At 39.2% G+C, this 60,943-nt stretch overlaps 2 protein-coding genes across 5 annotated transcripts; both read right to left on the minus strand.

Annotated features, from left to right (window-relative positions):
* Positions 1–9,047: 9,047 nt before the first annotated feature.
* Positions 9,048–41,048, minus strand: MEAF6 (MYST/Esa1 associated factor 6). 4 transcript variants are annotated; one of them, XR_012474487.1, is made up of 9 exons: positions 40,838–41,048; positions 39,627–39,742; positions 29,267–29,354; positions 28,918–28,963; positions 20,832–21,024; positions 14,714–14,743; positions 14,551–14,608; positions 13,866–13,899; positions 9,048–13,051 (listed from the first exon to the last, which is right to left on the minus strand). XR_012474487.1 is itself a non-coding variant. In XM_074217563.1 (7 exons), exons 1-7 carry the CDS (start codon positions 40,925–40,927, stop codon positions 13,043–13,045), a joined length of 576 nt encoding a protein of 191 aa, XP_074073664.1. In that variant the 5' UTR covers positions 40,928–41,045; the 3' UTR covers positions 9,048–13,042. The 4 variants fall into 4 exon arrangements, 2 of the variants coding, with proteins under 2 accessions (XP_074073664.1, XP_074073666.1); XR_012474488.1 differs by lacking the exon at positions 14,714–14,743 and having other exon boundaries at positions 40,838–41,046; XM_074217563.1 differs by lacking the exons at positions 14,551–14,608; positions 14,714–14,743 and having other exon boundaries at positions 40,838–41,045.
* A 7,959-nt stretch (positions 41,049–49,007) lies between these two features.
* On the minus strand, positions 49,008–59,319 carry SNIP1 (Smad nuclear interacting protein 1). Its single transcript, XM_074217566.1, has 4 exons — positions 58,955–59,319; positions 56,476–56,578; positions 54,257–54,837; positions 49,008–52,926 (listed from the first exon to the last, which is right to left on the minus strand). The coding sequence occupies exons 1-4, from the start codon at positions 59,242–59,244 to the stop codon at positions 52,665–52,667; spliced, it is 1,236 nt and encodes a 411-aa protein (XP_074073667.1). The 5' UTR covers positions 59,245–59,319; the 3' UTR covers positions 49,008–52,664.
* Between the last annotated feature and the right edge of the window lie 1,624 nt (positions 59,320–60,943).

Genomic DNA, 60,943 nt, shown 5'->3' on the forward strand with positions numbered 1-60,943 from the left:
CACTGGGCACGTTTGGTCTCTGAGCTCAGAGCCCCACCCTTGGGCGATCTGGGCACACCCCCATTCCACCCCCTTGAATTGCTCTGGGTCTCCGGTCTTGGGTGAAGAGGTAGAGGAGACCCCTACTCTAGTCTCCCCCTCCCCGGCCCCACAAAGTTTGAGAGACTGCCCAGTTCAGTTTCCTGAGCTGGGAGGTGGCCTCAAAGGCTCCTTCAGGCTCCTTTCATCATCACAAGGCCGGGGATGCCAAGTTTAAACCTGGTACCTCCCATCTTATTTGCATCTCATTTGCATAAGTATTTCAGTCCTTGTTAATTGCTCTCCTGAGCTGGTTGAGGTCTCAGCTGTGGCCTTTGCTCTGGACTTCTGGTCCCAGTATGGCTCACCTGCCCCAGCACAGCTCACCTGTACCAGCTTGGACTGTCTTTATCTGTAGTTGTTTCTTGATTCAAGTCACAGGATCTAAGGATTTAGAGTTGAAAGAGACCTAGCATCTCTCCTATTTCAAACTTCTCAGTCTCTTCCTTTCTGTTTCTCTCCATCTCTCTCTCTTCCCTTGTCACCACTTGCTTTTCTTTCTCCTTCATTTTTTTTCTCAATCTTTCAATCTCTTATCTTTGAAATTCCAGCCAAATCAGAATAGAACCTGGGGGTCCAGATCATTCAGAAGTCCCTCAAAGCTCTGGAACCCAGCTGTTGGGGTCCTATTGTTCTCCCAGACCACCCTTGCCAGAGCCTGTGGTCATCTCTGGTCTGTGCTGATGTGTTCTGGAGCAGTGGGGGACATGTCTGACCATCTGGACTCAAAAACTGAGCTTTCCAATGTGCTAGGCCAAAGCCAAGAAGGGACTGGTGGGTCAGAGAACTGAACAAGGGAGTTGGGACTCCCTTCCCAGAGAGGCTGAGTCACTATGACATCTGTAACCACTATTTTTCCCATCTCAGTATTCCTGCATTCAGGGAACTCTTTCCCGCCTCCCCTCTACCCATTTCCCAATCTGGCTTCCAGGCAGGGCCCTTCAGGGGAAGCAACTTAGGGCTGCGAGTCAGACCATTTCATTTTGAGAATTTAGTGTGATAAAATCGAAAAAGTCCTGTGGCAACTCAAGTAAGAAGACTTGAATATAAATCTTGAATCTCTGGTTTACAACATGTGGGACTTTGGGCTTGTCTAGTCATCTAGCTTTGCTGAGCTTCATTTTCCTTAACCTATAAAATGAAGTTGGACTAGCCAGCCCTCTTTTCTTTTCCAGTTCTAAATTTGTGATCTGATGACACACTGAGTGTTTAAGAAATGCTTTCAGAGTTATGACATAGCCTGTTTGGGTCAGCTGATTTTTTTTCATTGTTTTTTTTTGTTTGTTTTTTGAAGTTTACAAGGAGAAAGGACCATGAAGAACATTTAATTGAACTGAGAATCAGGATTTGTTTTTTCTGCCTCTAGTTGAATGAGTCCTATTTAGGGGCCTCAGTTTCCACATCAGTAAAATAGAGCCTGGTTCCTGAAAGGACAAGTTAGGTCATGGGTAAGATGTCAGTTCTTAGGAAAGAAGGCTCAGCTGGGAGCATCCAGCTGGTTCCCAAGGACTTGTCTGTCCATTTGATCAATTCCTTCCCTACTTGATAGTATTCTAGAATGTAAAAGATTTGGAAGGAACTTTAAAAGTCTAATCCAGGGCAGCTAGGTGGTGCAGTGGATAGAGCACGGGCCCTGGAGTCAGGAGTACCTGGGTTCAAATGTGACCTCAGACACTAATAGCTGTGTGGCCTTGGGCAAGCCACTTGACCCCATTTGCCTTGCAAAAAAAAGACCTAAAAAAATTTTTTAAAAAGTCTAATCCATCCTCAACTTTGATATTTGTCCTTGATTCTGGAAGAAGACCATGACATCAGAGAAGTGATGCCCTGACATGCAAGTGAATTGAGTGTGTGTATGGGGTGGTGGTGGTGGGGGTGTTGCGCTGCTAAGTCACCAGTCTCACTTTCTCCTCTGGAGCTATCTGGGTCCAGTGGCCAGATATGGATCGGGAAGACTAGAGATCAAACTGATATGAGACAGTTGGTGTTACAGTGTTAAGTGACTTGCCCAAGGTCACACAGCTCAGAGAAAAGTGTCTGAGGTCACATTTGAATTCAGATCCTCCTGACTCCAGGGCTGGTGCTCTATCCACTATTCCACTTAGCTACCCCTATTCTCTTCAACTTTACAGATTAGAAAACAAGCCCAAAGTGGACTCATGACTTTTCTCAAAGGAAATGATAGTCTGGATTCAAACCCCAATCTGGATTCCTAAACCAGGAAAATTTCCATTAGTAAAAGGGCCTCTCTCTAGAGCTTTCCTGGTTCCCAAAGTTGAGGAAACAACCAATAAGAAACTAGTGAGTATGCAAATCTCGAAGGAAAGGAAGGGGTGGGAAGTGGGAGGGGAAAGAAGAGGACTGCTGCTCAACTCACTCCTGGTTGGAAATTATCCCAGGAGGCCTCAGTGACCGCCTTAGCCCGGAGCCTCCTCCCAGCCCTGCTTCCTGGAGTCTTCATTTGTGGCTGCAGGCCTAGGCTAGCCCTCTCATTAATCTTGCCTTGTTGGGCACTTTGTCCTTAGGAAATCCATGGCTTGCAGCATGGAGAGGCCACTCCAAGGGAAGTGATTAATTTATCTCCCCCTACTACCACCACAGACTGGTTGGTGGAGCAGTGGATAAAGTGCTGGGCCAGGAGTCAAAAGGACTCATCTTCCAAACTTATTTAATTCTCGGTTTACAGTTCAAATCTAACCTCAGACACTTACTAGCTGTATGGTCCTGGGCAAGTCATTTAACCCTCTTTGCCTCTATTTCCTCTTTTGTAAAATGAGCCTGAAAGGGAAATGGCAAATCACTCCAGTGTCTTTTCTAAGAGAATCCCCAAAAAGCCAGACACTACTGAACAACACACCACCACTGACCTCCCTTCTAGACACTACCCATCCACAGATATTCTCTTCCACTGCTCTAACATTCTCAGTTGGAGGGGACTGTGGAGCAACAACCATCTGTGCAGTTCCCCTAGACATAAACCAAGCATCCTTGAGAGAGATCAGTTTGGAGATCTTGAAACTTATCACATGAGGATGAGTTGAAAGAAATGGGATGCTTTGACTGGAGAAATAAAAATTTAAGGTGAGGAAATGGACCAGGATCACAGTCTTTTAAATATTTGGAGTACTGTTATAGAGAACTGTTATAGGGAAGAGGGGCTAAATTTGTCTGCTTGACTTTCAAAGGGGAATAACTAAAAGAAATTGGTGACTGTTACAAGGAAGAATGAGTTTGGACCAAGGATATAATGAGCTTCCTTCATAGGTAGTGAGTTCCCCATCATTGGTCTAAGTATCTAAGTAATGGCAAGATGACCAGATGTCAATGTATCAATTAGCTGGGTCCATTGTTAATTCCATAGGATGTCCTGGAAAAAGATCTGGACTCCAGGGAGGATTTGTATGACCTGATGCAGGAGTAAGTGAGCAGAACCAGGAAAATTTATGCTATAAAAATTATATCAGAAAAGCAAGTACCTTTCAGAGTCTTAAGAACTCTTATCAATGCAGTGGCCAACCATAGATTTCAGACCAGCAATGAAAAAAGCATTTTATCCATCTCCTAACAAGGGAACTTTAGGATACAGATGGCCAATAAAGTCCATATTTTTAAACAGTAGTTTTGTCTTTTTTTTCTTTCAGTTAGCAGAGAGATAAAATATTTTAAGTTTTTTTTAAAATTAAGATTAAAAAATTAAAGGTGGGCAATAGGGGGGAAATCTCTGGATTTAAGATCATAAATCTAAAATGGCCCTCAGAAACCATTTAATCTAATCTCTTCCTTTGAAAAGGAAGAGGCCCAAGGAAAGTTAAACGACTTGTTTAAAGTCACACAAGTAGAAGTAGCAGATTTGTGATTTGAATACAGATCTTCCGACCTTAGAGCCCTCTGACTCTTTCCATGGAGTCATGAGATCTGGCTTCAAGTTCTAGTCTAAGCCTTGGCTGTTCAAGCAGGGGTAAATCCCTTTTCCCACTCTGAATTTGTTTTCCCAATTCTAAAATTTACATGCCCTATTTCACAGGTCTGTTGTAAACTTAAAGCATTCTAGGCATATGAATCATTGTGCTTATGATCCCTAGTCTAGAAAAGGGCTGATTGCCTCATAGACTCGCTCCTCTGGAGGCCTCCAGTGTTCCTGTTCCCTTTTCCAAGTGCCCCCATGAAGAATGGGGGCAGGGAGGAAAGGGGCAGCACCATTCATTTATGGGAGTACTGCCTGCCATCTACTGGTACCTCCTGGTAATAGTAACACCTTTAATACCTCATCTCAGGCTGTTTTCACTTCCTGTACCACACAAAATGTAGTACTGAGAAAGGAGGAAAGGATGATAAAAGGGATCATTCTTTTTGCGCAAGTAGTGACATGCAGTGGGGTCCTTGAGTGGGGAGGTATGAACAATATCAGAGTCAGGAATTTGCATTGTATGAACCCAACAGAGGTAGTGCACCCATGCCCCCTTCTGTGAGGTGGATAAACTGCCACTCCTCTGCCTTCCCTGACCATCATCCCTGTAAACAAGGGGCTATCCATGTCCTTCAAGAAATGGTCTCATATAGAGGTGGCTAGGTAGTGCAGTGGATAGAGAACCGGCCCTGGAGTCAGGAGTACCTGAGTTCAAATCCGGCCTCAGACAATAATTACCTAGCTGTGTGGCCTTGGGCAAGCCACTTAACCCCATTGCCTTGCAAAAAAAAAAAAAAGAGAGAGAGACATGGTCTCATATAAGTATTGATAATATAGCAATGCAATTCTTTTTTTTACAAGTGTGCTTATGATACTAATCCAGAACTATTCTTGTTCCAGAGAATGTTTTTCTTGCAATATCAATCAGAGAATGACAGTCTTTGGTTCATAGTATAACAGGGAGAACACTGGACTGGAATCATGAAATTCAAGAAATATCTTGTGTGTGTGATCCTGCTTAAATAAGTCTTACCATTTTTGAGACTCAATTGCTTCCTCTGTAAAAACAAGATAGGGTAGAGTTTTGTACCATAAGAACTCTAAGGTCTTCCACAGCTCCTGTATTCTAGGAGTCTGATTTTAGTTATGCCCTCTGTGCTTCAGACCCCTCTAACTTTAAAACTCTGACAATCCTACAAGATGAAAGCTTGGTGCCTAACCTGGTGAGAGACTGTGGTCCCAAGACCAGGCAAGCTGAGTTTCAAGAGGCCCATCACCAGGGTATGGATTTTTCATTGTACTCAGGAAGATCTACTAAGCAAGGAAAGGTTTAGATCTTAGAAGATGGAAGGAGCACCTACATTATAAGAATTTTTGAAATGACAAAATACTGTGCCAAGGGGTTTTGGAAAGTCTTATACAATTCGAATTCCAGAATTATATATTTTGGGCGGAGCCAAGATGGCGACAACAAAGCATCCAGTCTTAGGGACTCTCTGATAAAACTCATAAACTAAGGACTCTAAACTTTCCAGAGACAGAACCCACAGAGGGACCCAATGAGGCAGTTCTCCTACTCAAGGTAACCTGGAAAAGAGCAGAAAGGCTCTGCTCCCCAGGGTCGGAGGGGCGGCCCACCAAAGCAAAAGAACCTCAGCCTCCCGGAGGCAGCCCCAGGGTGCTGGGAGCCACAGCTCACTGCAGCGGGGGAGTCTCCTGAGCTGCACCCCGGGGAGCACCAGCACAAAGTGGGGGAACAGCGAGGGACCTCTGCCAGAGCAATCACGTGGAGCCCAGCCTTCAGGGCACACAGCAAGCAACGTGGTCTTTCTGCAGCCCTGATCCAGGAACAGAAGCAGGAGTAGCCCCCAGGGCATGAGCCCATTGAGCTGAGGGAGGGGAGTGAAGAGGGAGAGACTGAAAAGCTTTGTCCTCAGCCCCAGGAACAGGACTCTGGGGCTCTGACCACATTCAGATCCTGATCCCAGTCTAGGCCCCCCCCCACCTCAGCCCCGTGGCAGAGGGGGGCGCATATAGTCATTCACAGACCAGGAGGGAGGACAGAACCTCACACACTGAGACCCTTGTGGGAGTGTCCCAAATGATCAGGAAGCACCCCAAAACAGGCTCAGGCTGGCAAAAATGAGCAAGCAGAGAAAAAAGAGGAACACAATTGAGAAATATTTTGCAAATGAGCCCAAGAAGGATCAAAACACTCAGTCTGAAGATGAAGAAGCACAAGCTCCTTCATCTAAAGACTCCAAGAAAAACAGAAATTGGGCTCAGGCTATGACAGAGATTAAAAAAGACTTTGAAAATCAAATGAGGGAGTTAGAAGAAAAACTGGGAAAAGAAATGAGAGAGATGCAGGAAAAACATGAAAATGAAGTCAGCAGCCTAGTCAAGGAAATAAAAAAAAATGCTGAAGAAAATAGCATGCTAAAAACCAGCTTAGGTCAAATGGATAAAACAGTTCAAATAGTTATGGAGGAGAAGAATGCTTTAAAAAGCAGAATGGGCCAGATGGAAAAAGAGATAAGAAAACTCTCTGAGGAGAACAAATCCTTCAGACAAAGAATAGAATTCAGGGAGATTGAAGAAAATGTGAAATATCTCATTGAAAAAACAACTGATACGGAAAACAGACTTAGGAAAGATAATTTAAAAATTATTGGAATACCTGAAAGTCATGATCAGGAAAAGAGCCTTAACATCATTTTCAAAGAATTACTACAGGAAAATTGCCCTGATATCCTAGAAGCAGAGGGCAAAATAGAAATGGAGAAAATCCACCGATCCCCCCAAGAACGAGATCCCAAAAAACCAACCCCTAGGAATATCATAGCCAAGTTCCAGAACTCCCAAGTCAAGGAGAAAATATTACAAGCAGCCAGAAGGACACAATTCAAATACCATGGAGCTGCAGTCAGGATCACACAGGACTTAGCAGCAACTACATTGGAAGCTCGAAAGGCTTGGAATAGAATATACCGGAAGGCAAAAGAGTTTGGAATGCAACCGAGAATCAACTACCCAGCAAGGCTGAATGTCCTCTTCCAGGGAAAAAGATGGACTTTCAATGAACCAGGGGAATTTCATATGTTCCTTTTGGAATGGCCAGAGCTGAACAGAAGGTTTGATCTTCAGATACAGGACTCTGGTGAAGAATAGAGATTGGAGGAGAAGGGGAAAATATGAGGGACTTAATGATGATGAACTGCATGTATTCCTGTATAAAAAAATGGCACTGATAATACTCATATGAACCTTCTCAGCTAATAGAGCAGGTAGAGGGAGCTTTTATAGTTGAAGCACAGGAGAAAGCTGAATTCAAAGATAAAATATGGTGTAAAAATGGAGTTAATAGAAAAAAAGGGAAATGTAATGGGAGAAAGAAAAAGCAGAGGGGAAATAGGCCAAGATATTTCATATAATAAGACTTTTCTTTATTATAATGAGCTATTGCAATGGTATGGAAGGGGGGAAGGCAAGGGGGAATGAGGGAAACTTCGCTCTCATCAGAGGTGGCCAGGAGAGGAAACAGTGTATATAGTGGGGTATAGGCATTCGGAGTAAGGAGAGGGGGCGACAGGGGGAAGGGGGGAATGTGAGTGATGGAGGAGAGGATGGACCATGGGGGGAGAGTGTTAAGATATAACACATTTTCTTTTTTACTTATTGCAAGGGGCTGGGATTGGATGGCCTGTCCAGGACCATAGGGCCAGGTGGATTCTGGGCCTAAGGGGTGGTATGGGGACTCGGGGCTTCTTGGCCCCAGGGCCAGGGATCTGTCTGCTGTGCCACTCAGCTACCCTACAGCAGAGTCATAGTGAAAGGAGAGAGAAAATATAGTACATGGTAGTGGAGAAATACCAAAGGAGGGAGTTGCGATCAGCAATGGCAACATTGGAAAAATATGGAAGTAACTTTTGCCATGAACTAATCATAAAGAATGTGATCCACACACAACAGAGTTATTGGTAGTTAGAACAAAGACGGAAGCACATTTTTTAATATTATTATTTTTTGGGGGGTGCAGGGCAAATGGGACTGGGTGGCCTGCCTGGGGCCGCATATCAGGGTGATCCTTCGGTCTCTGAGGCCGGATTGGGACCCGGGTGCTCCTGGCTCAAGGGCCAATGCTCTGTCCACCACCCAGCCACCCCTATTATTACTATTTTATTTTATTTTGGGTCTTTTTTTCCCTTTTTTTTTTTGGTTTCTGCAGGGCAGTGGGGATCGGGTGGCTTGCATGTCACACGGCTAGGTGATTGTTGGGTGTACAGGGCCGGATGTGGGCTCAGGTGCTTGTGGTTCCAGGGCTGGTGCTCCATTCATTGCGCCACCTGGCCATACCTACAATTATTACTATTATTTTTTTATTTTAATTTTTTTTCTCTCCCCTTTACTTTATCGCTGAAGCAAGTCTATATTTATGGGGGGGAGGGGGTATCTCGTTTACTCTTAAACAACAATATTTTACTAATGTAAAAATAATATTAATTGTACAAAATGAGAATAAATATTAAAAAATAGAAAAAAAAGAATTATATATTTTGTCAGCAACCTGAAATAATTTGTGAAACTTGAATAGTATCTTCTGCAAAGCAAATAAAAAAAAGCTCTAGATAATGGAGTTATAACTTCACAAGCAGTACCTGAAAAGCTGAAATAAGAAGGGACAAATGAGGTAGAAAGAAGATATATCCTTCTCTGGAAGGTGATGAAATTGAACACAGAGAGATACCTCAGTGACATGGGAAATTCAAAGCATGGAACTGAGAAATGGAGAGGAGACGGTAGCATTTGGGGAACAGAGGAAATGGGATAGAGTGATTTGTCCAGCTTTGGAAAAGCAAAAACCATCATCAATTTCACCAAAACAAATTTCAGAGAGTGAAAGAGAACCTTTATTCTACAGGCACAGGATTATCAAAGTTAAAAGACACACTACTTTGTTCCAAATGATGAATATTACTTATAAAAGCAAGACATCAACACAACTTATTCTGATTGCAAATGGAAAGAATGATTGCTCTAATCCTCTTATTTTCCAGGGGCCTCTCTCTCTCTCTCTCTCTCTCTCTCTCTCTCTCTCTCTCTCTCTCTCTCTCTCTCACACACACACACACACACACACACACACACACAGAAACCTATTTCTAGGCATTGTAAATGGGATGACATCTCTTGGTGAAGAACAAGTGTTTATAAAAAAGTCTCCCCCTCCTCCCCTTCCTACCCAAAGCATGAACCCCCTAAACTAAGGCCTCATCAGAACAAAAACCACATGTAAGCAAGCTTCTTGAATGAAAATGGGATGAAGTGGTAGTGGGGAGAATATCTGTAAATTAATGTAAAATTCAATTACTTAATCTTTTTAGAGTCTATATTATTTTTTAATCTATTTTACTTAATGAGTTCAAAATACGCGTATTTCTTTAATCCACAAACTAAACATTCCCTCTATCCCCTCATTGATTTCATTTATTAACTCCTTCCTTTTTAAAAAAAAGATGCGACAAAGGCATGCTTCAACCAAGCAACTAATGACAATAAAACTTCATGAAAAGAGCACTGGACAGGGAACCAAGAAAACTGGATTGTAGTCCTGGCTCTGCTGCTCATTCTCTCTTTCTAGGACTTTCTTCATCTGGTCATTGAGATCACATGCTTGCTAAAGTCCTTTCCAGTTCTACCATCTTGGATTCTAGACTTGAAATGGGAATTGGAAATTTATCTCTGTACAATGTTGAAAAGACTTTCTAACAAAAATGGTGCAAACATAGTAGAAAGGTTGTTTAAATATCTTAAGGGAAACCTTTCAAACACTCACACAGATAAAACTACACATCGTTCTTTTTTGCTCGTTAAAGTGGGTCCCAGAGGATCTCTTTAACATACTTTAGTTTTGTGCCAGTTAAATACTTGAAAGTAATGAACTGCCCTTCAAGATTGTGTAGTTCAGGTTAGCTACATGGAAGCCCAAACCCCCTTAGTACTAATAAGTACTACAAATCTATAAATGATTTTCACCTCCTCTTTAAAGCACTTTTAATATTCCAAAGACTCACAACCAGTTACCACTCTGAATATTCCCATCCAGTATAACTCCTGAGAAAAGCCCTTTGCTTGCCTAAATTTATATATCATATCTAGATTAACACTTTTGCTACAGGCTTCATTGCCTTTTTTTTTTCCTGGTTTGGAATCTTCCGTTTGTAAGGGTGAATTAATGTCATTCAGAAAAATGCCCAGTTCTAACTTCCTGACATATAAAGTTGAATTCTACCCAAGTTGAATCTCTCAAGCTCCAAGGACTGAAGGCAAGCCCTCTATTACACAAGAATACACCATAAGGTATTAACAGATGAAGACATTTAAAATTTTTGACTCTGCAAAAATATCACCTCTCCCTATGAATAATGAAACAAATAGCATGCCAACCAAGTACTTAGAAAACTACTATGAATTTGAAGATTACTTCTGAAGTAAACTGGCTTATTGGGTGGGAAATGAGTTAAGGAACAAATCTATTTCCCTAAGGCAAAGCTTGAAAAGGAAGAACAGGGAGAGTTCTGATTTGGCTTCTGAGAAATTGGGAAAAGCAAGTAAAATGGAAAAAGGGAGGTAGTAGCTGACTTTTACCTAGTGCCCTACAGATTTCGAAGCACTTCACATAAAGCAACTCACTTGTCTTTTTAGGAAGATTGTCTCAATATATCCATCAGAGTCCTTAAGTGAAACTCAAAGTAATTCCCTCAAGGAAGTAATACTACTAAGTTTTCCCATAGTTTGTGGTAGTGTTTCTGAGTATTTTAACTTGTGGGTGGACTACTGCCAAGAAAACAGGGGGCCCCAGGCCATTTGGGAAACTAGAGGGATTAATTCTGAAAAAATTTTGGGGAACCAATCTCCCAAATCATATCAAACCAAGAAATATTTACATGCAAGGCAGTGCTTCCTTCCAATTCCAGGTACTCTTTCCACATGCTCACATTCTATTGCATTCCCCGCTTTTCTTTGGATTGATAACAACACTGCATAAACACTGTTTATTCCTTATTCAATTAGGCAATGGTCCTTCACTTTCTAGTTTAAATAAAAAAATGGCAAATATTGCAAAGTGTGAGTAGGAGAAGAACTCTTGAAGTTCTAGTAAGTGTTTCAAGATAAATCCCATAAATCCCTCTTTTAAACTGCTGCATACAAATCCAAGTCAGATCTACCTAAAACCCGGTGTCCTTTCTATGCAATTGATCCCTTTGATAGAAAATACAAATCAAACAATTGACTTGATAATGATAAAGCAATTCATATGGTGGTGGGGATGAGGAGAGTAAATACTAAATATGTATGTATATTTAAAAGTCATCTTTTAAGTACAATGTCACTTACAAATATACAACTGGTTTGCTGTGTGCTAGATTAAATAGTACACAACCCAATGACTAAGATATGAGAAATAGGGCTAGCCTTTCCTCTGGACAAAGGGGCCAGTATGAGAGAGCCAGCTGTAGGGTTTTCCTTCAGGATGCCTCTGTTCCCACATTCTTCCTGGTATAAAAATCTAACTATTCTGTTGACAGCTCTGATGCAGGCACTCTCGCTAGCAAAGACCTGTCTAAGGAGGCACCGAGTCTATAAAGTTGAGAGCATAGACACAATGCCATTTATAAGGCAGGAGAGGTTGATTTGATAAGCGCTGCATCCTTTCTTCAGAAACCTCATTCCATTATCCAAAAATCTTTTGAACTTTGTAGACCTATCAAGAATTTAGCAAATGAGATATTTTCCCCAATCAAGACAAGATACAAGACTTATCAATAAATGGAATAAAACAAAATGCCAACCCCTCTAAGTCAAGTTCCTTTGAATAGACCTTAATATTTGCTTTAAGTAAAACTATCAAACTGCCTGATTCCTTTAAACAATTTTCAATAGGTTCTTAAGGCTCCTGTTGCTCCCTGCTTCCCCCAAACTTAAAATGGAAGATAAATAACTAGCCTATACAGTTTTCCCACTTGGGAAACTCCTTGTATTCCTGACTTCTTTCTTATGTCTTATGGAGGTGGAGAGAGGCTTAGTAATGGATCTTTCTGGAATCAGGTAAATACCAGCTAGAGGATTATAGACAACATAAAAAGAAAGATGAGTGTCAAACAACCTGTTATAGTGGTATGGTATGAAATGAGGAAAATAAAAATCAATAGAAAAAAATCTCAAATGCAAAAGTAAAGCATGAGAAGAGAGACTGAAGCCTGTGAAATTTTATTTTTTATACAAAATAATAAAAACTTATGTTTTTAAAAGGATTCAAACTTATGGTCTTTAGCTATTACCATTTGCCTGTACATGAGAAATGCTTCCAACTCAGAAGATGGAAAAAAAAATTAAATAACCCTCTACCTTCCCCCTGCAAAAAGACAAATAGGACAAGTCATCCATTTTATTTATGCTACTAGAGATTATTTGTGTTAGGATATCAGCCCCGAAGCCAAGTAAAGATAATCAGATTCCAAAGAAAACAGCAGGAAGCCATTAGCTGTACAACTGGATTACAACAAACCCCTCAAAGAAAAAAAGACAATAATAAAAAAAGCAACACATAAGGAAGAAGAAGGAATGCCTGTTATTTACAGCCTCCATAGGACAAAACACAACTGGGTGCTGCGTTCAGCATCAAGGGAAGAAACAAAACTAAACAAAACAAGACAAGACAAGACATCTTTCGACGGGAATCACAGATGAATCTGACGCAGCCAGGGCCAGAGCAGCCAGTGCTGGGAAGAAGTGCAGAAAGGAGGCAATCTAGGACTGCACCATGCCTTGGTCTTCCTGCAGTTCAGTTGCTCAAATGACACGAGGTAAATGGTCTGCTGTGGTTTACAGAAAGGACTTTCTTTGACCCCTCTTTAGAACACACTCCGCCTCGAGGCAGGCACTGGGGCTGGGGGCATAGACATTAATGGCCACTCAGTGGAAGGGTCTTTATCTTGGTGAAGTTGTATGAGGGCAGGACTCTATAGCCTCTAAGCTTCTGTACAAATGGGTCTTCTAATAATCCTGTGGGGGAGAAAAGAAAAATTCCAAATTACTACACTAAATGGAACTCAGAACAACAGAAGGATTTACTATTTTAGGTTTGTAAACAATTCTTTGTTAGAGAACTCAAGTACAGAAAACTGCAGGGCTTAAGATCCTATTTCAAAGCACTGTGCTCCTTTTCAACTCATGACAATGCACTTTTTTTTTTTTAGGCTTTTTGCAAAGCAATGGGGTGAAGTGGCTTGCCTAAAGCCACACAGCTAGGCAATGATTAAGTGTCTGAGGTCACATTTGAACTCAGGTACTCCTAACTCCAGGGTCCGTGCTATATCCAGTGTACCACCTAGCCACTTGACAATACACTTTTAAGTCTATTTTTTTCCCCCTCAGCAACAGGGAGAGAAATATACTCATTCATCTAGCCACACTCTCACAGCATCTTCCTTGAGGGTGTCTAGAATGGACCAAAGCAAAGGAAAAAGGCCCCAAAAGTTCACTGAAAGGGAGAGCTTGTCTTCAGTAACACCACACACTCCAGCTCTGCCTTGGAGTTCTACCTTGGAAAGTCCAAGTACCAATGATTTATTATTGAATTAGAAGAGAATGATTTCAAGTAAAACTGTTAGAGAACCTACTTCTTGTAAGATAGAAAGCTTGAACACAAACAATACTCTTAATAACTAAAGGTGTGGCTGAGAGCAATTTCTAGGCTCCAAAAGTGAACACAGAACAAGCAACCAGAATTTGTTGCTTTTTCATATTTTGCTCTAGGAGATTCAGTCAGCAAAACCTGGTCAGTTCTCTCTAGTGATCTCAGAACACTGATACTTACGGCTCTTGGTTTTTTGTTTAGCTTCAGATCAATCCTGTGGTGAAAAAGACAAAAGATATTTGTATTTTAGCTAACAGCAAAAAGAAGCTCCAAGAATCAGATACTGCATATGGTACAAGCTACAACAAAGACTATTTGGTTAAGAAAAATGTACATTTTTTTCATTAGACTACATATCAAATTTAGTTGTTTACCCACTTATTATTGAGCAAGGATCAGTTAAAAATTGTTAAGAGCAGATTCTCTAGACCTTGCCAAATTGCAAACTTGGGATAACAACCCAGTAAGAAATATGGTAATTGTAAAAGCCATTATAATTTTTAAAAATTATTATGAAATTATGTGTTAGAGAGATTTGATTAAAAGGGCATGCTCTACATTAATGTGTTAGCTGTGTAACTATATCACTGATAATTATTCAGACATTGGCAAGTAAGTTCAGGAAAGAAAGACTAGAAGTTTGTATTTCAGGATGTGAGATATAACAGGAATTAAGTGAATTTCATTTATTAAACTTCTTCAGAGCAAAATATTTAAATCTGATACTATTAATCTCTTTATGAAGCAAAGCCAGGAAATCAGTTTAAATATGAAATAAGGTAAAGTTGGTCTATTTAAAATAAAATAAAAATGAATAGAAGTGAAGATTACTTAATTTTGCTTAAGTTATTAAATGAAATGTTACCTCCATCACGTTTTTCTGTTTTTTAAAAAAACTTCCCAGCCTAACCTAATATACATACCTACAATTAAACAGATAAACTATGAGTTAGAAAGGTCTCAAAAAGGCATACTGGTGTCTACACACTAAACAACACAGCACAAGTACTAATTCAAATCAAACTTACTCAAAGTCATAATCAAACATGCCAGACGGGCTGAGGGGCAGCATTTGAAAGGAAGAAAGCAATAGAAATTAATATACTAATTAAATAAATTAGTTGATTAGCCACCCTAGCAAGATCACTAAAAACAAAATCAGCTTTAAGAATTTTATGCATAAAACTTCAAACATCAAAGCACCCAGGTTTCTATTGTCAAAAGGTTCCCTCCATGGAGTCTTATATCAGAAGTATAGTAATGTTATAAAAGGGATGGTTATTTCATTAGAACTCTACCAGATATATGGACCAGTTCATTAGCAGCCAGATGCAGAGTTAGATTTTTTTAAACATACATGAATGGACTGAAAAATGTAGAAGAATTAGGGCATTAGACAAAATGGGGAGAAAAAGAGTTTAGGCATATAACAAAAAATGCTTTGAAAACAGTAACTCACAACCCAATAATAACAGCATTAACTTTTTTTTTTTTAAGGAGAAAAAGATAAAATGTTCTGCAAAACTATACTCAAGTAATATGTTCTCAACCAGGTGTCTAGGCCAGGGACCTGATGCTTTCATTCTTCCTGGAAGTCAATGGCTGAATGAATACCCTTCAATGGCAAGGTGCTCACTCAGGAGATGGGCTGGTCAAACTGCTCAAACACTGAATGCAATACAGCTGACTGGAGTTACCTATTAAACATCAGGGCTTTAATTTAAGCATTCCAAAGTTTGCCAAGCACTTGGAAGAAACTTTGAGCATTCACAAGTATCCCACATTTTTTTCTATACTCTTAGAAATTGGGATAGAAATTGTACTGAGTCCCAAGCGATTAGATTTTGAGCTGGAAGAAATCTGGGAGGTCATTCCCTGAAACCACCCCACTCCCACTGCTATTTTATAGCCAAGGAAACTGAAATCTATAGCCATATCCCTAATTAAGTCAAAGCAATAGGATTCGAAATCTGGTCCTCTTATTCAAAATCCAACATTCTTTCCACATAAACTAGTTTCTGGTAGAGCAAATGGAAAATATAAGAGCAATCATAAAATATCTTTTTACTGCTAGCCATACAAACAGCAGACACATGGAATGAGTTCCTTGCTGGCTCCCAGGCCTTCCAGGGAATATTGGTGAGTCCTAGCCATAAGCTGCAGGGTACCCTCTAATTAATTATGTAATTTGTTCTTTATTTCTTATATTTTTTTAAAATGCTATTTGATCTATTTGTAGTTTTCTGCTGAAATACAAAACTAGAAAAATAAAATAGTCACAGGTTAAATTAGTCCAAATAAGACAAGTTAAACCCACTGAGTAGATTTCTAGTTTTTGATAAGTCATTCCAATCTCTTCTCATCATCATTGTTCTTTATTTCTCACATGAATGTTCTGTGATTCTATTCAAACAAATCTTGAGTGTGCTTTTGTAAAATGATTCCCAGATATTTTGCATATTCTGAATTATGAATGGTATTTCCTTTTCTTTTATTTCCTCCTGAATTCTGTTACTGCTAGTTAAAAATGCCACTGATTTTCTGAGTGTTTTTTTGTATCTTCTACTTTACTGAAGCTACAATTATCTGTTTCTTTGCTGATTCTCTAGGTTTTTCTAAATAAGTTGTCTTATTTTGGCAAATAAGAATAGTTTTATCTTCTTTATGCCTGCTCTCTCTGAATGTCAGAAATATTAAAATCATGATTTGTCCCAATTTTAATTTTTCTTGTCATTGATATTGCTAGCAATTCTAAAACTACTGTGTTGAATAACAAGGTATCTTTGTTCTAGATTCTTATATTTATTGAAAAACCTTAAAAAAAAAGAAAAACCTACTATTTCTCCAGTGCAAATGCCATTACCTTATTGTTTTAGATTTATACTTTTTATCATATTGATAGGATTTCTTTGTATGTTTTGTAGGATTTCTACCAAAAGTGAGTATAGTACTTTGTCAAATGCTTTTGCTTTTAGCATTTGGTTTTGGGTTACCATGCTTTTTAAATGCAAACAATATGTTTTCCTATTTGAGGCAGCAGAACTTTAGTCAGTCTATACCTGAGTAATCTGGGATGGAGCATGATTTCAATATTCCCAAACATTAGGAGACAACAATCCATTCTCTATACAGCTATGAAATTAGCATTCTTGTAAGGCAGACCATACCACTCATTCTACTCAAAGATCTTCAAAAGCTCTCTATTCCTCTAGGATAAAAGCAAGTCTTCAGCCTGACATTTAAAGCCTGCCATAATCTGATTCCCATATCCTTTTCTGGTCTCATTTCCTTATATTCCTCCTTTCCTGTACTCTCCTGTTGCAGATAAACTGGCCTGCCAGCTGTTATTTCCATAGATATTCACCATTTTGTGCTCCTCACCTCCAATTCACAGAGCTCTTTCCTTCCTTCAAAGCACAACTTAGCTGCTATCTCCTCCCAGGAGGTCTTTCCTGATTTCTCCTTTACCAAACACTCCCTCTCTCTGGAAATGACTTTAGATGACCTTTTTAAAAACTTAGAATGTAAGTATCTTGAAAGAAAAGCTACTTAATTTTTATCTTTTTATCCTCAGTGTATCTACCAGTGTTAAGATATTAATGTGTTGATTTGTTATTATATATATATAAAAATTCGAGATTTAATAAGTGCAGCTATGGATTAATACCTCAAATTCTTTTTTTAAAGGCAATGTGGATTTAATAATTTTTAATTAAATAAAATACAGGATCAGTATTTTCACCCTCACTGATGCTAAAGAATACTTCATCACAAAGACTATGTCTTAATGTAGATATTGGGGGGGGGGTTTGGAGGGGCAGGGGGGAAGAAGGAAAAAGAGGTGTGATCCTATGAGTAAATTGGTATAGCAAACTCTCAGTATGGAAAAATCCCTCCACTGATACAGTCACCTCCTCTGTCCATGGTCACCCAAAAAGTCTGTGTCAGAGGTAAAGATGGGTCTTCTTGACTTTAAGTCTGGCCCTCTATTCAGTATACCACATTGCCCCTCATGACATCTACTCTTGTCCCTAAAAGCACAGGTCCTCCATGCCAGTCCTGCTAAGAATCTGGCTAAGTGAGATAGTCACATGGCTGGGAAGGAAAAGATGCAGCAATTTGAAGCCCTATTAAGAGATAGCTTCTCCTCAAAAGAAGATAGTTCAGTTCTCCCTCAATTCAGATTCCTAAAATGAAAAGGAAAAAAAGCCTGGGGATGTTGAGAAACAAAGAAAGGCTTCACTCTCTCCTGCTGACCATTCCAGAAGACTAAGTATCAGGATTTTAACTTCCTGGTTAAGTTTCATTTTAATTTATAAAGGCAATAACTAGTATCATGAGAGGCAATGTGGTGTAATGGATAGAGAGCTTGTCTTGAAGTCACAAAGACTTTTGATTCAAGTCCTGCCTCTGACACATCCTGTCTAAGTATGAGCTCTCAGGGGCCTGCCAAAACTATTTGTCCACTCCAGTCATTTATCTAAAAAGTAGCTGGCTCCTGCTCAGGAGCTCCCTGCTGGCATCTGATGCTCTTCTGAACCTGGCCCCTCCCTCCAAGGCTTCTCACTTGACTCCCCAGCACAATCCACAACCCAATCCCATCTGCAGGCCTTTACAGGTGGTTCAGGTTTCCTTCATATCTTAGCTAAAAATTCCCCCTTCTGTATGAAGCTTTTTCCAATCTTCATGCAGGCTTGTGCCTTCCCCAAGATTACAACCAATTTATCTTGTATCTACCTCCTCCCTCCTCATTAGAATGGGAACTCCTTGAGAGCAGGGACCCCTGTTGTCTTTATGAAGAATGGAATGGAACCAGCATTTTGGCCTGTTCTGTGCCAACCCCTATGATCTCAACTTCATACACTTATCCTGTTAGCTGGTATCCAGTGGGTGCTGACTTGACTTAATCTGGCAACTCCCCATCTACAGAAGGCCCTGGCCCTCATCTCCACCTCTTAGTAGTCCTGACTTTGCTCACCTGCTAAAGAAAGTCTCTCCTGGTGTCCCTCTTATGAATGCTTTCCCTTCAAATGATACTCCAATCTTCCACATAAGTAGTCAGTGGCATGTCCTCTGTCTCATTTAAAGTACACTTCTAGAGGGTAGATACTTTTTGTTTTGTTTTTGTTTTTTTTATCCTCAGTGCTAAGCACAGGGTTTGACACAGTGAGTAACAAATGCTTGCTGAAAAGTTTTTAATGGGTAAAATTAAGCTACAGCTTCATATCTTAAATGTTTAAAAGTATGAACAAAAATCCTGTATTGCTCTAATACTCAGCTATAAGTCAGGGGAGTGATGCAGATGCCAGAAAACATTATGTACCCATTTACTATAACATGGAGAGAAAAACTTCTACACATGCCCAGACATATGGATCTATATAAAACAGTCATGAAACACTGGAGTTTGCATCATCCATCTCAAATTCTTACCTTCCTCCTTTTGTTATATTTCCTTCAATTTTATGACTTCAATGATTACTGACTACTGATAATATTCAATTAAAATAAGTTGTCACTTGAAACAAACACAAGCTATTTACAGAAGCTGCACCACTACAAACTAAGTCCCTTTAGAAATGATTACCTTTTTTCTCACTCAAGATAAAGACAATCATTATTTGAGGATTCACATAATATTTGGTAACTATCTAAGAAAGTCATAAAACAAAACTCACCACAACCATTGCATCTGATCCCTGGATAAGATAAACAATTTGAGAATGGTTAGCTCCTATTAAATCTGAGAGAAATGCAAAATGCATTTGTTGGTACTATCTGTGATAAGCCAGGGCCATGATGACATAACGGTGGTCCCAGAAAACAGAAGAAATTTTTGCTATTTTCTACCAGTGTTAAGATATTAATGTGTTGATTTGTTATTAGGGTTAAGTAGAAGGATTTTTCCCCCACTTCTACAATCTTAAAATTAAAAGAATTAATAAAAACCTGCTGCTTTCCAAGATTTCCAAAAAGCCTCTTTCACTTACAGAATATCAATCTCCAAAGACAACAATCAGAAGTGTGAGGTAGTAGGAGGGCTAGACTACAAATCAGAAGGTAGGGCTACCAGTCTTGGTTCTGCCATTTCATTAGCCACTTGAGCTGAGGTGAGTTCCTTATCCTATCTTCAGCTATAAAAGAAGGAAGATGGATTCATTGATCTCAAAGACTCTCTCACCACTCAAACTTTCTAAATTCTATAATCTACCAAGCCACCAAGGGTGAGGGGTATTCCTGCTCTATTGTGTACATCCATCCACAGTATGCCTGCTCTCTTCAAAGCAAAAGAGGGTGCAAGGAATTTCACTGAAATGATGCTTGAGGAGCTCTAAAGTAATGTTATTGATGTTTTTTCTATAGGTTTGGATTCTTTGCCTCACAAAAGGTTTGGGACAACAATTTCACTTCTCTCCCATGGCAATTTTCCCTTCTACAACAAGGTAATACCTTTGAATGAACTGTACATTATTTTCAATTATGAGTTATAATAGTTTGCAACATTATCATTTATAATCAAGGGTTGACAGTTATCTTAAATTCTCCTTTCTTAATGATATTTGCCTTCTACAGATTGTTGACATTATCTTTCATTTCACACCTCAGAAAATAATATGAACAAATGTTATTTGGGAAGGCACACTTATTAAAAGGGCTTTGGACTCCAATATTCCAATATGTGTCAGCATATTACAAAGAAATGAGTGGAGGGGGGGTGAAACAGGGAAGGAGGGAGCACAAGCAATCACTCAAATGCCATTAAAAAAAATGTGTTTGGCTACTTCTCAGAGTCCATAAGGAATCAGAGAAAGTAAAAATAAGAGAAACAAAAAAATCTGTCTTCTACTCTCCTTTCTCTCAATTAAAAAATAACCCAAATACATCATTTCACATAGGATTTTCATTTAATATGTTCCTTCTATACAAACTGCACTTGTTTTTCTCTATCCTAAATCCAAAAATCTGGGTTCCTTCTGCATTGTTGGCCTCATCCATAAATTTAGAAAAAAAAAAAATGAAACCATATTACTTAGAGCAGAGGTCCTTCCTTCTGTTGCAAACCCCAATAGCAGCACCCAAGAACTTGTATTCCCTTTTGAAATAATCATCACCTCAGCCCTGGAGAATGGCACCAATGCCACTAACCTGTGTCGATTTTTATTCTTCCTCTTTTTATGGCTGCTGTGATGACTCCCTGAAGAGGTGGAGGAAGCAGCCTTCTGGGGTTTCACCCCCTGCACAGACCCATCCAGATCCTCTGTGTCCTCTTGGCTGGGCTCATTCTCCTGATTGTGAAAGTCTGGAGATGTGTCACTCTCTGTACCACTACCTGGTTCCCCTGTAGGAATTACAGACAAATGCAGAAGAACTTCTTCAGGATCTCTCGTCCAAACTGTCAATCAGCCAACCAAGAATTCACAAAGGCCTGTTCCTGGCCAGGCACTGCTCACACTCCAGAGAACGTGTACTCTGCAGAGGATAACACATGAACTCCTTGAGAGTATGGATCATTTCATTCCCTGTTAATATCCCCAGCACCCACCACATGGTGCTTAATAAATGTTTGTTAACTGGCCGATTGGAGAAAGAAGATATGTAGTTGAAGCTCAAGTTACTTAGGTTCTTAAAAAATATCAAATAATTGGAAACAGTAAAGCTGAAGACACTGAACAGAGCCCTGCAACCAAGATACAATAACCATGTTGTACTGACTAGATCTTTATTGATATCTTGTTTTTACATCACCTACATTTTTCCCAGCATCCCTCCTCCTCCCAGAGAGACATAGTTCATAACAAGTATTTTCTTAAAAGAGGAAAAGAAAAAAATTAGCAAAATCAAAACATGAGAAAAAATCTTATATGCAATGTTCCCCACTGGCAGGTATCTTCTCTTATCTCTTCTTTGGGGACAATCTTGGCTTTTATAATTTTGCAACATTTCAATTGCTTTGTGATGGTTGTTCTTTCCACTAATTTATATTGTGTTATTTACATGGTATATCACTTTACTTTGCATCAATTCACCCAGATTTCCCCATGCTTTTTTGTAGTTACCATGTTTGGCTTATCTTACAGCATAGGAATATTCCATCCAGACAGTTTAGCCTCTCTCCAGAGGTTTGGGCATCTACTTTACTTGTAGTTCTTGCTACCATAAGAAATGCTGCTATCAATATTTTGACGCATATAGTAGGTATGGTCTTTTGATCTTCTTGCGACTTAAGCCTAATAGTGAAATCTTTGCATCAAAAAGTATGCACATACCAGTCATTAGTTAGCTGTCCAGAATGGTTACTAATTCCCAACTCCATCAACAATGAATCATCTTTCTGCAACCCCTACAAAGCTTTTTCCACATCTTGTGTCATCTTTACTAATTTGTTGAGTGTGAGGTGAAATCTCAAGAGTTGTTTCGGTTTAAAACGTAATTTGGAACAATCTTCATATGGTTGTTAACGATTTTTAATTCTTCTTTTGAAAATTATTCAGATCTTTTGATCATTTTCTCTTGGAGAGCAGTTTAGTCTTTTAAAGTTGTTATTTGTCTACATATTTGCCTATATTTTAGATATTTAATACAAAGATTTTTCAGAAGTCAATTCCTGCCCTTCAACTAGATGCACTAATTCTGTTTGTGTAAAAACCTTTTCAATTTCAAGTAGTCAAAATTATCTGTTTTCAAGGACAGATAAAAAATATCTCAATGAAATAAGTTTACAAAGAAATTTACTTATAACTTAAAGGAGACCCAGGGGGGCAAGAAATGGATTTGACTTTGTATGTCTACATCCTTTTACTCTTTTCAGAGACTCTTCAGATTTAGCAGGGAGGAGACATCTATGTTACCCTATCTTGACTGAGAGAGTGTGTAATAGGGAAGTAAGCATTTAATTAGATTGATAGGCTAATCACCTAATACATTTCAGGGTAGGGGAATTTTAATTGGGGAGGCATAGTAATTAGGCAGTACACAAGTTCCAAATGAATGAATCACATGGACAACAAATGTCACAGGAGTTTTGAGAAGATAAGTTACTTCAAAATATGTCCAGAAAAACTTAATGGAAAAGACAGGATTTGACTTTGATCGTGAAATATGTGTAAGACTGAGAAGGGGGTGAGCACTCCAGGAAGGAGGAATAGAGTAACCAAAGTCAATAAAACAACAAAATGGAGTCTTCAAAACCACCCAGAAACAGCAGATTTTTAAAGTTCTCATAGTTGAAGATAAATTTTAAAAGGCAGGTTGGGATTGCTACATCTAGACAAACTAGCTTCCCTGCTTTTCACACATGACACTCCATCTCCCACTAAACTTTTACCTTGGGTTCTCCAGGTAAGGAACACATCTCCCCCGCCTCACCCCAACTTATCCCAACCTCCTAGTATCACAGTTTTTCCCTGGGAAGACTTACATAAACTGATGTAAAGTGAAGTGAGCAGAAACAGAACATTATACACAGTAACAGCAACACTGTAAGCATGATCAGTTGTGAAAGATATTTTTGATCCAAGAAAGTTCCATGATGAAAAATGCTAGATAGGAAGAAAATTCACAGACTGAAGCATATTTATTTTTTCTTTCATTATTTTTCTTTTTTGTTGTTGTTTTTGAACCCAATGAGGAATATGTTTTGTGTAACTTCATGTCTTTCCTTCTTAACAGGTAGGAAAGAATTTGGAATTGAGAACAAGAAACATTTTTTTAAAATCACAGTTTTCTTCAAAACTTAAGTGATATCATTGACCAGCCCACACCCTTCATTTTGACCAACCCATACCCCCTTGCATTTGCCTAATGACCCTATATCTCTCAATAGAATGTAAGCTCCTTAAGGCTGAAATTTCATTTTTGTTTTCTGTACCTTCAGCTTCAAGCCCAATAATTGAGAAAGTGAAGGTACAATGCAGAGTGATGGATAAGGATTCAGGAAGACCTATGTTCAAATTCTGCTTTAGTTACTTGTTAACTGGGTAACCTTGGGTAAGTCATTTATCTGTTTCATCCTCAGTTTTCTCATCTAAAAAATAAGGATAATGACCTTCCAGGATTATAAGGACCAAATGAGACATATGTAAAATGTCATAAGGGCAACATTGTGATTGCTATACACTTGAAACAAAGTAGATATACATCAATTGAAGAATGTTTAAACAAATTGTGAAGATGTTGGAATATTACTCCATTCAGGAAATGATGCATGTGGGGGCAGTTAGGTGGCACAGTGAATAGAACACTAGCCCTGGAATCAGGAGGAACTGAGTTCAAAATCTAGCCTCAAACACTTACATTACCTAACTGTGTAACCTTGAGCTAGTCACTTAATGCCACTGCCCTGCAAAAACAAAAACAAAAATGATGCCTGTGATGAAGACAGGGAAGCTTAGAAAGATCTATGTGAACTGAGACAGAGCAAAGTAATACAGAATCCAAAAAAAATTATACACAATAATATAACATTGTAAATAAAAAGAATGACATATCCCTAAAATATTTAAATAAATCTAACAAAATGATATCAAGCAGGATTCAAATGAAGAAATATGAAAAGATAACCTCAACCTACCCCTTGTTGGGGGTGGGAGATCTACAGCTGTTTGTTACACATTGCACATGTTTTCAGACTTTCTCAATATATTGATAAATTATGCTGATTCTCCCCCCGCCCCAATCTAACTAATCTCTATTGCTCCATTTGTCATATGGAGTAGTTCTTGGGGAGGAGAAGGGAGATACTATTGAGATACAAGAAATAGAAAACATCATTAAAACTATTTTTTTAGAAGGGCTCTTATAAGTGCTAGCTATTGTTATTTTATTATTAAATATTTGTTGATTGATTAGAAAGTTACTTATGTACTACAAAGTAACAAAACACATTACTGAATAGTTTGGGCAAGCAGATGATAAATGATGAAAGACGGTAATGTGGCACACATAGCAATGTCAATCAACCTTCTATTATAGTGAAGAAAAAGGTATAATAATGCTTCATGTCCACATAAAAATGAATAACTTATTTAAAGCAGAGAATATCAAAGCTTGAATAAAGTTAAATCTGCAAAGAAAATATCTGACATAGTGAAAGCACTTCAAAAATGAGACGTAGGCCTGGCACAGAAGGTTAGGCAGCAATGAACCCCATCACTGATCCTCACTAGTATGGCTGACTGAGGGAACCTCAGTTTTCTCATCTTAAAGGTAGTTGAATGGTACTCTCAAAGGTCCCTTCCCAGCTCTAATCAGTGATTATATAATCTATGAAATGTATCTACAATAATGTATAAAACTGCTGTCTGTCCTAGATAAAGACACAAGTTCATTCTGAAAGAAAATCAACATCAAGTTTCAATAAAGATTATGTCATACATTCAAAAAAGAAACAATGAAGACTAGACACACATTTTTTTCCCTCCAGAAATGTTAAACAAAATACTTCATTTTTGAGAGAAACAGTAGCCAGTGGTGAAACATGATACTTTAGTCTGTGATTAAAAACAAGAAAGGCTCAAGTCTCTAGGGAAAAACTCCATTGTCCTAAGTATGTGAGAGGAACAAAGAGAAATCCTCATTGCAAATTTGGACACCAATGGCACCATCTACCCAAAATTCACTCCAAAGGAACAGTGCAATCAAACTTATATAGAAACTGAGGCTTTTGAGAGATTCTATACAATGTAAAAAGTAGTAAACTGCAGCCTGATATTTGTTTACATGGCAATGGTTCTACTCATGGCATATTTGCTGTCAAATGCTTGAACAAAAAAAATTATATTTCTTTATTTCTTCTTTATTTCTAAGTTTCACTCCAAATTCTTTTTGGCAACTTTCCTAAATGACTCCCATCAGATCTGTCATTTCTGAAGATGGCCAAAGGAATTCTAATTGTAGTTCCAAAAGAACTCTAGAAGTGTTCAGAACAATAATAGCAATACTAGAGTAAGTACTGTGCCTCCTAAATGACTTCAAAAGGTATATTCATTTGGATCCACAAATGCCCAAACTATGGTAGTAGCCAATGGGAATGGAAAAGAAACGAAAATCTGAGTATGGGAAAGAAGAAAATGGGATCTGTTGATCCAATGGGATACAGAAATTTAGGAAAACAGAGGAGTAAAACATGCCCAAAAGTTATCCAATTTATGTGATCAGAAGACAGCAGGTACAACTATTAAGAAAAACAAGATCAGAATGGAAAGTGGTTTTGAAAGAAAAATTGGTACTTCTGCTACAACAAACAAATTAAATCTGTGGAAGTAAAAATGTTCAAATAAGAAGCTAGAAATGCAAAACTGGTTCATGAGAAAGAGCTCTACATATTCTCACTAGGGATATAGCTTTGAGTTATACACACAGAGGTAACTGAAGCCAACAAACAATTCTTCATAAGTTACAAACTTTGAAAACTCTTTTCTTAAACAAGGGCTTCAATGTGGAGATTTAATTACTCATCATGATAAATCCCCAAATGAAATAAGTGCAATGAAGATTAGAGCTGAAAAGGCCCCTCAGATCCCTTCAAATGAGCCAATTCAATCCTTTCAATTAAAAAAAAAACAGAGCTAGAGGAGAGGAGTGGACATGACCCAAATTTTTCTCTTTTCTTTAACTCCATTCTTAAAAAAATTTTTTTTTTTAACTATACCACTCTTAATATTAAGATGCTTAGATTTTTGCAAGGCAATGGGGTTAAGTGGTTTGCCCAGGGCCACACAGCTAGGTAATTATTAAGCGTCTGAGGCCGGATTTGAACTCAAGTACTCCTGACTCCAGGGCCGGTGCTCTATCCACTGCGCCACCTAGCTGCCCCCCAAGAATATATGTTACATGTTATAGGAAAAGATACATACATAGCACTAAAAAAATCAAATTATCTTACAATTAAGCAAGCATAAAAGGAAATATGGACAATTCTTTTGAAATAAATCTCATTCAATAAGTTATGTATATAGGGGCGGCTAGATGGCAAAGTGGATAGAGCACCGGCCCTGGAGTCAGGAGTACCTGGGTTCAAATCCGGTCTCAGACGCTTAATAATTACCTAGCTGTGTGGCCCTGGGCAAGCCACTTAACCCCATTTGCCTTGCAAAAACCTAAAATAATAATAATAATAATAATAATAATAATTTATGTATATGAATCTATCATTGATTCATAAGTACCTAGCAGAGTGCCTGGTACATATATAGCTGGTGCTTAATTACATACATCTTGATTGTCTGATCTTATGTTACAAGTCACTTGAATAATACTCCTCCAAAACTGCTATCAATTTATAATTTTCTCTCTTAAAATACTAATTTCTGATGTAATGAACAAAAACCTGTTGCATAGAAACCTCAAAAGACAGTTATCTTTGAATAATTAAAAAAGCCTTTAATAAAAGGCTTTTGGAAAATGAAACCCAGCAAATGAGAAAATTATCACAACTCAAGTTCAAATATGCAGAAATAAAATCATAATTTCCTCCAATCTTTTCCAACACTCATTTTTCCTATAAACACTTTTATTTTCTATTTTTTTCCAATAAAATATTTTAGGATTCCTAGTTTATATGTTACACTGGATAACTATACCTTGAACTTTCTATTGTGTCTCAAAACATTAAGTTATAAGTCTTGAAACACCTAATTAGAATTAAGCAAATAGGAAGAAAAAGGGACTTACAGGCAAAGATTAAAATAAATACAATTTAAACCAGACCCTTTTTATTTACGTGCATAGGTAACAAATGTCAGGACGGAACAGATGTATGTTATTTTAAGAAAGACTATTGAAAAAATCGCAAAGTACAAAACTAAATAAATTACAAAAGGACTTTTCTTTACAAAAAATGTTCACATAATATATATTTCTTATTATATTTAAAATTATTCAATTTATATATGTTTTTTTCAAGAGTCTGACTACTACATAAAGTAAGATAAATGTTTCTCTTCAGTGGTTGCTTAGGAAGCCCTGCTTAGGGCAATTAACTCCAGATGTTATTCTAAGTACTGTCAATCAGTTTATCTTTCTTCCTTAGAGTAAGTTTATGTGAGATGTTGAAAGTGACCAAACGAGAAGAACCACATTTCTGAATGTTCTTGACCATTTTGATCATCTTGATCATCAAATTAACCAATTTACAATGCTTTGACATGTACCCTTTTATAAAGTGGTTTGAGAGCTTGGTTTAATAACTTGGTTATTTAATAGCTTGGTTTAATAACTCCTTTGCCCTGAGTAAATTCATTGCCTTATATATCATCTTTAATATAGTTACCTAACTCTGGTGAAAATATTCATATGACCTAATTCTATTATTCTTTCTCTTTAAAAGAAAAAAGTGCCCTTACCTTAGTATTTCTATTACTCTATGAGATAGAAGATCTCATTCTAAATGTGTCAGTGGGATATGATGCCAAAAATGGCAGTAGGTACAAAGTAAATGACCTATAGAAAATGATCATCTGCCAAGTCAATATCCCTCTCTCTGGCCTCCTGATTTCTCTTCATCCTTGAATTTGTGTGAAGAGTTGATCCTCTAAAGATATGTTATTCTTCAAGAAGTCTCAATAAGGACAATTCCAAAAACTTCTGTTTCAGAAGTCAAAACAGAAACAAAGTATTGTTTCCATGCATTAAATGGTACAAGTTCCTCATATTTACATAGTATTATCCTCCAAAGCATTCACCATCCAATAAATAGTGCTGCTAAGCACAACAGGAAAGACAAATATATTCCCCATTTGAAAGAGACAAGAATTTATGGGTATCATGGATTATTAATACAGAAGAGCTAGAATGAACACTGGAGATCACCTAACCCAAACTTTTCATTTTGAAGAGGAAGCAACAAAACTCAGAAAGACCAAAGTCATGTACAGCTATGCCCATAAGCCAATAAGCTCTTTCCATTTCACCAGAATACTTCTCCTCTGAAATCAAAATTTTACAATCACTTTAATTCAAAAGACTTAAAGAGAATCACCTACTTGTGTTTTTTTTTCAGAGAACCAAGAAAGGTTTTTGAGCCAACCTCCCTAAGAAACATGAGAAGAAAGGAAGCATGTTGCAATCCTCTGTCTTTCTGTCTCTCTCTCTCTCTCATAGTGCCTATAAGAGTTTGTCCTTATATTATACATAAATTAAGTGCATGAGAGCCTCCTCTTGGTTTCTTAAAGAAACTGCAAGGATTTAACATTTAAACTCAGGAATGATCATATCCTAAGAACAAAAAACTTACTTTTTTCAATGAGTTGGTCCTGAACTCCAGCCAATGCACTGACTGCCTAAAAGAAAAAAGACACCAAGAAACTCACTGGTAAAACAGTCAGAAGAAAAAATAAATTAGATTCTAATCTGAGTGTTGCAAAATAGGAACCTGGGAAATCATCTCAGAAAAGAAACATTTGGCTAAACAGATTTATTTGGAAATCATATAAATTTTTTACAAAGTGTGGAAATTTTACATCATGTATTTAAAAAGTACTTCTTTTTTTAACAGAGAATTGTCACAAAAATTCATCTAAATTTCACCTAGATTGATGGTTAATCAACCATCAGAAATGGATTGGTAGTCCCTCCTCACTTACCGCTGCTGAAGTAACAGAGGATTTACTGAAGAGTCGTTCAGCTTCCTTAAATTTTCGGTTCCTACGATCATTTTTGCTATTGGAGTTTCTAAAATGGAGGGGGGAAAAGCCTTTTAAAACCCTTGTTGCATCTATAGTTAAAGTCCTATTCCATACCTTGAAATGATAAACATTTTCAGAAATGAGAAGTCCTTTTTCCGGTGAAGCTATTGACTTACAAAGTTGAAAGCCACACAAAAAAAAAAACCAATTTAATTTAGTTCTTCTTTTACCTTTACACTAACAGAATTTTCAATTCACAAATTTTTGAAAGTAAGATTGAAAAATAAAGCTTTATTTATTAATTTAAACTAATAAAAAGGATATTTCAGTTCAATCACTGGCCAGAAAGACCAGAATAGAGAGGAAAGAGTACAGAAAAAGAAACAGAAGAGAAGAAAAACAGAGAGAAGAAACAAAAACACTCAAACATTGGGAGAGGATAAAACCAAAGAAAAGGGAGGCACCCCCCCCCAAAAAAAAGAGGAAGAGAGAGATGGATAGAAACATACAAATGCCCCAAAGGGAAAGGGTACAGACACACACACACACACACACACACACACACACACACACACGCGCGCATTAGGAAGACACCAACTAAGAAAAAAAGGACATCTTTTTACTCCAAGTCTTCAAAATTCATCACTGATTAGATTATTGAAGCCTAAACACTCCCATCATGAACAACTCCATTACCTAATTATTCATAGACTATATTTCACATCATGTATTAAAATAGGGAATTCTGGGAGAAGGGGAAGGGGCATTAAAGGAGCTTTACAATTTCATAAATAAAATACAGCCTTTTCTCCTCCTCTCTTCCTATTTAATTGTAAGCAGAGTATTGTTTATTTGTACCTGTTTGTCCCAGATACACATACTGATGGAGAAGCTCTAAAGTTTATTATCTAAGGTTTACTAAGTCACATATCGGACATTCTTCAACTACTTGTTTTTTCCTATGTGAATGGTAAGGTTGGATGATCTCTTACAGGGACTTGCAATGTTCCAGTCATGGGTGAAACGAGAATAATTTCATTTACAAATGGAAACATCTCTAAGATCTCAATATTCACAGGGAATCCCTCTTCGAAATAGACCATGAGCTGAATCAATTTCAGATTCTGAAGCTTATGATCACAAGGTTGTTGAATACTCCATCAACAAGCATTTAATAAGTACTTTTTATGTTCTAAGAACTGTGCTAATTGTTAGAATTACAAATACAAATGAAAAGAAAGGTCCCTGCCCTCAAAGAGCTTACATTCTAAAAGAAAAAAAACAACAAAAGAAGAGCTGAAATGGGGACAAAGGGAGAGTAAGAACCCATACTGTTGCATGATGAAAGCCTCAGAGGCAAAGTCAGGAAGGCACTGATGGGAGATTGGCCTGGGATCCTCTCCAAAAATGGAGGCCCAGGGAGGAAGTCAACAAGGAAAGAAAGGATCACAAGGCAGGAGATGTTTCATAGACCTGAACATAATTCCAGTGTGAAAAAGCAGCTGAGGCACTACAGATGCGTAAGGTTATTATTTGTTATCAAATCTTTCCAAGAATCATCTTTACTGATTCTGATTTTTGAATGGAAGAAAACCTTACTGAAAGAAAGCCTTTTTAGAATAGGTCAAATCAAATGCTATTTCATAATGAACAATAAATTCAGTATAAACTTATATTCTTACATCTTTTCTTGAGTTACATGATGTTAAAGATGCAGTCCATTGTAGCATGTTGCCTAATCCCTACTATCAGTGAGGTCTTTTATGACAGTTGTGTAAATAAAATGATAAAGTTAGCTTATGGGTAAAATAACTGAAATTGTCTTGGCTGCCTGGATGGGGAGTAGGAATTAATATGGATTTCCTCACCTCCATCTTTGGTATCTTCTCCTTCAGATACAATGTTAAATTGATTCCCTAAGGTCTTCACCATTAATCACCTTCAGCACATATTTCCTCTTTGTATGCTTATTTCAAACAGGTGGACTTCCTATATTTTTTTCCTTTTAGTGAGCTATACCTCCATAAGCACAACTAGGATTATTATATTAAAACATATAGTGCAGTTTCCCAAATTTTTCTATTTCTTTCTGTCCAGAGAGTTTGTAGAATATCCCAATAATAAAATCATTTCTATTTCTCTTTTCACAGACCTTCATCCAAATATTTGCCTTACTTTTCCCCTGATTCCTGGATTTCTGAATCAAGAGCTCTTTGGGCATTTGTGTATAGATTTTTGAGACAACAGATTTTATTGCTGGTTCTATTGTGAACTCTACTGTTACTCTTCTTCCTTCGCTGTAGAATATGTTTCTTTTTTTTTTGTTCTCGGTTATATTAACATATAACTACACAAAAGCAGTAGTTCTAACACAAAAAGTTCTAGTAATTTTGTTTCTGGATTTTGTTGTGATTTCATCTTTTTTATTTACCATTATGTTTATTTTATTTTCTGCCTTCTTTAAAAAGGTTAAAGATTTATCTATTTTATTGGGGTTTTTTTAAAGAACAAGCTTTTAGTCTTGTCATTTCCTTTTTTTTTTTTGGTTTTTGCAGGACAATGGGGTTAAGTGACTTGCCCAAAGTCATACAGTTAGGTAATTATTAAGTATCTGAGACTGGATTTGAACTCAGGTCTTCCTGACTCCAGGGCCGGTGCTTTATTTACTCACCACCTAGCTGTCCTAGTCTTGTCATCCCTATAAGCTTTTTTGGTTTCCAGTTTATCTACATTTTCTCTAATTTTTAATATCATTTTTTAGTGATAATTTTAGGTTTATTTGCTTTCAATTTTAAAAAATGCATAGTCCATTTTTTTATTTTTGTAGGAATATGATTTTCCTTGTAATAACTCTAAGAAATTTTGGTATGTTTCATCATAATTGTTTTTTTCCTTTTCATTGTTTCTATAATTTGTTTATGGACTTACTCAATATTAAGAATTTCATTAAGTCTCCATTTGCCTGTGCCTTTATGCTCTCTAAAACTGATTAATATTCTTATTGTTTTAATAGTCTATAAAGGATATACTTAGTCTTTCTTTTTACATTGGTTTGCAATATATCTATGTCCTAATGTATGTTCAATTTTTATAAGTTCCACCCATGTATGTGAAATATGTTTATCCTTCAGCAAATTTAAAAGAATCTAAAACATATCTAAAATGGAAATCTCCAACTTTGTTAATATGTCTTCTTGTAAATTTTTTCTTTATGAATTCAGATATAAGTTTAATATTGATATTGTTTATGATTCCTTTTTTGGCATAATGTAGTTTATATGTTTTTAATGTTTTTGCTTTATCTAATAGCATGAATGTCTAATCTAATACCATCTTTATCTAACAGCAGGAATCCTTTTTTGGATTAACCTAATACATAGTAATGCCCCCCCATTCCATCCTAGCTCCTAATTTTTATCCTGTGGATGTCTGGTTTTTAAATGTGCTTTTGTAAGCATGAATTGTGAGGTTGGTTTTGTTATTCAACTTGTTACTCCTTTTTTAAAATCATTTAATGCATTCACATTAAATTATTACAGGTTTATATTGCCCTCTATTTGTCTCTAATAAATTTCTTCCCCTCATTCCTCTGTAAACACAGTATTTCATCCCTTCAGGTGTACTTTTTTTTTTTGGCAAGGCAATGGGTTAAGTGACTTGCTCAAGGTCACACAGCCAGTAAATGTTTTCAGATACAGACTTGAACTGAGATCTTCCTGACTCCCAAGGATGGATGGGCAGTGGATAGAGCACCTGACTCCAGGGCCGATGCTCTATCCACTGCCCACCTACAGCCTTCAGTTGATTTAATCTATGTTAAGGCAACCCTATTCTCATGGTTCTCTTTATCTCTTTCCACAAGCACTTCCCCTCCCTCACATTTGTTTCCCCTTTTTCTAGTTTGGAGTTTTACTTATTAATTCCTTTTACTTTATTTTATGTGGTTAATTTTCCTGTTTTTGTCTCCTCTCATTTAAGCAGTCAAATAAAATCACTTGCTCTCCTCTCCTTCAACTTTTGTTCATTATTTTATATTTTATTTTCTAGAACTTTAAAAAAAAGTATTCTTCCCTCATCCTCATTATTTATCTTCCCTTTCTGTCCACTCCAGATTTTTATTCTTTGGTTCATTGTCTTTATATTTAAAGTCTTTCTTTAGTCAGATTTCTCATGGAATAAAAGCTTCCAAGGCAACTTTGCTGGGTTCCCTCTTTTTTTTTTTTTTGCTAGGCAATGGGGTTAAGTGGCTTTCCCAAGGTCACACAGCTGGGTAATTATTAAGTGTCTGAGGCTGGATTTGAACTCAGGTCCTCCTGACTCCAAGGCCGGTGCTCTATCCACTGTGCCACCTAGCTGCCCCTTGGGTTCCCTCTTCTAAACAGTTTCTATTTTAATATCTAACAGATCTTGTCCCCTGACCCCTTTTTCCCATTGTGCCTCATTTTGAGAAAGCAAATGATATTAAATATTGGAAGGATATTGATCCATGGCAAAATGTTTTCTATGTTCCTAACTGTATGTTCATGATTAACTTTTACCCACCCCATGATTAGTTTTCCCTCCAATTACTGCAGAATCTCCTCTCTTTGTCTATGCTTTTGTACACTTCTGGATGAGTCCCCCAAGCTCTGATTTTCTGTCTCCAAAGATAGGAAGAATGTTCTAAGCACCAAATCTCTGTAGCTATTACACACTGTAAGGTCTCTAACTCCCTTTATAGAATTTCTCTTCTTCAATGACAGCATAATACACCCTTCCACCAAAGAAACAAGATTTTCTTTCTTTCCCCTTTGCTTCCTTGTTTATAGACATGTAGGCTCTTATTCCTGAGACTAGACAAGCTTTTTTCCTTTCATTTGGTAGTTTCTACCTGATTAGGGTACATTACATATTCCCCTCTATCATATTCCTTCCCTTCTCCTGTTTATGCACCCTCTCGTTCTTTATTTTAGCTGCATCAAAAACAAACAAAAACATTGATTCATATATAACTGGGGTACTGTGAGTACTGTACTGTACTGCCCATGATATTTCAGGCCTATTTCTTCTCTGTCTCCTTTGGGCTTCAAAGACTTCTTTTCTTAATTGAACATCCTATCTTTTCTTCATTAATAGTTAGTCAGGTTTGCAGGCTATGTTGGGTTGGGCTGCATCTTGAACTCCTTTGCTTTCTGGAGCGAACTTTTCTACTTCCTCTAGGTTTCTGGTGGGTGCAGAATAATTGGGTGTTGTTTTATTTCCTATCCTCCACGTTTGAAAATCCTTCTCATCATCACTTGAAGAATTTTTTGTTTCTTAACAGAACTGTTCTATGACTTAGGAGTTTTGAGCATGGTTTTTTTTTTTGTGAAGATATGTGAACTCTTACAATTGGCACTGTTCTCTGTATTCAGGAGTTCTGGGTAGTTTTCTTCCATTATATCTAACATTATGATGTTGAGATATTTTGGTTAGTTATATTCTTCTGAGAGACCTATCATTCATATGTCATTTCTATGAATCCTGTCTTTGAGATCATGGTTTCTTTTGATCCTTTCTGCTTTTCTTCCTCTAGATTGTCCTTTACTTCCTTTTATTTGCATTCCTAAACAGTTGCTGTCTCTTTTGTTTCTTTGGTAAGGCTTGCCATGATGGATTCAAATTATTCTATTCTTCCAATTATTTCTGCTATATGGGCCAGAAATTCTGCTTTTACAACTCTCCTCTTTTATACTTTTCAGGAATATCCTGCTATATAGTTCCATGCTCTCTTGGGAATACACAGGGTCTTCTGCCTCATCAGGCACTGATTCATCTTCATCCATCTTGCAATACTTATTAACAGATACCTGAACTTTGTTTCCTAATCTGAAGGTCATTTTCCCTTCTATTTTTCTGCTTATGTTCAAGGTCTTTCCTCCTGAGATCTTAGGTGGATTTTTTTTTTATTTTTCCCCTTTGACTCAATTTGGATCCCACTCCTTTGATGGCACTATCCCTGGGAGCTAGATCCCACTGGACATGGTCCACCAGCCTTGGTCTCTGCTCCAAGTGATTTCTAGCTGTCCCAGCTGGATGCTGGAGTCTTTGCCTCAGGTTTAGTGGAATGCCACATAGTCCCATACTAATGGCCCACTCCAATTCCCTTGTCCTTGGTTCTCAAGCTGAGCTCTGTTGTAGCACAGAGCACTGCCACTGCTATTCTAGGTGAACAAGCCTCTGGGTTTTGATTTTCATTGGCAGGAGAATGGTTAGGAAGGGAGTGGAACAGAATTCTATGGTAAGCCTGATAGGTCAGTTTGTGCAGCCTTGAGATCATGATGGATAGTGGGGAAGGGGCTGTCGAGTGATGATATTAGGAACTAGAGATTAGCTTTTTTGCAGTTATTTCGCCAGGTACTACCTGGTCAAGATTCTTGATGTACTAGCCCAAGGAGACGGTTGAAACTGCTTTATCTCTTGTGCAAAATTCCTATTTTGGAGATGTTTGAGAAGTCATGAGGACTGAAGAAAGTATCCACCTAGTACACTATCCTGTTGGTCATGTGACCCAGATGTCCTGCAGGAAAAATGAATGGTGACTAACCTGTAAGGCAGCCCCGCCAGAGACACTGTGAGTTCAAATCTGGCCTCAGACATTTACTGGCTCTACAACCTTGGGCCAGTCAATTACCCTTGTCTCGGTTTCCTCATCTGTAAAATGAGCTGGAGAAAGAAAAGGCAAACCACTCCAGGATCTCTGCCAAGAAAACCCCAAATGAGGTCATAAAGAGTTGGACACAACTGAAGACTGAAAGACCTCATCAAAAATCTTTTTTAAAGCCATTTTGATCCCATTAGCAAAATACCTGGCAAATAACACTCTCACCAACCTCTGTTAGTTGTATTCAATCACTGGCCAAGAATCTATTAAACCTGTATTTTAAACCAAGTCAACAAGAGTGTAAGATTCCATTATTTGCCAAGCACTTTGATAAGTGGTGAGGACATAAATACAAGCAAAAAAACCACTCAGACCAGACCCTGGTAAGGAAACTTACATTCTGATGGAGGAAGAAAACAAATAAAAGGGAGAGGGGAGAGAAGTCAGGGGCAGAGCTGAGAGAGGAATGAATGAGCAGGACTGGCACTTCCTGAAAAGTCTTCAAAGTCAGGAACAAGGAAAGTCAGGAGAGGACACTAGGGATATCCATGGACCGGAAGTCCAAATCCCCTTCTCAGACACTTCTTAACCCTTCATTTCCAAAATCAACTTCCCTTTTCTCCTATCCTTGTCTTCAATAGGCAAGAGAGAGGAAACTACAACTTGTGTCCCTATAGTCTTTAGTTCCTTGCCCAAGACTCACTTTCTTTAACAATACTGTCTAAATGACTTCCAACAGGATCTTCTGTGCTCAAGTGCATTGCCATAAGCAGGTAGTAAACATCTGTTTTGATATATTTTGGGACATTTTCTGCTTTATCTTGGACTATTCATTGTAAAGTCAACAAAGCTACCCCTGCAGCTCTTTTGCTTCTTTCCTCTAATCCTTACTGAGACCATCTCATACCTAATAGCTTTGGTGGAAATACCACATCAAACTCAAGAGGACAAGCTGCAGCTCCTTCCTCCAAAGATCCAAATCTCTCCTCTTCAGGAAAAGCTTCAGGTCATATTTTTAATCTTTAAACATGGCTATCCCTTTCATTTCTTTAGCTCTCTGTGTAACATTCTTCTACTCTCTCACCTACGGGCAAAGGGCAAGATTTCCCTTTCTTCCACTGAACCTTTACCTTCTTTTCCTTTAGGAATGCTTCAATGTTTCTCATAACCTGGAAAGAAGACAGACAATCATACATACCAAGAGAGAGAAAGAGACACATACTCCAAGAGGAAAGGGAAAACACACACTCCCCAGGGGAAAGCATATTCATTCATGTGTACAAACACACACATAAAACATACACCCTATGAGGATATACCAGTTAAAAGAAAAAGAGAAAAAAAACACTAAGAGGAAATAAAAGGAGACAAGACAGACACAAAAAGAACAGGAAAGGACTGACACACAAGAATGTATCAAAGCATATTACACTAAGAGGAAGAGAAAGAAAAAGACAAACTAAGAGTCTGACAACTAAGAGTGAGACAACTAGAGAGAGACACACACATACTCACGCCAAGAAGGAGGCCTATATCAAAGTAAAAGAGAGATAAACCACAATAAAGGAGATATCCACAAAAGAAACAAGAAACAATTAAAAAAAAAGACCCAACAATCAGAGGAACTGGGGAAAGGAGAGGCACAAAGAGCAAAGGAAAGGGGTGGCTAGGTGGCACAGTGGATGGAGCACTGGCCTTGGAGTCAGGAGTACCTGGGTTCAAATCCAATCTCAGACACTTAATAATTACCTAGCTGTGTGGCCTTGGTCAAGCCACTTAATCCCATTGCCTTGCAAAATCTAAAAAAAAAGAGCAAAGGAAGAAAACAAAATATATACAAAGGTCAAGAACAGAAGACACAACATTCAAGGGAAAAACTCAAAGAAATAAAGACTGAAAGGAAACATGAGTAAAAGAAAGAGGGAAATACTATGCATAAATGGATAGAAGAGGGGACACAGAGAGACAAAGAGAAGGATGGGGTATATGAGATGGAATAGAAAGAGTAAAATAGGACCCAAAAGATGAGTACTGAGTTAATATTCATAGCTGAACACATATAAAGCTTTTCAAAAGGTTTACAAAGTTTACAAAGTCTATTGTATCATTCAATCAAATAGTAGGCTGTGAATTAACTCTTCACACCTTGTTATTTATTTGACCTTTAGATTGAGCTGTCACTATACTCTGAAAAGCTGATTAAGCACTGTTCACAATTCTTCCACAGCTCTTTTCCTCCCTTTACTACTCAGAAGATAACAAAAGAATCATCAAAGATGATCTCAGGGGACCTAATGACCAGGGTGAAATGAAGGGGTGTGAGTGTTAATGGTGAGCTAAAGTTCTCATTTAGGCACACATTTCACAAAGTATTTCTACTCTATTGTCTATACTTGAGGATTTCAAAATTCAACATCAAAATTACTTTCAACCAAGAATGACACACTATTGAAAAGAAATCTTGTGGGATAGTACACTAGTTTGAAAATTTACAAAGCACATTTATTACCACCATCCTGTTTGGAAGATAGCACAAGGATTACAATCCCCATCATATATAATACAGAAAACTGAGGCTCAAGGACCAACAAGTGAGATATGACTTTTGGTCCTCTCATTCCAATTCCTTGGCTCCTTCTACTTCTAAGGTCTTTTGTTCTCCTATGTCTGAGGTTCCAGACTTGGTAGCTGCCTTTCTGACTCTTAGATTCTGTGATAGGATTTCCTCTGCTTGGGCCTCAGTTTCCTCATGTTTGAAATTTACTTATTCTTAAAAGTTACAGCTGGAAAATGTTATGACTTCCAAATGAGTAAGTACCATTATTTTAAAAGTAGAAAACAGAAGGAGTTAAAATTCAGAAGCAACAGTATCCAACATAGGACAGTATAAAACTAGGATTGATGAGTTTCTGTTTCTTCCCACTAGAGTTTAAGTGTTTTTTCTGACAGTTTTCAGAAGGGTTTTGAGAATAAAAAATGAAGAAGCCATTTCCTTCATTGACTGGATATCAAGTACAAATGTGGATCATAGGAATTTAAATCTAGAAGGGACCTTAGGTTTCATCTCCTCATTTTACAGACAGGGATATGGAGGTCCAGAGATGTGGCTTTGGGAAATTACTTTAAAAAATAAGTTAAGTGAGGGGCAGCTAGGTGGTGCAGTGGATAGAGCACCGGCCCTGAAGTCAGGAGGACCTGAGTTCAAATCCAGCCTCAGACATTTAATAATGACCTAGCTGTGTGGCCTTGGGCAAGCCATTTAACCCCATTGCCTTGCAAAAAACAAAAACAAACAAACAAATAAATGAATAAATAAATAGGTTAAGTAACAAAGCAGGAATTCAAACTGAAGTCACCTGACTACAAATTCAGGATTTTTGGCATCACTCTATAGTATAAAGCATAGGAATAGGTTTAAGAGAGAAATTGGTTCCCTGGGGATTGACTGGATCACTTCAGTAAAAAAACAAAAACAAAAACCCAGATACTAAATTCACAGAACTGCTAAGCAAAGACAGTTAAGAGAATTTGCTACTTGGAATTGGATGAGTTATCTAGCTCCTCATATGATGCCGAACAGTGCTAGACATTAAAGCAAACTAGAAACGCCTACTGCTACTACACTCTTTAAAACAGAAATTAGTAACATTCTACCTAAAATACTGGCTTTAAAACAAAAGCCTTTCTGACACTCACTTTTGATTTGTTAGATAGCGGTCCCAGCCCCGAATAATATTGCCATACATCTGGGTATCTTCCAGGTAGCTCCCTTCAAAAGCATAGATCTGTCTCTCCAAGTTTGCCAGCGTCTCCTGGTGGACACAACACATACACACACACACACACAAAAAAAAAAGCAGAAGGATGCTACTACCTTTCAGGATGGAACATTCAGTCTGACGGAATGGAGATTCAGTCAACAGGTTTAAAACTGAGGCTCTTGCCCCACAGTAATTCAGAGTTGATACCTTGTCTTCAGTACATGTCCATATAATTCTCACCCTCCACAGAGGAGGTCATGTACAATATACCCAAACCATTTCAGAATCTTCACATTGGTTTTTGGGAGACAAAGTTAGGATTTAGGGGAAATCGAACCCTTCACTCTTTCTGAATATAAAGCTTAATGGCACAGGGCAATTTTACCCACACTGCCTACAGGAGGAGGAGCAGCACAAGCTTGTGGAGGGCCTTCCATCATCCCTAAAGCCTTTGGGGGTTAGGACTTCGTCTCTACTAGCAAGAGCCAGCAAATGCTCCTTTCCCTGTTGCCATGGTAACCACCCTCTGCGCTTCGGGTGAAGCCACCCCACCCCCAGCCCTACTGTGCAACTCTCTTCCAGTTACTTTCTTTGCTTCTCTTCGCCCTTTGCCCAATGACCACACATTGGCCCCGGCCCTGCTATGCCACCATGGCTCACATCCCCCCCCAACTGCACCTCGTACCTACCTCCTGCTCCCGCCGTGCCCCGCGCAGCGGCGCCCCCCGGAGGGCCCCCTGCCCGCTCCCTAAGCGCCCTTCCTCCCCGCTGCCCGGAGGGTCTGGCATCCCGCCCCGCGCGGGGAGCGGAGGCCCCGCCCCTGCCGGCCCCGCCCCGCCCGCCAGGCCCCGCCCCCGCGGCGCGCGCCCGTCAGTCACTGGGGGCGGGAGGGGCCGCGGGCGCGCGGAAGCCGGCGCGGGCGCGAGCGCGGCCGGGCCCCCGGGCCGCGAGGCCGGGCCCCGGGGCCGCGGGGAGCGCGGGGTGGCGGCCGAGGCCGGGGCCCCGCGCCCCGGGTTCGCCGAGCGCCCCGGGCCGGCATAACGGCCGCCAGGAAGCCGGGCCGGGCCGGACCCCCGCCCCGGGGAGCGCCCGGCCGGGCGGGGAGGCCCCGGGCCCCCGCCCGCCCCCGCCCTCCAGCCCCCTCACCGCCAGCTCCTGCTTGCGCTTCACCAGCTCGGCCAGCTCCCGCCGGGTGTCCGGGATCTGCGGCGGCGCCGCCTTGTTGTGCATCGCCATGTTGGGCCGAGGCGCGAGGAGGGAGGCGGGGAGCGAGCGGGCGGGCCGGCGAGCCAGGCGGGGAGCGAGCCAGCGAGCGAGGGAGGCGGCCCCGCCGCGCCCCCGCCCTCGGCCGCCAGGGGGCGCCGCCGCCGCCACTGCGCCTGCGCGCCGGCCTGCGGGCGGGGGCGGGGCGGCGCCGGGGCGGGGCGGCGCCGGGGCGGGGAGATCCGAGAGGCGAAGGGACGAGGAGGGATGGAGAGAATGGGGAGGAACGGAGGAAGGGATGAAAGGAGAGAACAGGAGAAAGAAAAGCTTAGAATGGAGAGAAGGGGGAAAGAGAAAGCAGTGCGTGGAGAGAAGCGAAAGGAAAGAGGAGATAGGAAGAGAAGTGAGAAGGGGAGAGAGAAGAAATGGAAGCGGGACTAGGGAGGGAGGGAAAGAGGAAAAAGAACAGGAGAATAAAAGAAACCAAAGAAGGAAGAGAGAGAAGAATAAGGGTGAGAAAAGAGGAGAGGAAAAGGAGGAGGGGGAGGGAGAATAGAAAATGACTGGAGGAAGAGAAAATAGAAGGGAAATGGAATAGAGGGGGAAAGGGGAGAGAGTAGAGAAGAAATAGTGAGAGAAGAGACTAGAGAAGAAATGAGAGAATAGAAAGAGGAGAGGAAATAAGAGGGAGGAAGGAGAAAGAAGAAAGAGGAAACAGAAGATTGATTTTTTTGAAAGCTTACCCTCTGGTCCCAGCTGAGGCTATGGGGGGGGGGGGTGCCTGGAAAGGTGCCTTAAAACAAACTTCCTCATTTGACCAGGGAAGAAACTGGGACGCAGAAGGAAAGGGATGTCAATTCAATAAACATCAATGAAGCAGCAGCTAAATACAAGCAGGCTGGGAGATAGGGATATCTCCATGAGGGTCTAGTGTACTTTGTCTCTGTAAGCAGTCCCAGACTTCTCCAAGATATTCAAATGAATCTTTTAAAACAGAGTTTAGGAGTTCCCTCTAACAGTGTATCTTATCTCTCAATTCATCCTTCCCCTGCCCGTCATGTACTGTTCTCAAAAGTATGTCACAAGGAGCTCACCCAATGAGTTGAAGGCCTTCCTTGCTTTTTCCCAACTTGGAGAAGCTTCTAGTGAACATTCCATCTTCTCTTTCTATCACACTTTTCTCTGATGATTGTCTTTACTCCTGTTATTCAAGTCTTTGTTTTCTCTGTGATGTCATCTTCAGAAGCCAGAAGGGAAGGGGGACAATGACCAGTGGGAGCCCCATCTTCATAGCCTGGCAGTGCCCTCTGCCTGATGCTACCCTTGCTTTGAGAAGTTGTAAGGATGAGTAATGGAGGGCCCTGCTCTCCACATCAGTTATTCTAATTATTTCCAGTTCACTACATACATGGATTTTTGATTGGCTGCTGAGCCATAACTGGGACTGTAAACAAAAGACTACTGAGTGGGCAGCTCAGCCCCTTTTCCTTTCCTGGAGTTCAGAGTTGTTATGGGTCTCTGTGACCACAGGCCCCCCTCTCACCCAGAGCCAGTCTGAAGCCTTAAGCATGTGGTCCTCCTTAGAAAGAGGCAGTACCAGGAGTCTATTTTCCCTACTGAGTCCACATGAAGCCAAATTGCTTCCCTTGTGTCTTTTTTTTTTAATTTAAATATCTTGGTTATTTTTCCAAGTACATGCAACAGTAGTTTTCAACAATCATTTTTGTTTTGCAAGGTTTGAGTTTTACATTTTTCTCCCTCCCCCGACAGACAGCAGTATAATATAGACTCTACATTTTATAACCATGCTAAACATAGGTCCATATTATTCATGTTGTGAAAGAAAAATCAAATCCAAACAGAAGAAAAGAACATGAGAAAGAAAAAATAACATACATAAGACAACTTTTAAAAATTGAAGAAAGTAAACTTTGGTCTGCATTTAAACGAATGACTATCATAGTTGATCATCACCCAATGTTATGTTAGTGTATAAAATGTCCTGGTTCTGCTCACTTAGTATCAGTTCATGCAAGTCTTTGCAGGTTATTCTGAAGTCCCATCCCTCATGATTTTTTTAATAGAACAATCGTATTCCATTACATTCATATACCAGTTTGCCAGTTTGTACAGCCATTCCCCAATTGATGGGTATCCCTTCAATTTCAAATTCTTTTAAAAAAGAACCACTATAAATATTTTTGTACATGTAGGTCTTTTCCCCTTTGTTATGATCTCTTCAGGATACACACCCAGTAGTGGTATTGCTGCATCAAAGGGTATGCACAGTTTTAATGCTCTTTGGGGATAATTCCAAATGCTCTCCAGAAGAGTTGGATCAATTCACAACTCTACCCACAATGCATTAGTGCCCCAATTTTCCCACATCCCCTCAGACTGATCATTTTCCTTTAGTCAAATTGGACTGAAGACTAACTGAAATAGCTTTGCTATAGGGGAGAACATACCAGATTGGGGATTCAAGCTGATAGAATTTAAGGAAACCTCCTGCCCTCGAGAACCCAACTCATCAATTCCAGTGGGAACTAGATTATACTTGTATTGAAAAGATGGACCTTTATTGTCATGGGGAGCCTGTGGGGAGGAGGGGGTCGGTAAAAGTATTGTACATTTTCATGAAAGCAACCTATTGTCTCTTTCAATCCTTGGTCCAGCTCGTTGTCCATTGGACACTGCTGTTGGACAAAATCTGTCATAGATCTATTGATATATTCTCAGTTACTTTGGGGGGAATTAATTAGGTCTTTGGTGTCAATTCTGCTACAGTAAGGTGCTTTAGAGACTGTGATATTAAGGCCAAAGTGTGGTGGTTCCAATATCCTTGATGGAGAAAAGTTTATTGTAATAATTTTGGAAAATCTTTTCACAAGTTCTCCTTTGAACTTTTATTGTTGTTGTTGTTTGTAAGGCAATGGGGTTAAATGACTTGCCCAAGGTCACACAGCTAGGTAATTATTAAGTGTCTGAGGACGAATTTGAACTCAGGTCCTCCTGTCTTCAAGGCCAGTGCTCTATCAACCGAGCCACCTAACTGCCCCTCAAATGTTTTCTTTATAATTCACCTTTTGTTTTTATCCTTGAATTCTCTCACGTGCTTAAGGATAACTGTACAGTTGGATATTTTGCCAAGTTTTCTTTAGACTGATTTTGTCTTTGCTTTATGAGATACCACTAACTATCCGTTATCTTTCTTTGTAAGATTTTCCAGATGAATTTTGTATCCTAACCTTATATTTCACTGAAAAAATTCAAGGCCATTTGTCAAAATAGAAGAAATTCCTTTCCTCATCTCAAATCATTCAGATTCTTTGAACTAGTATCTCTTCCATCACTGTCTCCCATATCTCTTTCCTGTTTCAGTCTAACTCCTTGAGAAAGCAATCTACAATCGGCACCTGCACTTCCTTTTTTCTTGCTCTTAACTCTACAGTATGGCTTCTGATCTCATCATTCAACTGAAACTGCTCCTCAAAGCTGAAAATGATTTTTTAATTGTCAGATCTATAATCCCCCCCGCCCCCGTTCTCATCTTTTTTGATTTCTCTGCAGACTTTGAAGCTGATGATCTCCCTTTTTCCTTGATTATGCTTTTCTCTTCCCTTTAGGTTTTCATAACACTCTTTATCTCTTATTTCTCCTCTTACCTGCTGACCCCTTAGTTTCCTTTGCTGAATCTTCTATCCAAGATGATCCTGCTAACTAGAAGTTTTTCCAAGGGTTCTGTCTTGGATTCTCTTCTCTTCTTCCTCTGTACCTTCTTATTTGCTGATCTTATCACCTCTCATGATTTTAATTATCATCTCTCTAGAAATGATTTTCAGAACTGTTTATTCAGCTCTAATCTTTCTGACTTCCAGTCTTGCATGTCCAAAACAGAATTCATCTTTCCCCTCAAATCTTCCCTTCCTTACTTCCCAAGTTATTGTCAAGGATAGCACCATTCTCTTCACAAAGGCTCTGACATTAGTCAGTAAATATGTGATGTCTGTACTGTTACAGTACAGTCTTGTCATCCCCCAAGTTAGTCTGGCAGTAATTAATTTTCATTGGTTGAGCTCGTCCGATGAAATGATTATAGTCTGTGTATATGCAGTTTCTGTTGTCCATTTCTCATTTTTTATCTTCAATAATTTATTTAATTCAAGATTAATGTTTGTCTTTCATTTTCGAAGAAGATCACATCCAAAATAAGTCTTGGCTTTTCTGTTAACATGAAATCCATTTCATTCTTTGTACTGACAAAATCATATCAGTTTCTGATATGAGCCATCTGACAGTGTCAACTTTCTTTCACTAGGCTAGAAGCATTGCTATGACAGAGGCTTTGGGGTTCAGGGTCTTGAAGGGACATACATGGTGACAGCCTGCCTTGCCTGGCACATATTGTCTCGTCTCTCCTTCAAGGTACTTTGCTACATCAGCTAGGCTGACTTGCTCACCCTGTGGTTAGCATTTGTTGGCAGTTGATGGAGATGCCTAATGGCTCAGAATGGAAGGAAGACAAATAGTATGAAGGGTGCTGCCAATTCTAGGATTCTTAGGTCTACTATCTTATTTGGGGCTGTTGGACAACAATTGGTAAAAAGAAGGGGCAGCTAGGTGGCACAGTGGAAAAAGCACCGGCCCTGGAGTCAGGAGTGCCTGGGTTCAAATCCGTTCTCAGACACTTAATGATTACCTAGCTGTGTGGCCTTGGGCAAGCCACTTAACCCCATTTGCCTTGCAAAAACCTAAAAAAAGAAAAAAATAAGGATTTCTAAAAAAAAAAATTGGTAAAAAAGAGAACTTCTCCATGGGGAAGGTAATTGTGGGGGCAATCTGCTGAAGAATATAGGAAGGATTAAGGATGTATATAGTGGGGTTGGTCTTGACGAGAAGTCATTTAAAATATTATATAATATAATAAAGGATCAAGCAACAGAATATAAACTCCTTGAGCAGGAATTATTTGTCATTTTTGTCTATGTACTCCAGTGCTTAAGTTCATAATTAGTTTGTTGAATTAGGTTAAATACTTCAAAGAGTGTGAATACTCTGTCCATCTTTACAGATCACAACTTTGACTTAATGGGTCTCGTCATCCCCCAAGCTAGTCTGGCAGTAAGTCTCTCCAAACTTAGCTAGGCTGGTTCTAAGTAGACTTAATCTGTCACTAGATATATATACTGAAAGTCTTCCCAGCTTTGTAGCAACTGTCAGTGCTTACTTACACTTTGTATTTTACATTAATATTGGGAAACCTTCACAAATACCTTTCCAGTCTCCTTGCACATTACATCCCTTTATAGATAACACAATTGGTGCTCCTCATCCATAATACTCCATTTTCTAATTTGATGCATTTTCCCTGGTTATCCTCCATGCCTGGAATGCTTTCCCCTCTTCTGGTCTGACATCCAACTTTCCTGGCTTCCTTCAAGTCTAACCTTTTAGAAGAGCCTTTCCCACCTCTGTATAATGTTAATGCCTTCCTTCTATTATCTCTCATTTATCCTGTTGGCAGCTTGTCTGTACATAGTTGTTTGCAAAAACAGCAGGAACTGTTTTTGCCTTTTTATCTTCAGTACTTAATATTGTACCCGGTACAGATTGGACACTTAATAAATACTTGTTGAATAGTTGGTGCCTATGACAAGAATTTCATGCAATTGTATAAAAAGCAATGGAGTCAAGTATAAAAAGCCTGTTAGAAGATCATGGTTTCACTTCTGGTTCTGACATTGGCAAGTAACTTCCCTCCTTGGAAATTATCTTCATTTGTAAAATGATGGTGATGATGATGATGATCATGATGACTACTTATTTCACAAGAGTTTTGAATTAATCTTAAGGAACTGGCAAAAGATGGGCTATTAGTACTCTGCCAAGGGTAACAGATAATCCATCCTCTATTATCCTTACTAGGAAAAATATTCCCATTTACCCAAATATTAGTCATAGGCAAAGTATATTTATGCCAGGGTTGGGGAAGAGGCAGACTATATAGCCCTGACCCTCACAAAGTAAAATATATGTGTATAAAATAAGAATCCCGAGTTTATGGACAGAGAGCCAGCTTCAGCATAACAAAGATAGGTGTTCAAGTTCCACCTTTGAGAGATGTTAGCTATATGAGACTGGGTAAATTGCTTATACTCTCACTGCCTGTGACAACTCAGAGTGGAAGCTACATTGTAGATTGAATTGGTAGAGGATTTAGAGTTCCCTAAATCAATAAAATCAGGTTTGGACCAAAAAAGAAAAAAATTCGGATCAGATAGACTTCTACTGGCTATGATTATCAAAAAAGGTATGCCAAGGAGAACTGAGTTGAGCCTTGAAGGATGGCCAGAGGCAGAAAGACTAAGGAAGACAATTTCCTGGGCACTTTACATTTGAGGAAAAAAACAGAGCTGGGGAAAGATGTTTTTGAATAAAATAGTCTAATTTGGGCAGTTAGGTGGCATAGTGAATAAAGCACCAGCCTTGGAGTCAGGAGTACCTGGGTTCAAATCCGACCTCAGACACTCAATAATTACCTAGCCGTGTGGCCTTGGGCAAGCCACTTAACCCCATTTGCCTTGCAAAAAAAAAACCTAAAATAGTCTAATTTGACTGGAGCTTGCAGAATCCAAGAAACAACAGTCCAAGATTAGCTTAAATCTAAGTTTATGTGGCTAACACTAGTTGGGACTGGGTTGAAAAGGGTTTTAAATACAAGGTAGTCTGGATTTTAATCAATAGGTTATAAGTAGCTTTTTTTTTAAAGGCAATGGGGTTAAGTTACCACCCGGCTAGGTAATTATTAAGTGTCTGAGGTCGGATTTGAACCCAGGTACTCCTGACTCCAAGGCTGGTGCTCTATTCACTGTGCCACCCAGCTGCCCCATATAAGTAGCTTTTAAAGCAGAACTTCTTAACCTGGAGTCCATGAACTTTTTGTTTTTGGGGGACGGGGAGGGAATTTTGATAGGCAATAGGGAGAAGTGATTTGCCCAAGGTCACACTACTAGTAAGAATCAAGTGTCTGAGGCCAGATCTGAGCTCTGATCTGAGAAACATAAATGAATTATAATTATATATATATAATCCTCCTGACTACAGAGTTGGTGCTCTATCCACTGCACCGCTTAGCTGCCCTTCATGAGTTTCTAAATATTGTTTGAAAACTACCTTAAGAGAATTGGTTTCAAGTACTTTATTTAAAAATATTCTAAGGGATCTATAGACTTCATCAGACTACTAAAGAGAAACATGATACCAAAAAGGTTAAGAACTTCTGTTCTGAAAATTCTTTTTAATGGAGGGATGTGATTAAACCAATGTACATTAGAAATATTAGTCTGAAAATTGAGAAAGATTGAAAAATTGAAAATGGCAGACAGGAAAATCAGGTGATTTTTTTTAAAAAAGGTTAGGAGGGTTAAGGATTATATACACAAACACCCCTCTAAAATCTCTTTACCATCTCCAAACCTCAAAGAAATAAGATGAAGGAAGTCTGGACAAGAATAACCCATTCAGAGCTGGAAACTTTAGAATGCTCCCTGCTATCCCAAGACAAGCCAAACAACATCCAAATGCTTTGTGTAATTGATTTAAACCTTCGATTTAATGAATGGAGCATCTACAAGCTATTCCAGAGGCTGGGATCATTCTGGAAACCCAAACACAAGACCCTTAAACTTCTCCTTCAGCACCCTTCCTTTTCATATCATCATTCTACCCTGAAGTGGCAGAGATATACTGTTTTCAGGGATAAGTAGGAAGGTAGTCATTTGGGAAAACTATCACAAATACAAGGTCATATCAGAGGCCTGAAAAAAAATCTTAGAAGCTGGAGAATGGGTTCCTACTTTTATAGGTAAGGAAACTGAGTCCTTGTGCCAGATCTTTCTAGTCCATGCTCTTTTCACCATACTATAGTACCTACATTTTCAAAAACCAGAATCTAAATTGGCCAGGCATTCTTGGCTAATTTCCAAATGAATAATCAAATCTCACTTCTTTAAAAATGTCCCTGAAATTTTGACAAAGGAGAACCTTTCACTTCTTATACTAAATTCTGGGGAAGTATTATTTAATAATTCATGATAATACATATGAGGCTATGAATCAAGACTCTATCACCCCAAATTTATTCCTGTCCCCAGAACCTAAGACAATGTGTGATTTCAATTTCTTGTATTATAATGTATGGTGTGACTGAGTCAATTGCATTTTCATTCAGAAAATCTGCAGTACTATTCACATAGTGAATATTTTTGAAGTTGTAATGTGGATCCTGTTAATTATTATCTGGAATTTAAATTCAAATATTGGAGACTACCAGGAAGATTTGTCAGGGGATTGACTTTTGAAGATTTATTTTAATTACTGAGATCTAAAAGTGCAATGATAGACACAACCTGTTAAATCTCTTTAATTTGGTTCCTATGTTAAAGTACACCCCCCCCCAGTTACTAAAAGATCAAAGTCAAAAATAAAAGGTTTTAATTCCAAAACTTTAATTTAAAAGTGAATAGCTATTTCACTTGATACAAACTTATAACATTTGTAACATAGTATATTCTGAATACTTTATCTTAATCTTCAAAGACTGCTGGCACATACCTAAACACACAACAGGGAAACTCTACGTTTATTTAACATTGTTTCGTTTCTTGGCCAAATAACTGATTTTTAAAAAGGCGGGGCAAGGACTTTATAAAATGTAAACATTTGTACTATTTATCAAATAATAATCATCCTGAAAGTCTATTTTTAAAAAAGTAATGAGATTTCCAAAACCTTGCTGTATTGCATACTAATGTAAATACAGTAATAAAAATTCCATTAAAAAAATCCAACCCAAACCAAACTATTCTTTACAGATGCAAGCTATTAATTGTTTTTGTTTATTACTAAGTCAGGATAAAGGTTGCTTCACAAATTGCAATTACTGAGATGCTACTTGTTTCTAAGAGGATGGGGAGAATGTGGTATGAATGGAGAAAACACTTAATGGGAAGTTTTGAGGAAATGGGACTCACACAGAACCCAGGAGAACTTCAGATTTGACTGTAGAATTCAATAAGGAGATGCAAATGACTAGAGTTCAAAAGTATTTTGATTTTCACTTTGCTTTGGTTTAGACAGTCAATTCTTCCTTGGAGTACAAAAGGTACTGCAAACAAACTAGCAAAGTTTGACAAGAGGAAGAGGAAGAATAAACCAAATGGTCCAACTAAACTCATTTTTTCAGTCAGAATTTATAAGAACTATCACACAACATTTGTCCCTACTCCATTTTAGAAATTTGCTGGTGATACCTGGCTTTGGAGCTAGAGAAGAAACAAACATATCCCAGCAGACCTTACTTGCAGGCCCACTATTCCCATCCTTTATAAAGAAATCTTCCATCAGAATCATTGAATCCAGGAATCATTTGTCAGGAAGAAAACCTAGTACAAAAACACTTGTTCATGCTGTCAGCATATAGGAAAATTGGTATCTTCTCCATGCTCTATTTATACAACCACCAGGATGTATAGGAGCAGAGTCAAGTGATCTCAAAACCCACTGGCAATCAGTGTAGTAATAGCTGATCAGAGAGGTATCAGTGAGAAACAAGCGCAAGAGCAGGCTAAGGGAAAAGCCAGTCTGTTTCAAAGAAAATTTAAAAAGGCAAAATTAGGTTCTATACACATATACATTGGATACTGGACATTAAGCATGTAATAGCTGGTAAAATCTTGCAGAAAATGAACTAGGGGGAAAGCAAACTGCAAATTGCTAAGTTTTTGCCCCTTTTAATTTTAAGCTTAATCAAATGTTCACAAAATCTCAAGTGTTTTACAAAGCTTATTGTCTCCCAAATTAAACAATAAAACCATTAAACCCCCACTTCGTATCAGCACATAATGGCCAACACTGGCCGGTTGTCTGACCATCATCCATAACTAGATATATTGTGAGAAAAGCAGGGATAAATAACCAACATGCAGAGATAATTTCAAAGTCTCATACATTTTAAATTAAGAACTAATTAATAGCAAAACTGATTGACTTTCCATTTCTTTTTCTTTTCCCCACCAGCATTCTGGTAGTGATGTTTGTGTAGATTAAAATAGCAAGGTCCTATGGGAGGGGAAGAGGAGGACACCAATAATCCATTGACTGAATAATCAGGCCTTGGTTTATACAGGACTAACTATACATAGCATATACAAAAGCTTCTTTACACTCACTGGTATGGATAAACACTTTGCTCCCAATTTAGAAAGCACTGATGCTTAAAAACACTCAACACTTATTTATATGGATTAATGATCTGGAATTTAGTTCAGATTGTCAGTGGTGTTCCCACCTCTTTCTCTCTCAATTACCATTTATTTCCACTTTAAATTTTTTTTAATTTAAACCTTTCTAAAAAGCAAAAAATATCAAAAACCTTTATACTAGAAAAGTATTACACTTTGGGGCTGAGTAGGGCTACATTTACAAATATGAATGAGATCCTGCTATTCAAATAACAGGTGATCTATGCCTTTACTCATAATGCAATATTCCATTTACATTACCAAAAAAACCACTCAGATGCATGTAGTACACACTTCCAGTCACCACCCACACACCCATACTCACTCTCATTCAATTTATATATACACAACATATATATTATATATATATATATTTACACACAAAAGCAAAATTCGATGTATACGTTATTTGACTTGGGGAAATTAGTAAATAGATGTTTCCTTTGCCTCAACTCTTCCCTGTTTCTGGTGGGGGAGAAAAAAAAAAGGATGGTAGACATAGCCTTTCAGGATATTAAAAAAATACAATTAAATTGAACAAAAATTTCTTTCTAGCACACACAAATCTAGTTAAAATGAACAGACTGCTCCAACATGAGGTAATCATCCTACAAAGTGACACCATGAATTAGGTGAAAAAGTGATATTATAATAAATGCAAGGCAGTTAAAACAGACAAGAAAACTCAAATCAATGACAGACCTAGACTATTTCAGGAAATATAGAATCCTCTTATATAAGAAATAGATTCATGGCCTATTAAAATTTCTTCCCTGCAATAGCCATGATTTTATTGCCCTGTCATGTATTTAATCAGAACCCTATATTTGTCTGCACATAAGCAGTCAATAAGGTCATATCTATCAATCGATAGATAGATGTGGTCAAATTCTCATACCCAAATACCTAAATAATGAAATAGATTTCTATGATTCAAAGTTCAAGTTAACTAAATTGAAGCTTCAGTGTATATAATGGGAGTCTGTACTGATGACAACCAAAACTTGTGCCAAATTCTGTCTAGGTATTTACAAAAAATAAAACATGAAAAATTACTGGTCCATATTTCTTAATAAATCACTGTACAAAGCAAATAGCTGCATAAAGAGAACATGCCAAGTTTCTCTTTTTAATCAAGGGTCTATAGTTACCAGGCAATAGTTTCCAGAGCACCAACTCATGCCACACCATCATGCTTCTACTGCACACAATGGACGACTGTTATTGGTGAAATTATTCTGAAAGCAATATCCACACTTGTGTGGCTAACAGGATCACAGAAATAAGTTCAACCAAAACCACAAATTGTCAAATTTCTTAAATTTTAACATAAGCTGACCAGCAATAGAGGAAAGACTTAAGGCAATAAGAGGTACCAGGGAGTGTTACTCTGCTCTTTAAATCCCAAGTCCAGGCCTTCCACAAAGGAAAAATTCTCCTAACAGCTACAGGAGATTCTTCTGAATTTGCTAGCTGTCAGATATTTCTTCCTCCTCCTCATCTTCATCTTCTTTTCTATCCACCTCAGAGGTGTCTGAAGACTCATGGAGTAGTACATATTCCCTGCTACTGAACCCAAATTTGAGTACATCCTTCTCCTTTAGTTCATAGTAACGCTGTGGCTCAATGCGCTGGTTGTTCAAGAAGGTCCCATTGCCTGAGCCAAGGTCAATGATATATGGCCTTACCCTTCGGCCAACTGTTCCATCAGCACGAGTGTATTCCACAAGCCTAGCAAAAGAAGAAAATGACTTTTTAATTAGTTCATGCAAAAGCAACGAACATATAGACCACATTCACTAATGTATAACTTTCTTTTGCTAAGTAAATGACATAAATAACCTTAAAATTCCTCCAGATAAATAAACTAGAGTAGATATATGGGTAGAGGAGGTTGCATGGAAAAATCAAAATAAACCCATTTATCCTTTCACTTATCAAGACTTAAGATATTTAAGAATTAGATGACAGAGAGTTACAGCATGTAGAGAATGGCTCCACTTTTGGGAGAACTGTAACCAGCTGCCCATAGATAATTTATTCTCTAAATGCTAAACAGTACATTGTGGAATACCTGTCATGAAATACAAGTGCTGGTCAGAGCTTCCCAACTCTTCTTCTGAACCTTAAATATGATAGTATGTGTATTTATGTTACAAGCTCTTAAATGGTGAGGTTTCCTTTAGCTCAGTGAAATCCACAAAGCTAATATTAGATACAAGGGGGTCTGATCACCCCAAAGGAGGGTTACAAAGAGCAGCTAGGTGGTGTAGTAGATAGAGCACCAGCCCTAGAGTCAGGAGGACCTGAGTTCAAATTCAGCCTCAGACTAAATAATTACTTAGCTATGTGATCTTTTTTTTAAGGTTTTTTTTGCAAGGCAAACGGGGTTAAGTGGCTTGCCCAAGGCCACACAGCTAGGTAATTATTAAGTGTCTGAGGCCGGATTTGAACTCAGATACTCCTGACTCCAGGGCTGGTGCTTTATCTACTAGCTGGCCCTTAGCTATGTGATCTTGAGCAAATCACTCAACCCCATTGCCTTGCAACCCCTCCCCCCCAAAAGAGGGTTGCAGTCCTACAAATGGAGGTAACTCAGGTAATTTATATACATTTTAAAATTATTTCAAAAGCTTAAGAAAGCAGTGGAATGTAATGAAAAAATTAAAAGCACTGGACTTGGAAGTTCAAAGATCTGGATTTAAAAAGTTCTGTTTCTGGCACTTTCTAATTTTGGGACTGTGGGGAAGTCATTTAGTTTCTCAGAGTCTTGTCACTTTCCTAATCTGAAAGTTGGAATAAATAACAATACTTGCCCTACCCTCCCTCAGATGGTTGTGGAAAAAATTACTTTGTAAACTGCCAAGTGGTACAGAAACATGGGAGTTTTAAGAGTATGACTGTAGAAATTGCTACAATAATTCATAGTGACTTAACCCCACTGCCTTGCAAACTTAACCCCACTGCATTGCAAAAACCTTAAAAAAATAATAATGATTCACAGTGGTCCTGACTTTTGATTACCTTAAAAGTAATGAGCTGAAGTTTTATTCAGACTTACCTATATTGAAATACTGCATGCTGCTTTGAACAGGAAGGGTGGTCAATAGGAATATCTGCAATTCGCCGATGTCGGCCAAGAAGATAAGCACTTTGTCTATGGATATACATGACAGGGAGCACCTCATCATTCTTAAAGGGGTAAAGGCGCCAGCGTTTCTTTGGGATTCGTGCTTCTGGAGGCTCACTATACTTTATCACTACACCCCGGAACATGTTGGTATCCTCAAGAAGTGCCCCTGACAGTTCAAAGCTGGGTTTCTCTTTATTTGGTGGGTCTTTTCCTTTACTGTGGCTGCCAGCATTCTGTAGAACAATCTCTTGATTCTCATCACTACTGCCACCCACATCTTTCTTCTGGCGACGCTCCCGTCGCCGAGAGTTATAAAACTCTCTTTCTGCTTCTTGTTCCTGTAGGTTCTGGGCATCTCGGTTCCTCCCACCACTAGGCCTCTCACTAGTGGTCTTTCTCTGGTTAGAATGGCTATGGTGTCTGTCCCGGTCACCATTTCTCTCCCTCCTGTGTTCTTGATCCGATTGCTCCCTGTGTTGTCTTTCATCTCTTCCTCTCCTGGGATGCTCCTGAAATTCAAGGAACCATTCAAATGGTCATAATTCCCAAATAATGATGTTACTTTCCAAAGCTCATTTTCCAGGTCATTATTTGACATCAGAATACATCCTCCAAAAGGAAAAAAAATGTTACAAATACCTAGTCTTGAGCAGCAAAAAGTTAAGAAGAAGATTTTAAAGAAAAAGCATTTGTTCCCTCTGTCCTGTGAAAGGGCCAATCGTGGGTAAAATTTCAAAATAGATAATATTTGCTTTAGGCATTCACCTGTCTCTTGACATAAGACTTTCAAGTGCCTTCAAGTTGAGCTAAAAACCCCAAAGAAGGGTTATTTTGGGATAATATGGGAAAGAATATAATTACATTTCTTCTAACTGAAGTAAAGCTTTAACTTTTAAAGCAAAGAATAAAAATTTCCAGTCAACAAGAGGAACATAATTTTGAACAGGAACAATCAAGACATAGATAGGTCAATTCAATATAGAAAACGAGTCCTTGGAGTCAGTCAGCTCTTAATTTGATTCTGTTTCTCATAGCTATCTCTACTTCTGGACATAATAATTCTATTAATGCATCACATTTTTCCACAATTGACTTCTGTTGTGGGATGAGGAGGACACAAGAGGCTAAGTATAGGTACCTGTAATTCTGTTTTAAAATTATTTGATATGAACATTAAAATTGGGCCACATTGTTCAGTCTCCCATATTTTTGAGATTCATTCAGAGAAGCTAGCTTTTTAGGAACTAATTTGAGGTAGGAAGATAAGAAATTTCAAGAAAATTATTTTGATAGTTTTTTTTAAGTGACATTCTGAAAGCCTTAAAGACTTATAGTTACATACTGAAAGGCATTAAAGAAGTATACATTTAAGAATTAGATGACAGAGAGTTACAGCATGTAGAGAATGGCTCCACTTTTGGAAGAACTGTAACCAGCTGCCCATAGATAATTTATTCTCTAAATGCTAAACAGTACATTATGGAATACCTGTCATGAAATACAAGTGCTGGTCAGAGCTTCCCAACTCTTCTTCTGAACCTTAAATATGATAGTATGTGTATTTATGTTACAAGCTCTTAAAGTAACCAGTTTTTTTAATGAAAACCAGTCTATATGGGGGCAGCTAGATGGCACAGTACATAGAGCACCAGCCCTGGAGTCAAGAGGACCTAAGTTCAAATCTGATCTCAGACACTTAATAATTACCTAGCTGTGTGACCTTGGGCAAGTCACTTAACCCCATTTCCTTGCCCAAAAAACCAAACAACAAAAAAAAGAAAATCTATTTCTTGCCCTCTCCATAAAAGTACCCTTGAGGCTCACTTTCCAACTGATGAGAAAAGTCCACATTCTAACATGACTATAAAATTTTTTTAATTTTTAGTTTTTGCAAAGCAATGGTCATAGGTAATTATCAAGTGTCTGAGGTCAATTTCCCAAATAATGATGTTACTTTCCAAAGTTTATTACCCAAGGTCACACAGCTAGGTAGTTATTAAGTGTCTGAGACTGGATTTGAACTCAGGTCCTCCCGACTCGAGGGCCGGTGCTCTAACCACTGCGCCACCTAGCCACCCCTCTAAAACTAGTATAAAGAAAATCTTAGATTTAGAATTTGGGGAAAAGTTACATCAAATTGCAATTACCTGCTTCACCTTAACTACAGGATGGTGAGGGCTACGGCTTCTCTTACTCCGAGGTGATCTGCTTCTTCTCCCAAAGGATTTGTTTTTCCTTTTGGTTGGTGATCTTTAGAAAACACAGAACACACAGGAACTGGAAGTTAAGCTAAGAACCTTTACCCAAAGAAAAAAGTTTTTGACATCTCCTATCTGGTCTGTTGATCCTAGGTTTGCTGAAGAATAAAATTCCGCAAGCATTGGTAAATGAACATGGAAGGGGAGCGGGGGAGATGGTAATTGTGTTCTTGAGCCACAATAATTCACATTTCTGCACCACTTTACAATTTATAAAATGATCTTTTTGTGACAGTCCTATGAAACACACAGTATGATTATTCCCACTTGGCAGATAAAACTGAAGCTCAAAAAGGCTTAGGCAATGCTAGTCACAGAATGCTGAAGCCAGGATTCAAACAATATTCTTAACCCAAACTCAGTGCTTTCCCCACTATAATTTACTGCTTCTCAAAAAGGGGGGTGGGTGGAGTGGAGGGGGAGAATGGGGCAGGATAATAAAACCCTGTAACTTTATAGTATAGAAATTTACTTTGCAATTAGCAAGTCCTTGAATTCTCTAAATCTCAATTTCTCCATCTATAAAATTCTATTAGACTAAATACCTGGACTAGATCATGTCCCCAACTTCCTCTCTTTCCTTCAAGGTTCAACTCAGAAGTCATCTCTCAAGACCCTCCCTGATCACTATCAACTGTGTCTTATTTCTTCTTTATAACCTCATCTTTACCTAACTGAAATGAATGGTCCCCTCTCATCTAAACTTTACTCAACTCAGGAAAGACTTTACTGGTAACCTTTATCTCACCCCATCCTCTCAGTCTTATTACTCTGCTTTACCGAAATCTCCAATCCTTCTTCCAGGAGTGAATGTGATCTTGAGTTTTTGAAGGCTATGCCTGAAGCAGGCAAATTGGAAGGGCTTCCAGTTCAGCATTAGTGATCAGACTGACTGTTGCATCCAGACCAGTCTGGATAAATCTAATGAAGGGCCTCATTACCAGAAGGCTGGCCAAGTGATTGGTAATTCATAAAATCCATCTATTAAGTTGTGCAGGAATGTTTCAACTTGAATTAACAGAAGAGGTGCTTATAATAAGGAAACCAAAGAATCTTGACATATGAACAATACTGGAGGGAAGGGTATGGGATAGTACTGAAAGGGTTGTAAAGATGAATAGCAATATTGATCCACTCGAAAGGCTTAAAATCTTGCTTATGGGCATTGGGAATAGAGGTGAGAATAAACAGAGAAGACTGTATTGTCTATAAATTCCTATCCTTACAAAGACCCTATAAAATGAATTAAATCCAACAACACATACTTTGATACTCTGAGATAAAAAAATAATGGCAGCAAATAGTGATAAAAGTAATCACATCCAGATAGCCCTTTAGGCTTATAAAATCCTCATGTACTTTATCTCAATTCACCCACAAAATAATTCTCTAACACAATTATATGGACAGCTAGGTAGAGAAGTAGATAGAGTGCTGGACCTGGAGCCTGACCAAGTTCAAATCTGGCCTCAGACACTTATTAGCTGGACAAGTAATTTAACCCTTTTTGCCTCAGTTTCTCATCTGGAAAATGAACTGGAGAAGAACATGGCAAACCTCTCGAGCATCTTTGTGAAGAAAATTCCAAATGGAGTCACAAAGCCTCTGACACAACTGAACAACAAAAACCCAATTAATGCAATCAGTTTTACTTTATAAATGAGAAAACTGAGAACCAACAAAAAGAAGGCACCTTAATCAATATCAGAAGGCTAGCTAGCGGCAGGGCCAGAATTGGAACTCGGGTTTGGCCGCTCGGGGCTGATTCTTCCTAAACCATCCATCAAAGGCATGGCCTTACCGTGAACGTCAATATCAGCAGCCTAAATGTTTCCTCTGATAAAGCGAACTGTAATAGAGTTACAATTCTCAAGTTATGAGAACCTAAAGAGCTACGTGGTTGAATGTTGACAAACTTTCATAGCACGTAACTGGAAACATAAAATATCTATTGACAAAAAAAAAGTTATGAGAATCTTCCTCCCAGGTGGGGATGAAACCAGTTGTGATCTTATGGGATAGCAATCTTCACGACTATCTTTGTTTCCTTTTTTTTTCTGTTGTTAAACTTTTTAATTAACATTTTATTTGTTTTCCAATTCTGTAGTAGTAACTACCTATCATTTTTTGTAAGGTTTTGGATCACAGCCCACTAATGGCTTGTAATAAAGTCTTATAAAGTTTGAGAACAGCTGAGAGAAGGTTCGAGGAAAGCGCTCCTAGAAGGGGGAGGGGAAGGGAAGGAGTCCAGGGAAAGCGGTCTGGGGGTCGGGCGGCGGAGTAAACAGGCCGCTGGCTGCCTGCGCGGGGTCCCAAGGTGGGGACCCCGAGGGGCCGCGGCTCTGAAGAGCCGGGGAGGGGGGCCTACCTGCTGCAGCTGCCGGCGCGAGCGCTCCGGGCTCGCGGGGCCGGGGCCGGCGGCGCCGCCTCCTCCTCCGGCGCCGGGCTGGGGCTTCCCGAGGAGCCGCGCCGGGCCTGCGGCCGGGGCCGGTGAGGGCGGGAGGCGGGAGTCGGGCTGCGCCGCTCCTGCTTCACCAGCGACAGATCCGGCACCAGCACCTCGACCCCCGCCGCTTCCCCCGGCTCGTCCTCGTCCTCCCGCCGCCGCCGATGCCGCCGCCGCTGCCTCCGCTCCCGCTCGGGCTTCGCCTCCTTCATCCTCGCGGGGCCGGGCCGGTCGGCTCCTCAGCGACGGCCCGAGCGCGCCCTGCCCGCTTCCGTTTCCGGGGTAGCTTCGCGTCTACTTCCGGGACCCAACCGGAAGCCGGCTGTCTCTGGAGGCCTCTGGGTCACGGTGTGTTCGCGCCCCCTGACGGGCCCTTGGAAGTGGTGCGAGTTGGGCCTAAAGCCTGGGTGAGCCTCGAACGGACGCTCTCGGGTCAACACAAGCACAAGCACGTTGAGGTCTTTCTAGAAACAAAAAAAAAACCTTAAAAAAAAAGCCTCAGCGGCCCTGGAGTCAGGAAGACCCGAGTTCAAGTTGGACCTCCGACACTTGATGGTTACTATGACGGGGCCTTGCCAGCCCGTGGGCCTGCCCCGCCTCCACCCGCTGCTGAGCCTCTTCCGTGGGCAACGGCTGGCATTTATTCCACCAGCCCTGTTTAGTGGGCTCCGCTCCTGCTCCCACGGAGGGAGGCAAAGGGGCAGTGAAGGGAAGTGCCCGGGTTCAACCCAGGCCCCCTGGGCCACCTGGCTGGTCCTTCTCCTTCAGAATCCCTTGCCTATTGCCCTCATGGGAAGAGCTGCAGTGGACAAAGTCACTGGTCTCGGAGTCAGGAGGAGCGGAGTTCAAATCCAGCCTCAGACACTTACTAGCAGTGTGACCTTGGGCAAGACACTTAACCCTGAGGCCATCCAGGGCCATCTCCAGTCCTCTTGATTCCTATCTGGTCACTGAACCCAGACGGCTCAAGAGGAGAAAGTGAGGCTGTCACTCAAATCCAATTCATGTGCTTATCATGGCATCACCTCCCCGATGTTGTGGTCTTCTGGGAGAATGAAGAACCAACATCAGTCCTAGGGGAAGAGAGTAGAGAGTGAAGAGATGGAGCACTGAGCAGAAACGCAACGTGTTTAAAGTCTCTGCCCTCTAAGAGCTTGTATTATTGCTTTGGGTGGGGGGAGTTCTACAAATTGTGATATCCTGCTCGCTACCTCTTTGGTCTTTCTGCTGGACCATAGGCATCCTGTGGGTAAGGCCCCGCACCAGACTCCTTTGGTCACACAGTTGTGCTGTTGTGTGGTACCAGAAGATCAAGAATTCTGATAATATGTGGAAAAAAATCCTGTTATAATAAAAGATTGGATTTGGTGGCAGAAAGATAGACTCTGACACATACAGCCTGTAGGACTCAGGGCAAGTCAAATTATACTTCTCAGTGCCCCAGGAAGTTTTCTACCTGTCAGCAGAAGCTACCAAAAGGTTGACATAGAAACCATTGGAAGGATTTTCACCACCAGGAACACTCTATAAATAAAATTTCACATCCAACAAATGAAACCCCAAAATAACAATAGAGGAAAAAAAGTTTTTATTGGTGAATAAATGTTACACAGCAAGTGACTTAGGTAAATTTCAAACCCAGGTCTCGGTCCACTCCAGCTTATTCCCTGTCCTCCAGAAGGACAGAAGAAGATGCTCACAGAGATGGGGGGGTAGTTTTTTGTAAGGCGGTGGGCTTAAGTGGCTTGCCCAAGGCCACACAGCTAGGTAAAATTATTAAGTGTCTGAGGCTGGATTTGAACTCAAGTCCTCCTGACTTCTGGGTCAGTGCTCTATCCACTATGCCACTTAGCTACCCCCCTCACAAAGATTCTTAACACGTATCAAGAACCTCTTTAACAGTCCAAGTAA

This window comes from Macrotis lagotis, chromosome 1 (assembly GCF_037893015.1).
Source record: "Macrotis lagotis isolate mMagLag1 chromosome 1, bilby.v1.9.chrom.fasta, whole genome shotgun sequence".
NCBI classification, from domain to species: domain Eukaryota; kingdom Metazoa; phylum Chordata; class Mammalia; order Peramelemorphia; family Peramelidae; genus Macrotis; species Macrotis lagotis.

Coding starts and splice junctions, on each gene's coding strand:
- MEAF6 (XM_074217563.1), bottom strand. CDS start 40,927: ATGGCGATGCACAACAAGGCGGCGCCGCCGCAGATCCCGGACACCCGG. Junction 29,355..39,626: donor CGCTATCTAACAAATCAAAA/GTGAGTGTCAGA, acceptor CCTCCATTTTAG/AAACTCCAATAGCAAAAATG. Junction 28,964..29,266: donor CCTCTGTTACTTCAGCAGCG/GTAAGTGAGGAG, acceptor TTTTTCTTTTAG/GCAGTCAGTGCATTGGCTGG.
- SNIP1 (XM_074217566.1), bottom strand. CDS start 59,244: ATGAAGGAGGCGAAGCCCGAGCGGGAGCGGAGGCAGCGGCGGCGGCAT. Junction 56,579..58,954: donor CGCGCCGGCAGCTGCAGCAG/GTAGGCCCCCCT, acceptor TGTTTTCTAAAG/ATCACCAACCAAAAGGAAAA. Junction 54,838..56,475: donor CTGTAGTTAAGGTGAAGCAG/GTAATTGCAATT, acceptor CTTGAATTTCAG/GAGCATCCCAGGAGAGGAAG.